The sequence below is a fragment of the Puma concolor genome, chromosome F2 (assembly GCF_028749965.1).
Source record: "Puma concolor isolate L17-30 chromosome F2, mPumCon1.1.hap2, whole genome shotgun sequence".
In the NCBI taxonomy this organism is placed as follows: Eukaryota; Metazoa; Chordata; class Mammalia; order Carnivora; family Felidae; genus Puma; species Puma concolor.
Genome location: NC_141684.1, coordinates 46,377,634 through 46,449,722, shown reverse-complemented (window position 1 = coordinate 46,449,722; position 72,089 = coordinate 46,377,634).

Here is a 72,089-nt window from a genome sequence, read left to right as displayed (position 1 = left end):
AAATGGTAGCCATTTTATTTGTCGTTATTATAGCTATTATCATTAGAATTGTAGCAGGGATGTTGAACAAGCTGAATTCATGGGTTTTAATCAGAAAATATCTTTATTCTTGCTTTCTATTGTCCCTTTAAATATTTATTTTGTGGGAGAAATCCTCCAGCTCCATTTTGAAAACTTATTACCATGAAGTTTCTGGTGACTTAATAAGTACAAAGTATTCTGTTTACAATAAGTCACAAAACACACTGTCAATTTGATATTTTAAAATAGGTCCATGAGGTCATGACATCTTATACTTGACTTACATATTTTCTCCTTTTCCCAGCTAGGATGTGCTGCAGGAGAGAAGGCCTTAGTTTGAGAAGCCACTTAGAAATTTTACATCAAATATAGGCGTGTGAAAAGTATCCTTCTATCACTACTCAACCCGCTTTTAGAATCTAAGCTAAGAAACCATCGATTACAGAAAACTCCTCCCTTTCCTCCCCTGTCTTTGCAGTCAAGGTTTTTTTTAATCCCTCCTAGTTGAAGGGAGAAGAGAAGAGTGGGCCTTACATGCTGTTATTACTTTCTACCCCCCACCAGAAAGATGTCTAACCTGACTTTTTCTTCTTGTGTGCTCTTTCAAATATTCTCACTGAGAACATTTGAGTTTATGTCTAGTGATGAGGGCAATATATTTTTCTACAGCTGCTTCTCCCCACACTGTTCTTGTTTTGTTTTGTTTTGTTTTGTTTTTGTTTTGTTTTGTTTTGTTTTTCCAAAGGACCTCTAGGGAAGAATTTGAAATGGCTTCAGGCTATTTCTCTTGTGTGAAACACTAACACATCTTTGCCTTTAATTTGGGACTGTAGGCTGATCTCAGTGTAGGTGTTATTTCGCTTTCTCTGCTACCCAAGCAGCCAGCAGGCCCATCTTGTACTCTAAGAATTTCCAGGCAGAAATCAAACACCAAACACCCCTGCCTTTTGGTGACAAGCAGTAAGACCCTCTCCAAATGCTCTTGTTTAAGCTCTTTTCACTAGGACTGTAGTGAGGAATCTGCTTCCGCCACTCCCAGCATAGCACCAGCTTTCTCTAAAACCAGCCGCTTCACAAAACCCTCTCCTCATCTCCACCATCTGGACCGTGCTGTATCCTCCGTGTGGCTGAAGGACCTTTAGACTCGCTAAACAAATTTCTGGTGATTTCTTTGAAATTTGTATTTTGCTCCCTCAGTGAAAATATCCAATATTCTGTCATTTTCCAGACCTATCTTTTACTATGCTTTTAAAATCAGCGTTAGTCAGTTTACTGTCTTTCCCTTCGCTATACTTTGTGATTTTTCTACCTGTCCTTGTTCAGACTGATCTGTCTTACTTTCTGAACTTATCTGTAACCTTTTCCCTGCCTACAAATTATTACCTTTCTTTGTCCAACCCATGTCTTGTTGGGTCATTTAGTTTAGAAAACTAGTTTATCAGGAGTGTTCGACGTCCTAGATAGCATTTGCATTTTAACTTAAAATAGTGAATACTTTGGGAATGTCAAGTGCATTGGAAGAAACTGCAGAAGACACTTTCAGCCCTTCAAACCATAATAGTCAGCTGCCTCCTCAGCTTATGGTGAAGAATAGCTTCCTCTATTCCCCATTACATGGGGCTACAGCAAGAATAACTATTGCTTCTGTGTAGCCCTAGCTGTGACACTCTCAGAGGAACTCAATTAGGAGACATGTTAGTTGGCCTGTCATCAGTCATTGTTACCTTTGCTGAATTAGTTCCCATCTACCTGAATGTCACAATCTTAGAATTGGAGTCAGGGTTAAATAGTAAGTGATCTGACAATTCCTTTTGCTTGGGGACTAAGAAAGGAGACTTTGTAAATTGGTTTTCCTTAATCAATAGAAAAATTTAAATCTGCCCCTTTCACTAAAAAATGAGAAAGGGAGAAAGTGAACATTTCATTTCTTTTATAAGAAAGTTAGTGAAAGGAGACTATATATCCGTGTTGCAGTGAGCAGTGAGGCTGCAATAAACTTGAGTTCAAAGGTGTTTCTTGAACTTTGACGTAGTAAAGATAAGATTTCATTTAAATTATTTTTTGTCAACATGTAAACCGAGGAAATCAAAGCACAGAGGTGGTGCATAATAATTTTTAGTACGTATTTTGATAAAACACAATTAGGCTTTCAACATAATTGTTCTATAAATACACAGATTGCATTTCTTTGTTTTTTTAAAAATTTATTTGTTTTAGAGAGAGAGGGAGCATGTGCGTGAGCAGGGAAGGGGCAGAGAGAGGAGGAGAGAGAATCCAAAGTAGGCTCTGCACTGTCAATGCAGAACCTGGCACAGAGCTCGATCTCATGAACTGTAAGATTTTGACCTGAGCTGAAATCAGGAGTCAGAGGCTTAACCTACTGAGCCACCCAGGTGCCCCACATTTATTCTTTAATATACAATGCAAAATCACTGGGACATTAAATTTTATAGTTACCACATTTTAAGAAAGTGAACATTTGTATACATCCTAAATTGCAGTAAGGTTGAAGCATTAAAAGTTATTGAGAGAGTTTAGTTGCATTCAAAGTCTGTCTACTTAATAGCAAACAACTATTTTTGGAAGGTCATTACTGTTACTTTGGACATAAAAAGGAAGAAAAAGCAATTAACATTTATCAACTACTTAGACAGTCACTTTCCAATTGCTATCTTCTTTTGCTTTCATTTAAAACTTTTATTTTCCCTCTGACAAGAATCTTCCTCACTGAAGTTTGTGATCAAATCCTAGTGGATCAGGTTAATCTGTTTCATAATTAATAATTTCTGCTGTTGTAACATGTGATATGACAAACTAAACACTAGCTATTGTCTGGAGCAAGAAAAAAATCAGGTATAGGATAAATGATTTCCTGTTATGTTAGCAAAATGTATCATTTAGGCTATTAATTTTGTATCTGAAAATAAATCTGAAGCACTGTTATAAAAAATTTCAAACATAAGAATCACAGGGGTGTGAAATGAAAAATTATACATTTTAATCCTTTACTGCTCAGATAGCAATAATTTAGAAAGGACTGAAAAAATACAAATCAAAATATGATTTTTTTTTAAAAAATAAAAGGAAAATAACAAAAAGAACAAGAACAAAGTAAATCTCACTGATATATCAACTGACACAGTAAGTAATTAAGGAAAACTGTAAGTTACCATAAGTCATTTCATCAGATTCTGGGAGAGAGAAGGGCTCTCAAGAGGTCATATAATCTAGTTCTTCACCTTAGAAAAATAGGATATCTCAGCTTCTTTTAATTCTGTCTCTCTGGCTACTCTCAAAGACTTCAGAATGGATTACCTGATTTTTCACGTCAACAGTTTATTGAGTTCCTACTGTGTGGCACAGACTGAGTATGAACAGGATCAAAAAGATTACTTAGATCTGTCTCCTTATCAGAAGTTTATGGTCAAGTGCGCTGAGAAACACAGAGACATATGGTTATAGTCTTATAATATTAATAGTTTGGTTTAAGTGCACAATAAATTTTGGGATTAAAAAAAATATTTCTTTCATTGTCATTTAAGCTTCTGACTTCTTATTTTGGGCTTTACAGAAAAAGCGAAAGAATTCTACCAATGGCAAGAAAGGAGAGAATGTAGATGTGTCTGGTATGTCCCCTAAGTAGCTATTTGGGTATTTAAAAAAATTTTAAGGAAAAAAAAAAAAAACCTAAAAAGCCAAAGAGACCTGAAGGAAGAGGGAAGATAAGAAACAAAGGTCAGTTGCTCCGCGCAAACACCCAACTCTGCGCTTCTGCGGAGCCAAACCTCCGGCAGCGGATCTGACTCCCTCCTGCGGCCACAGGGCCCCTCCTGAAGTGGATCACCTAAGGAGAAGCAAGCTAAGCCTGCCCCTCCTGCCCCCGTGCACCTTGCCTACCAACCCTAGCTAAGACGCCAGATCCCCAGCATCACAAGCCTGGCAGTGTGCAAGTAGCCCAGACAGGCCACCCCACCCCACAGTGAATCCCGCCCCTAGGAGAGGGGAAGAGAAGGCACACACCAGTCTGACTGTGGACACAGCGGTGGGCTGGGGACAGACATCAGGTCTGACTGCGGCTCCGCCCACCAACTCCAGTTATACACCACAGCACAGGGGAAGTGCCCTGCAGGTCCTCACCATGCCAGGGACTATCCAAAATGACCAAGCGGAAGAATTCCCCTCAGAAGAATCTCCAGGAAATAACAACACCTAATGAGCTGATCAAAAAGGATTTAAATAATATAACAGAAAGTGAATTTAGAATAATAGTCATAAAATTAATCGCTGGGCTTGAAAAAAGTATAGCTGACAGCAGAGAATCTCTTGCTACAGAGATCAAGGGACTAAGGAACAGTCACGAGGAGCTGAAAAACGCTTTAAACGAAATGCATAACAAAATGGAAACCACCACGGCTCGGATTGAAGAGGCAGAGGAGAGAATAGGTGAACTAGAAGATAAAGTTATGGAAAAAGAGGAAGCTGAGAAAAAGAGAGATAAAAAAATCCAGGAGTATGAGAGGAAAATTAGAGAACTAAGTGATACACTAAAAAGAAATAATATACGCATAATTGGTATCCCAGAGGAGGAAGAGAGAGGGAAAGGTGCTGAAGGGGTACTTGAAGAAATAATAGCTGAGAACTTCCCTGAAGTGGGGAAGGAAAAAGGCATTGAAATCCAAGAGGCACAGAGAACTCCCTTCAGACGTAACTTGAATCGATCTTCTGCACGACATATCATAGTGAAACTGGCAAAATACAAGGATAAAGAGAAAATTCTGAAAGCAGCAAGGGGTAAACGTGCCCTCACATATAAAGGGAGACCTATAAGACTCGTGACTGATCTCTCTTTTGAAACTTGGCAGGCCAGAAAGAATTGGCACGAGATTTTCAGTGTGCTAGACAGAAAAAATATGCAGCCGAGAATCCTTTATCCAGCAAGTCTGTCATTTAGAATAGAAGGAGAGATAAAGGTCTTCCCAAACAAACAAAAACTGAAGGAACTTGTCACCACTAAACCAGCCCTCCAAGAGATCCTAAGGGGGACCCTGTGAGACAAAGTACCAGAGACATCACTACAAGCATAAAACATACAGACATCACAATGACTCTAAACCCGTATCTTTCTATAATAACACTGAATGTAAATGGATTAAATGCGCCAACCAAAAGACATAGGGTATCAGAATGGATAAAAAAACAAGACCCATCTATTTGCTGTCTACAAGAGACTCATTTTAGACCTGAGGACACCTTTAGATTGAGAGTGAGGGGATGGAGAACTATTTATCATGCTACTGGAAGCCAAAAGAAAGCTGGAGTAGCCATACTTATATCAGACAAACTAGACTTTAAATTAAAGGCTGTAACAAGAGATGAAGAAGGACATTATATAATAGTGACAGGGTCTATCCATCAGGAAGAGCTAACAATTATAAATGTCTATGCGCCGAATACCGGAGCCCCCAAATATATAAAACAATTACTCATAAACATAAGCAACCTTATTGAGAAGAATGTGGTAATTGCAGGGGACTTTAACACCCCACTTACAGAAATGGATAGATCATCTAGACGCACGGTCAATAAAGAAACAAGGGCCCTGAATGAGACATTGGATCAGATGGACTTGACAGATATATTTAGAACTCTGCATCCCAAAGCAACAGAATATACTTTCTTCTCGAGTGCACATAAAACATTCTCCAAGATAGATCATATACTGGGTCACAAAACAGCCCTTCATAAGTTTACAAGAATTGAAATCATACCATGCATACTTTCAGACCACAATGCTCTAAAGCTTGAAATCAACCACAGGAAAAAGTCTGGAAAACCTCCAAAAGCATGGAGGTTAAAGAACACCCTACTAACGAATGAGTGGGTCAACCAGGCAATTAGAGAAGAAATTAAAAAATATATGGAAACAAACGAAAATGAAAATACAACAATCCAAATGCTTTGGGACGCAGCGAAGGCAGTCCTGAGAGGAAAATACATTGCAATCCAGGCCTATCTCAAGAAACAAGAAAAATCCCAAATACAAAATCTAACAGCACACCTAAAGGAAATAGAAGCAGAACAGCAAAGGCAGCCTAAACCCAGCAGAAGAAGAGAAATAATAAAGATCAGAGCAGAAATAAACAATATAGAATCTAAAAAAACTGTAGAGCAGGTCAACGAAGCCAAGAGTTGGTTTTTTGAAAAAATCAACAAAATTGACAAACCTCTAGCCAGGCTTCTCAAAAAGAAAAGGGAGATGACCCAAATAGATAAAATCATGAATGAAAATGGAATGATTACAACCAATCCCTCAGAGATACAAACAATTATCAGGGAATACTATGAAAAATTATATGCCAACAAATTGGACAACCTGGAAGAAATGGACAAATTCCTGAACACCCACACTCTTCCAAAACTCAATCAGGAGGAAAGAGAAAGCTTGAACAGCCCCATAACCAGCGAAGAAATTGAATCGGTTATCAAAAATCTCCCAACAAATAAGAGTCCAGGACCAGATGGCTTCCCAGGGGAGTTCTACCAGACGTTTAAAGCAGAGATAATACCTATCTTTCTCAAGCTATTCCAAGAAATAGAAAGGGAAGGAAAACTTCCAGAGTCATTCTATGAAGCCTGTATTACTTTGATTCCTAAACCAGACAGAGACCCAGTAAAAAAAGAGAACTACAGGCCAATATCCCTGATGAATATGGATGCAAAAATTCTCAATAAGATACTAGCAAATCGAATTCAACGGCATATAAAAAGAATTATTCACCATGATCAAGTGGGATTCATTTCTGGGATGCAGGGCTGGTTCAACATTCGCAAATCAATCAACGTGATACATCACATTAACAACAAAAAAGAGAAGAACCATATGATCCTGTCAATCGATGCAGAAAAGGCCTTTGATAAAATCCAGCACCCTTTCTTAATAAAAACCCTTGAGAAAGTCGGGATAGAAGGAACATACTTAAAGATCATAAAAGCCATTTATGAAAAGCCCACAGCTAACATCATCCTCAACGGGGAAAAACTGAGAGCTTTTTCCCTGAGATCAGGAACACGACAGGGATGCCCACTCTCACCGCTGTTGTTTAACATAGTGCTGGAAGTTCTAGCATCAGCGATCAGACAGCAAAAGGAAATCAAAGGCATCAAAATTGGCAAAGATGAAGTCAAGCTTTCGCTTTTTGCAGATGACATGATATTATACATGGAAAATCTGATAGACTCCACCAAAAGTCTGCTAGAACTGATACATGAATTCAGCAAAGTTGCAGGATACAAAATCAATGTACAGAAATCAGTTGCATTCTTATACACTAACAATGAAGCAACAGAAAGACAAATAAAGAAACTGATCCCATTCACAATTGCACCAAGAAGCATAAAATACCTAGGAATAAATCTAACCAAAGATGTAAAGGATCTGTATGCTGAAAACTATAGAAACCTTATGAAGGTAATTGAAGAAGATTTAAAGAAATGGAAAGACATTCCCTGCTCGTGGATTGGAAGAATAAATATTGTCAAAATGCCAATACTACCCAAAGCTATCTACACATTCAATGCAATCCCAATCAAAATGGCACCAGCATTCTTCTCGAAACTAGAACAAGCAATCCTAAAATTCATATGGAACCACAAAAGCCCCGAATAGCCAAAGGAATTTTGAAGAAGAAGACCAAAGCAGGAGGCATCACAATCCCAGACTTTAGCCTCTACTACAAAGCTGTCATCATCAAGACAGCATGGTATTGGCACAAAAACAGACACATAGACCAATGGAATAGAATAGAAACCCCAGAACTAGACCCACAAACGTATGGCCAACTCATCTTTGACAAAGCAGGAAAGAACATCCAATGGAAAAAAGACAGTCTCTTTAACAAATGGTGCTGGGAGAACTGGACAGCAACATGCAGAAGGTTGAAACTAGACCACTTTCTCACACCATTCACAAAAATAAACTCAAAATGGATAAAGGACCTGAATGTGAGACAGGAAACCATCAAAACCTTAGAGGAGAAAGCAGGAAAAGACCTCTCTGACCTCAGCCGTAGCAATCTCTTACTCGACACATCCCCAAAGGCAAGGGAATTAAAAGCAAAAGTGAATTACTGGGACCTTATGAAGATAAAAAGCTTCTGCACGGCAAAGGAAACAACCAACAAAACTAAAAGGCAACCAACGGAATGGGAAAAGATATTTGCAAATGACATATCGGACAAAGGGCTAGTATCCAAAATCTATAAAGAGCTCACCAAACTCCACACCCGAAAAGCAAATAACCCAGTGAAGAAATGGGCAGAAAACATGAATAGACACTTCTCTAAAGAAGACATCCGGATGGCCAACAGGCACATGAAAAGATGTTCAGCGTCGCTCCTTATCAGGGAAATACAAATCAAAACCACACTCAGGTATCACCTCACGCCAGTCAGAGTGGCCAAAATGAACAAAGCAGGAGACTATAGATGCTGGAGAGGATGTGGAGAAACGGGAACCCTCTTGCACTGTTGGTGGGAATGCAAATTGGTGCAGCCGCTCTGGAAAGCAGTGTGGAGGTTCCTCAGAAAATTAAAAATAGACCTACCCTATGACCCAGCAATAGCACTGCTAGGAATTTATCCAAGGGACACAGGAGTACTGATGCATAGGGGCACTTGTACCCCAATGTTCATAGCAGCACTCTCAACAATAGCCAAATTATGGAAAGAGCCTAAATGTCCATCAACTGATGAATGGATAAAGAAATTGTGGTTTATATACACAATGGAATACTACGTGGCAATGAGAAAAAATGAAATATGGCCTTTTGTAGCAACGTGGATGGAACTGGAGAGTGTGATGCTAAGTGAAATAAGCCATACAGAGAAAGACAGATACCATATGGTTTCACTCTTATGTGGATCCTGAGAAACTTAACAGGAACCCATGGGGGAGGGGAAGGAAAAAAAAAAAAAAAAGAGGTTAGAGTGGGAGAGAGCCAAAGCATAAGAGACTGTTGAGAACTGAGAACAAACTAAGAGTTGATGGGGAGTGGGAGGGAGGAGAGGGTGGGTGATGGGTATTGAGGAGGGCACCTTTTGTGATGAGCACTGGGTGTTGTATGGAAACCAATTTGACAATAAATTTCATATATAAATAAAAAAAAAAGAAAAAAAAAGAAACAAAGGTCAGTAGGTGAGAAAGAGAACAGTTGACTAGAAAACAATAAACAAGTCCTTTTAATTTTCTGTTTTTATTTTCTTATTTATTTATTTATTTATTTATTCATTTATGTTTATTTATTTCTTTATTAGGGCACAGCACAAATACAAGGTAACCACCACCTAGAATAAGAAAGAGCACATTCCCAGCACTCCAGAAGCTTTTTGTTTGTTTGTTTTTTGTTTTTTAAATACTTATTTATTTATTTATTTATTTATTTAATATAGTTAATTGTCAAATTGACTAATATACAGTGTGTAAAGTGTGCTCTTGGTTTTCGGGGCAGATTCCTGTGGTTCATCACTTACATACAACACCCAGTGCTCATTCCAACAAGTGCCCTCCTCAATGCCCATCACCCATTTTCCCCTCTCCCCCACCCCTCAAAGAACTCATTTTGTTCTCGGTATTTAAGAATCTCTTATGATTTTCCTCCCTCCCTCTCTGTTACTATTTTTTTCCCCTTTCCTTCCCCCATGGTCTTCTGTTAAGTTTTTCAAGATTCACATATGAGTGAAAACATATGATATCTGTCTTTCTCTGACTGACTTACTTCACTCGCATAATACCTTGCCGTTCCATGCATGTTGTCGCAAATAGCATGATTTCATTCTTTCTATTGCCAAGTAGTATTCCATTGTATATATAAACCACATCTCCTTTATCCATTCATCAGTTGATGGATATTTAAGCTCTTTGTGTAATTTGGCTATTGTTGAAAGCCCTGCTATAAACATTGGGGTACATGTGCCTCTATGAATCAGCATTCCTGTATCCTTTGGATAAATTCCTAGTAGTGCTATTGCTGGGTCATAAGGTAGTTCTATTTTTAATTTTTTGAGGAACCAGAAGCCTTGTTTTTCCTCCTAGTTATTACTATCCCTCAAATGTAACCAGTAGTTGACCCCCACATTATTGTGGGTAACAACACTTTAGTGTTATTCATTGCTGTGTAGTAGTCCATTTTGTGACTATATTGCAAATTATTTTTTCATGCTAAGTAATTTGGGGTTGTTTCTATATTAAGGCTATTACAAATAATGTTTCATGAACATTGATGTATGTCTTTTGGTGCAGAAATGTAAGCATTTATTTTGTCTTTATATCTAGGAATGGAATAGTGGGTCGTAAGTAATGCCTTGGTGGATATTCTCAGTAAATTTTCTAAAGTGTTTGTAGCCACTTCCACTTCCACCAGCATTGTATGAAAGTTCCAATTGCTCTGCATTTTTTGTAACACTCAGTGTTGTCCGTCCTTTTCATTTTGGTCATTCTGGTGAGTGTGTAGTCATAGTTCACTGGCGTTAATTTGCTCTTTGTTGAGAAGTAATTAAGTTGATCTCTTTTTCATCTGCATAATGGCAATTCACACATCTTTTGTGAAATACTTCTATAAGGCTTGTCTATTTTTATAGAGTTGTCTGTATTTTCTTATTATAGTAATATTTTATGTATTGGATACAAGTCCTGTCTGATGTAGTGCAATCCTTTCTCACTCTATACCTTGCATTTTTCATTTTCTGTATTTTTAAAGTGAAGAAATCTTAATTTTATTGAAGTTCAATTTATTAACATTTTCCTTTAGGGTTAGTACTTTTCTTGGTTAGTATCTTATTTAAGAAATCTTTGCCTAGGCCAAGGTCATGAAGATATTTTTGTATGTTATATTTGAGAAGGTTTACTTTTTGACCTGTCACATTTAGGTCTGTGATTTTTTGTTTGTTTGTTTATTTATCATGTGAGACACTGTTTAACATTCAAGTTTTTTTTTCTAAATGAATAACCTTGTTTAAGCATCATTTGTTTTGCAGATTCTTTTTCATTGCAGCAAAAACTTTGCCTTAGATCAGATGATTATGGATGGGTGGATCTATATCTAGACATTTTCTTCTGTTCTCCTGCTATCTTTGCCTATTCTGCACCAATCCTACATTGTTTTGATTATTGTAGCCTCATAATTAATCTTGATATTTAGTAGTATACATCCTTTAACTTAGTTCTTCATCAGTTGCCTTTGCTATTCTTAGGTCTTTGGACTTCCACACATATTTTATAATCTGCCTGTCAATTTCCATTAAAAAAGCTATCGGGATTTCAATTGGAATTGCATCAAATCTAGAGATCAATTTAGGGAGAATTGACATCTTAAAGTATTGAGTCTTACAGTCCATGAATATGGGACATCTTCATTATTTTTTGGTGCTATTATAATTGGCATTTAAAAATTATTTTTCAACTACTTGTTGCTAGTATATAGAAATATATATTTATATACTGATTGGCTTTATAACCCACTAAATCGCTAAATTCAAAAAGACTTCTTTTGGATACAGGTGAAATAAAACCCAGGTAAGGAATTTCCAGTTCTAGTAGTTTATCAGATTTTATTGTATCTTTCAGGTGAATAATTGTGTCATTCACAAATAAAGTTTTACCTCTTACTTTTTACTTTTTAAAAACATACTACCTTTTCTTCCTTTATTGTCCTAGTTAGGTCCCCTATACAGTAATGCTGAAGAGAAGTGATGCTAGAAGCCATATTTTTTTTCTTGTTTAATCTCAGCAGAAAATCTTTTACTATTTCACAATGAATGATTTTTGTGTTTTTTTTTCTTCCAGCAGTTTATATTACATCAGTGTTTAGAAGTTCAGGGGCGCCTGGGTGACTCAGTTGATGTAGCGTCTGACTCTTGATTTTGGCTCAGGTCATAATCCCAGGGTCCTGGGCTCTAGTGCCTTTGCCAGGCTGCATGCTGAGTGTGGAACCTGCTTGAGATTCTCTCTCTCTGTCCCTCTCCCCTGCTTACACGCTTAAAAAAAAAAAGTTATTTTCTATTTCTACCTTAAGGTTTTAACATGGATGTTGAGGGGTGCCTGACTCACTCAGTTCGTGGAGTCTGTGGCTCTTGACCTTGGGGTTGATTTTGAGCCCCATGTTGGGTGTAGAGATTGCTTAAAAATAAAATCTTTTTAAAAACATGGATGTTGAATTTTACTAAATTTTATCTGCTTCTGTGAGTTGACCATAAAAATTTCTCTTTTATTCTGCTAATGCTATAAATGGTATTGATGTTTAGTATTAAACCAACTTTGTATTTCTGGGATAAGTCCAACTTAGTGGTGATACATTATTCTTTTAAATATATTATTAAAATAATGTCCTAATATTTTATATAAACTTTATATAAGAGATATTGGCCCAAACCATAGGAGACTCTTGCATGCAGAAAACAACTGAGGGTTGATAGGGGGTGGGCGGGGCACTGGGGAAATGGGTGATGGGCATTGTGAAGGGCACTTGTTGGAATGAGCACTGGGTATTGTATGTAAGCAATGAATCACAGGAATCTACCCCCAAAACCAAGAGCACACTGTATACACTGTATGTTAGCTAACTTGACGATAAATGAAGAAAAAAAAAAAAAAGAGATATTAGGCTGTAATTTTTCTTTCTTATATCTTTATGTTATAGTTATCAAATTTATGCTTGCCTTTTCAAACAAGTTGAGAAGCCTTTCCTGTTGTTTTTATCTTTGGGGTCAATTTATGTAAGACTGATATTATTTATTTCTCAAATATTTGAAATAACTCATTAGTGAAGCCATATAGGCCTAAAGTTTTCTTTGGAGAAGTTTTTGTAATTGCTAATACAACTTGTTCAGTAGACGATGCAGTCAGTGTGTTTTCCATTTCTTTTTGAGTGAGTTGTGTGTTTCAAGGGTTTATTCTTTTATCTAAATTAAAAACAATTATCAGAGCTATTTTAATTCACTGGCGATTTTTATTTTGAAAACAAACTGTTCATTAGACTTGGTCAAAAGAATCTGGGCCAGAATTGTTGAGAATATATGATGATTTCACAGAGTATGCCAAAGAAGACTTTTTGTTCTTTCTGGAATAAAACAGTATGAATAAGAATGGTGTCAAATGGTTAAAGTGTGTATAATAGCTAGCTTTTGCTGCATACGGAACCACTCCAAAATTTAATGGCTCAAACCAACAACCATTTATTTTGCTCTCAATTCTGAGGGTAAGAAATTCTGTGGGGGCTCAGCTCGGCCCTTCTAGTCTGGGCTGGCCTTGGCTCATCCTTGCTAGACTGACTCAGAGTCTGTGGTTAGTTGATGGGTTAGCCAGGTTTGTCTGGCTAAGGACAGCAGAAGTAGGATGGCTAGGATGTTAGTGGTTTTCCATCAGAGGTTATGTTATCTCTGCGACCCTTCATCCTCTGGAAGGCTTGCCTGGGCTTCTTCTCACAGTAGTCAGAGTTCCAAAGAAGAGAACAAATTTCCAGTGCTCAAGCATTTTGAAATTCTCTGCTTATATCACAATTTATGCTAATGTATTGGCCAAGAGTCACAGGGCTAAGATTAACCTCAGTATGGGAGTGTGCCACCAAATGGTGAGGATATAAGGAAACATCAACAAAACAGGTGAATAAATCATTCCTTTCCCCACACCGTGTTGACGATATATTTGTAGTTTCAGTCCCAGTAAAAGACTTCTTTTGGATATAGGTGAAATAAAACCCAGGTAAGGGAATATTATGGTGTTTTTCATTAGGAGGCAAAGCTGAATTGGTAGGGCAGACAACCAAGAAAAACTAGATTAGCTCAAAAAAATTATTCACATAATCACTGTGGTCCTAAAGAACATGTTTTGGTTGTATCTGAAAGAAATCAATATCCATGTCTCAGGTAAAAGGTGAATTTCATTCAATATATGTGGCAAGAGATAGATGCATATTTATGCAAACTTCCCAAGAACATGTTTTAATAAAGGAAACAATTGACTTGGGTCTGTTCTGGGTCCAGGAAAGGAGGAGTGTGAGATACAAGCCCACCGACCCAATCAAAGGAGGGATGTGGAGACTAGGAGAACAGTGAAATGAGGCTTTAATCAACGTTCTTGCAAGAGCAGGTGTCTGACGGACAGGCACACTCGGGGCAGTTACAGCAGACAGTTTATCTCCTAACATGCAAGTCCCTCCCCTGATTCCTCATTGGCTGAGTACTACAGAGGTTATAGCCTTGCCTGGATGTCACCTATGCCCATGTAACGCAAAAAGTAGTTTGATTGGAACAAATGTACATTTCCTGAGGTGACACGGAGACTTTTAGTCCCTCCTTTATTCTTTGGTGCATGGTGCCAAAGCCCATGAAATAGGGGAAGAAGAACCAGGAAGTTAAGTGTCCAAGGGTTTGGGACTCCATTATGGTTGGGGGGGGTGCTTTCATATATATTTCCAATAGGTTGTAAACCTCCTGTTAACTAGATAACACAGCTTTTATTTGGTATTTCTGAAAATGAATCATTTTCCTTACTTCTCACAGAAAGCAATGGGGCATATCCTAGCAGGAAGTATCTCTTCAGATGGAAGTGGGGGAAGGCCGTGAAGGGCTGGGGAGGCTTCATGATAGAAAAGGAGAAACGGAAGAGGAACTTAAGGTGTTATTAGAGAAATAAATACGAGTCTAGGGAGAATAATATTAATAATATTTGAGATTTAAGGGTTTTATATTTGTTTTTTTAATCATCATAACAACCCTATGTTTACATGAAACTATTAAGATAGAAAATATATACAGCAATCACGGAGAGGGTAGCTGAGGAAAAGAGACAAGGAGGATTTCCCTTACCAAAGGCATGATGTATAAGATTTGTGGAGAAGAAAAACGAGAAGGTGGGGAGACTGTCCAGGGGAAACCTAAAGGAAGGAGGGGATAGAGATAGAGGGATGTGGGAAGTTCATTGCATCTGAGGTGAAGAAAACATTCAGAAACAGAGAGGAATTAAAAGGGGGAGAAGAACAGAAGGAATTCAAAGGAAGCATTGAATAATAATTACATTGTATATAAATATAGAAAATATGTAACCTCAAGTTGAAGTAAGTAGTACAGAAAAAACAAAGCCAGAAGCCTTCTAGAGTCCCTCTCAGAGATAAGAAACCAGAATGATCTGATTATGGAGGAAGGGAAAATAGATAACAGTTGGATGCAAGTAAACTGGAAAAAGAGGTCATGACCTTTTTCCTTTTTAGGAATGGAGACTACCCCTATACACATCCACATGCCCCCCACCTTCACACATAATGTAGGTGCTTAAATGTTGTGCAATGCTTGTTTTAGAAAACGTGACTGAAGTAGGGGGAAGATGTGAATTTAAAATGTATTTTCTTTTCTTTTTTTTTTTAGGTTTATTTATTTATTTTGAGAGAGAAAGAGAGAGGGAGAGAGAGAGAGCACAGCAGGGGAGGGTCACAGAGAAGGAGAGACAGTATCCCAGGCAGGCTCCACCCATCAGCACAGAGCCTGATGCAAGGCTTGAATTCATGAATGGTAAGATCATGACCTGAGCCGAGATCAACAGTCAGACACTTAACTGACCGCGCCACCCAAGCATCCCAATTTTCAAATGTGTTTTAATTCCTCCAAATCCCAAAAGAAAAAAAATGAAAATATAAAAAAAGATTTTGAGAGGGAATGGGGGAAGAGATATCCATTTTTTTCTGCATAAAAACAAAAGGGTGACATTAGGAGATTTCAACTGTCTTTACGATGTGTTAAAGGTTACTGAAAAGTAGTTGCCAGTCTTGTGAAAGTGCTAGATGGATAAAGAAAGAATCTGTGGCCACTTCCACTTTCCAACAAACAAAATGCAAACAAGGTTGGGAGAGCAGCAGAGTCAAGGAGCTATGGCCTGATACAGGAGTACAGTTCTTTTAGGAGGATGGGGGAAGCTTCCAGAAGGGCAGAGTGAACTGCCTCACTACTTGAGCGCAATCCACTGACCAGCAGCACTGACATCAACAGGGAGTTTGTTAGAACAGTGGACTCTCAGTCCCCATGTCAGAGCTAATGAATCAGGGATGCTGGAGTTGGTGTCCAAGAATCCGTGTTTTTAAAGCCCTCTAGGTGATTCTATTGCACATTAAAGTTTGAGAAGCACTGGGTTAGAGGACACAGGGGATAATATCAGAGAAAATAAAGGGAGGCTGGGAGGAAAGAAAACAGTTGTCTTCTAAGTATAGGAGTTCATGCGTTCAATGAAAAATCTGAGTGTTTACTGTATCACAGTGGGAGAATGATAGCTGTAAATATTTTCATCAGAAAGAAAGCTTTTTGATATTCCCATTAACCTCTAAACCATGTGTGTGTAGAGCAGGATTTCTCAATAGTGGCACTACTGACACTTAGGACCAGATAATTCTTTGTCGGGAGAGGCTGTCCTGTCCATTTTAGGATGTTTCACAGCATTGCTGGACTCTTCCTACCCTGTGCTAATAGCAGCCCCAGTTCTAACAGCCAAACATGTCTCCGGGCCCTGCCAATGTCTCCTATGAAGCAAAATCATCCCCAGTTGAGAACCACTGGTTTAAAGGAAAACAAAACCCAAGCAAGATACATTTGTTAAATAGTGTTATATTTTCCCATTTTTATTAATCCAAATATATGTAACTGACAAGCAGAGCACGAAGCAAGCAGGACTCCCTCACTCCATAGCTGTCAGCTGCACACACACTTCAGAGTCGGACCATTTGGGTTTAGAGGCTGGCTCTTTCCTATGTTTGGCCATGGGCCAAGTTAGTGATTCTTTGAAGACTCAGTTTTACCATCAAAAAAAGAAAAAAGATAACACAACATACTCTATTCAAAGATTAATGTAATAAAGGTGGAAAATGCTTAGTACAAAATGAAGTAACGAGAAGTGTACATTATATTACATAGACTTTTTGCAGAAAAAGATATAACTCCCAATGCACTTGAAATATTTGAAGTAACTAAGTCCTTTCATTGCTTTCACCACAAAATTCCAAGTGTCCATGGGCTCCATAATGGAGCACCGCACTAGGTGCCCTTTAACCCTTCTATGTTCAACATTGTCTGGTTCTACTTATATCTACTCTAAGATTTCAGACTTTTTTGTTGTTGTTTATGGATTCCTTTATGATCCAATGAAAACCATACATGCTCTCATTAGAAAAGTGCACAGACCCACGTACAAGTAGAATTTTTCCAGGCTCAGGAGTTTTCCAGAGCCCCTGAAACTCATTTATAAGTCCTACTTAAAAATTTCCTGATTATCATGTCAACAGCCTGGAATTTATTTACAGCCAGGGGGATGGGCAGATAGGGCTGACAAGATCTATGTGAAAGATAGAATTGAGGTTGACACAGAGAAGGTTAAAGATGCCACTCTTCTAACCCTGCAGTAGTAAAGGCTGGAAAGAACATGTTAGCACTGGTTTGGTGGGGCAATAAGCGAGAGTGACTCTGACAAAATCCTATTAGACCAGCAAGAAATGGAAAACCTGTCAAGAAGGACAACCATGAAGAAGACACCTTGTTTAGCTGAGTATAAGCACAGATAAAAGTGGGTGGCAGTGGACTTGGGATATAAATGTAAATTTTATTTATTTATTTATATTTTATTTTATTTTTTAAATTTTTATTTAATTTATTTTTTTTAGTTTATATCCAAGTTAGTTAGCATACAGTGCAACAATGATTTCAGAAGTAGGTTCCTTAATGCCCCTTACCCATGGAGCCCATTCCCCCTCCCACAACTCCTCCGGTAACCCTCTGTTTGTTCTCTACATTTAAAAGTCTCTTATGTTTTTGTCCCCCTCCCTGTTTTTATTTTTTATTTTTGCTTCCCTTCCTTTATGTTCATCTGTTTTGTATCTTAAAGTCCTCATATGAGTGAAGTCATATATTTGTCTGTCTCTAATTTTGCTTAGCATAATACCCTCTAGTTCCATCCACATAGTTGCAAATGGCAAGATTTCATTCTTTTTGATTGCCGAGTAATACTCCTTTGTATAAATACACCACTTCCTCTTTATCCATTCATCCACTGATGGACATTTGGGCTCTTTCCATACTTTGGCTATTGCTGATGGTGCTGCTATAAACATGGGGGTGCATGTGCCCCTTTGAAACAGCACACCAGTATCCCTTGGATAAATACCTAGTAGTGCATTTGCTCTGTCATAGGGTAGTTCTATTTTTAATTTTTTGAGGAACCTCCATACTGTTTTCCAGAGTGGCTGCACCAGTTTGCATTCCCAGCAGCCATGCAAAAGAAATCCTTTCTCCGCATCCTCGCCAACATCTGTTGTTGCCTGAGTTGTTAACGTTAGCCATTCTGATAGGTGTGAGGTGGTATCTTATTGTGGTTTTGATTTGTATTTCCCTGATTATGAGTAATGTTCAGCCTTTTTTTTTCGTGTGTCAGTTAGCCATCTGGATGTCTTTCTTGGAGAAGTTTCTATTCATGTCTTTTGCCCATTTCTTCACTGGATTATTTGTTTTTTGGGTGTTGAGTTTGAAAAGTTCTTTATAGATTTTGGCTACTAACTCTTTATCTGATATGTTGTTTACAAATATCTTCTCTCATTTCATTGATTGCCTTTTAGTTTTGCTGATTGTTTCCTTCGCTGTGCAGAAGTTTTTATTTTGATGAGGTCCCAATAGTTCATTTTTGCTTTTGTTTCCCTTGCCTCCAGAGATGTGTTGAGTAAGAAGTTGCTACAGCTAAGGTCAAACAGGTTTTTGCCTGCTTTCTCCTCAAGGATTTTGATGGCTTCCTGTCTTACATTTAGGTCTTTCATCTATTTTGAGTTTATTTTCATGTATGATGTAAAAAGATGGTCCAGGTTTGGGGCGCCTGGGTGGCTCAGTTGGTTAAGCATCCGACTTCGGCTCAGTACACAGTCTCACAGTTCATGAGTTCGAGCCCCGCATCGAGTTCTGTGCTGAGAGCTCACAGCCTGGAGTCAAAAAGTGGTCCAGGTTCATTTTTCTGCATGTTGCTGTCCAGTTTTCCCAGCACCACTTGCTGAAGAGACTGTCTTTATTCCATTGGATATTCTTTCTTTCTTTGTCAAAGATTAGTTGGCCATATGTTTGTGGGTCCATTCTGGGTTCTCTATTCTGTTCCATTCAATATTGCTTTGGCCATTCAGGGTCATTTCTGGTCCCATACAAATTTTAGGATTGTTTGTTCTAGTTCTGTAAAGAATGCTGGTATTATTTTGATAGGTATTGCATTAAATATGTAGATTGCTTTGGGTAGTATTGACATTTTAACAATATTTATTCTTCCTATTCAAGAGCATGGAATATTTGTCCATTTTTTTGTGTCTTCTTCAATTTCTTTCATAAGCTTTTAATACTAGCCAGCATATAGATTTTTAACCTCTTTGGTTAGATTTATTTCTAGGTATTTTATGGATTTTAGTAAATTGTAAATGGGATCATTCCTTGATTTCTCTTTCTGTTGCTTCATTGTTGGTGTATAGGAATGGAACTGATTTCTGTGCATTGATTTTATATCCTGCCACTTTGCTGAATTCGTGAATAAGTTCTATCAGTTTTTTTTTTTTTTTTTTGGAATCTTTTGGGTTTTCCATATAGAGTATCATGTCATCTGTGAAGAGTGAAAGTTTGACCTCATGATTTGGATGCCTTTTATTTCTTTGTGTTTTCTGATTGCTGAGGCTAAGACTTCCAATATTATATTGAATAACAGTGGTGAGAGTGGACATCCCTGTCATGTTCCTGACCTTAGGGAGAAAGCTCTCAGTTTTTCCCCATTGAGGATGATATTAGCATTGGATCTTTCATATATGGCTTTTATGATCTCGAGGTATGATCCTATATCCCTACTTTCTTGACGGTTTTTTATCAAGAAAGGATAATGTATTTTGTTGAATGCTTTCTCTGCATCTATTGAGAGGATCATGTGGTTCTTGTCCTTTCTTTTATTGATGGCATGAATTACATTGATTGTTTTGTGGATATTGAGCCAGCCCTGCATCCCAGGTATAAATGCCACTTGGTTGTGGTGAATAATTTTTTAATGTATTGTAGGATCTGGTTGCCTAATATATTGTTCAGCATGTTTGCATCTGTGTTCATCAGGGAAATTGGTCTGTAGTTCGCCTTTCAGTGGGGTCTTTGTCTGGTTTTGGAATCAAGGTAATACTGGCTTCATAGAATGAGTTTGGAAGTTTTCCTTCCATTTCTATTTTTTGGAACAGCTTTGAGAGAATAGGTGTCAGCTCTTCATTAAATGTTTGGTAGAATTCCCTTGGAAAGCCATCTGGCCCTGGACTCTTGATTTTTGGAAGATTTTTGATTACTAATTCAATTTTTTTTACTGGTTATGAGTCTGTTAAAAATTTCTATTTCTTCCTGTTTCAGTTTTGGTAGTTTATATGTTTTTAGGAATTTGTCCATTTCTTCCAGAATGCCCATTTTATTGGCATATAATTGCTCATAATATTCTCATTATTGTTTTTATTTCTGCTGTGTTGGTTGTGATCTCTCCTCTTTCACTCTTGATTTTATATATTTGGGTCCTTTCCTTTTTCTTTTTGATCAAACTGGCTAGTGGTTTATCTATTTTGTTAATTCTTTCAAAGAACCAGCTTCTGGTTTCATTGATCTGTTCTACTGTTATTTTAGGTTTGATAGCATTAATTTCTGCTCTAATCTTTATTATTTCCTGTCTTCTGCTGTTTTGGGGTTTTATTTATTGTCCTTTTTCCAGCTCCTTAAGGTGTAAGGTTAGGTTGTGTATCTGAGACTTTTCTTCCTTCTTTAGGAAGGCCTGGATTACTACATACGTCCCTCTTATGACCGCATTTGCTGCATCCCAGAGGTTTTGGGTTGTGGTATTATCATTTTCATTGCCTTCCATGTACTTTTTAATTTCCTCTTTAACTTCTTGGTTGGCCCATTATTTCTTTAGTAGGATGTTCTTTAGTCTCCAACTATTTGTTATCTTTCCAAATTTTTTCTTGTGGTTGATTTCGAGTTTCATAGCATTGTGGTCTGAAAATATGCAAGGTTTTTCATCTCAATCTTTTTGTACTTGTTAAGGACTGATTTGTGTCCCAGTATGTGATCTTTTCTGGAGAATGTTCCATGTGCACTGGAGAAGAATGGATGTTCCACTACTTTAGGATGAAATGTTCTGAATATATCTGTTATGTCCATCTGGTCCAGTGTGTCATTCAAAGCCACTGTTTCCTTGTTGATTTTCTGTTTAGATGATCTATCCATTGCAGTAAGTGGGGTGTTGAAGTCCCCTACTATTATGGTATTATTATCGATGAGTTTCTTTATGTTTGTGATTCATTGATTTATACATTTTTGTGCTCTCACATTTGGAGCATAAATGTTTACAATTGTTAGGTCTTCTGGTGGATAGACCCTTTAATTATGATATAATGCCCTTCCTCATCTCTTGATACAGTCTTATATTTTAAAATCTAGATTGTCTGATGTAAGTATGGCTACTCTGGCTTTCTTTTGGTGACCATTAGCACGATAGATGGTTCTCCATCCCCTTATTTTCAATCTGAAGGTGTCTTTAGGTCTACAGTGGGTCTCTTGTACACAGCATGTAGATGAATCTTGTTTTCTTATCCATTCTGTTACCCTATGTCTTTTGATTAGAGCATTTATTCCATTGATGTTTAGAGTGAGTCTGAGAGATATGAGTTTATTGCCAATATGTTGCTTGTAGAGTTGGAGTTACTGATGGTGTTCTCTGGTCCTTTCTGTCTTTCTTGCTTTTGGTCTCTTCCTCCCCCCCCCCCCATCTTTTCTCCCCTCAGAGAGTCCCTCTTAAAATTTCTTGCAGGACTGGTGTAGTGGTCATGAGCTCCTTTAATTTTTGTTCTGGCAAACTTTTAATTTCTCCTTCTATTTTGAATGACAGCCTTGCTGGATAAAGAATTCTTGGCTGCATATTTTTCTGATTCAGCACATTGAATATATCCTGCCACTCCTTTCTGGCCTGCCAAGTTTTGGTGGATAGGTCTGCTGTCTTCCCTTGTAGGTTAAGGACTTTTTTCCCTTGCTGCTTTCATGATTCTTTCCTTCCTTGAGTATTTTGTGAATTTGACTATGATATGCCTTGTTGATGGCCGGTTTTTGTTGAATCTTTTGGGAGTCCTCTGTTCTTCCTGGATTTTGATGTCTGTTGTATCTTTCTCCAGGTTAGGAAAGCTTTCTGCTATGATTTGCTCACATAGCCCTTCTACCCCTTTTTCTCTCTCTTTGTCTCCCGGGACCCCTATGATTCTCATGTTGTTCCTTTTTAATGAGTCACTGATTTCTCTAATTCTTAAATTGTGCTTTTTTGCCTTAGTCTCCTTCTTTTTTTCTGCTTCTTTATTCTCCATGAATTTGTCCTGTATATCACTGATTTGCTGCTCTGCCTTATCCATCTTTGCCGCTATGGCATCCATTCGAGATTGCAGCTCAGTTAAAGCATTTTTTATTTCATTCTGACTAGCTTTTCCTTTTTTATCTCTGCAGAGAGGGATTCTAATCTATTTTTGACTCCAGCTAGTATTCTTATTATCGTGATTCTAAATTCTGATTCAGACATCTTGCTTGCATCTTTGTTGATTAAGTCCCTGGCTGTCATTTCTTCCTGTTGTTTCTTTTGGGGTGAATTCCTTTGTTTTGTCATTTTGAAGGAAGAAAAGGAATTAATAAGGTAAAAAAATAAGATTAAAAAATTAAAAACCACACACACACAAAAACAAATCGATGATGCTAGATCCTAGGTGTGTTTTGGTCTGGGTGTTGAAAGGGGCTTGTAGATTAGAGAAAAAAGGGAAAATATAAAGGAATAAAAGAAAAACAAGGAAGAATAAAGAATAAAAAGGAAAAGGTTTGAAAATTTGAGAAAATGAATACAATTAAATGAATTCATTAAACAGAATGAAATGATGGAATTAAAATATTATTTGAAAAATTCACACAAAAGTTAAAAATATAGTAGAAAAAATATTTCACTAAAACTTGAAAATAAAAATAAATTTTTTCTCTTTCTGTCAAGAAAAAGAAAAGAAACAAAAAAGAGAAAAAAAAAAGGAAATTGAATAGATGGACCAGCAAACAAACTGACATACGATTGAAATTACATTAGTTTCCCCTAGAAGTCAAACTATGAAGCACTTTATAGTCCGTAAACTAAGCAAATGGAGAGATTTGTGGTGTTCCTGGAGAACGAGGTTGGCCCAGTTGGGTGGGGCTTAGTGCAATGGCTCCGTTCTCCATTAGATGGCGCTAATTAGCTTACTGGGGTGGATTGTTGTGGCGCTTGTAGGTGTGTATGTGCATGCGTGGGAATGGTGAAAATGGCATCACCCAGCTGCCCACTCTCTAGTATCAGAACTCTGTGCTCTTTCCGACCAGCAATTGTGCACCCATCCTTTGTGTCTGGCTTCTGTCCACTTCCCACTTTTACACTGTCCATGACCAAGCTGTCAGTTTGCCAGGTGGTATGTCCCTCCTGAGTTTTACCTCAGATATGACTGTGTTTCCCCACCCCTCACTTCTGAGGGACTGCGGCTTTGACCCGCTCAGATCCTCTGGGGGAGGGTCTCATTGAGCAATGGCTGGGTGCCGGCCACACCCAGGAACATTTATGGGACTGTGCTCCTGCCGATGCCTGGAGACTACTGCCGGGTGCAGCCTGCCCTTGCAAAAGTTCATGCAGTCGTGTAGCAGCAGTGTTTCAGGGATTATGGAAAATCACAACATGCATCTGGCACCAGCGTTCACCCTTAACAACCTTGTTCCAGCACCAGAGAATGTGGCTGTTCTCTGGGGTCTGCTGGGACTGGGTGGCCACACAGTCTCTACCAAATGTCCTTCTAGCAGTGGAACCTCTTCTCCCTTTGTGGCCCAAGGACCTCCCAGACCCCACTCTGCTCCTGGGGATTCACCCTTCCCCCTGGAGCACTGCCAGGTATTGAGGTGCAGAGTTCCAGACTCTGTGCTCCCCCTGTTTATAGAGTCTTAATGCAATTTAAACCCTCTCCTTTCTCCTTTCTCCCTTTTTAGTTCAGCCCCTGTGGCTGTTTCCACTTTTCTACTTTCTCTCAAGCTGCTTTTGGGGGGTGTACTTTTCCTGTACTCTCCCCCTGTCTTCGGCCTCTCTCTGCAGGCAAAAACAGCTCCCTGCCCTCCGTGGCTTCTCTCTCCCCCAGGTTACCTTTCTGCGCCACCTACCTGCTGAATTCTGTGGTTCAGGTTGTGCAGATTGTTGTGTTAGTCCTCAAATCAGTTTTCTAGGTGTGCAGGATGGTTTAGTGTTGATCTGGTTGTATTTCATGGACGCGAGACACAAAAAAACCTTCCGTGCTGTTCCACCATCTTGGCTCCTTCCCCATAAATATAAATTTTAAGTGTGTGTGGCAAGACAGGGAGGTGATCAACACTGAGAATATATAAGAGGAGAGGTGTTTTGGCAACAATTGTACAAGCAACATGTACTCATGGCCATAGACAACTGCTCTTCAACCAGTTGTTGATGATGATGGTGATAATGAATCGAGATGCTTACAGAACTAATTCAAAATTCTTGTGACTTTTGAGCATATTCCCTGATATAGTAAGAAAAAATGAGATGGTCCACAGAATGGAGCAAGTGATGTTACATGTATTTTAAAATATACATACATATATTTTCACATATATTTTTTAAAAGGAAACAGGATAGTTTCCTTGCTGCACAAAGGTTTTTATTTTGATATAGTCCTAATAGTTTATTTTTGATTTTGTTTTCCTTGCCTAAGGAGACATAGCTAGAAAAATGTTGCTACGATGGCATCAGAGAAATTGCTGTCTATATTCTCTTCTAGGAATTTTTATAGTTTCAGGTCTCACATTTAGGAACCTAAAAACAAGAACAAAAATGAAAATGAATAAACAAAAAAGCAGAATCAGACCTATCAACACAGAGAGCAAACAGATGGTTGCCAGAGGGGAGATGTTTGGGGGTTGGGCAAAATGAGCCAAGGGGGGGGTGGAGATGCAGGTTTCCGGTTATGGAATAAGTCACGGGAATAAAAGGCACAGCATAAGGAATATAGTTAATGACGCTAATGTAATAGTGTTGTATGGGGGCAGATAGTAGACACTCTTGTGGTGAGCATAGCGTAACTTAGAAGTTGAATCACTATATTGTACATCTGAAACCAATGTTACATTATGTGTCAATTATACTCAAGTAAAAAAAAATAAATGAAAGGGAACAGGAAGGTTTTAAAACTGTGAGCCTCTACCATTATCAACACGATTGGTAGATACGTATTGTAGAAATTCTCAGGCAGCGGTGCCTGGGTGGTTCAGTAGGTTAAGCGTCTGACTTCAGCTCAGGTCACGATCTCACGGCTCATGAGTTTGAGTCCCGTGTCAGGCTCAGTGCTGACAGTTCAGAGCCTGGAGCCTACTTTGGATTCTGGGTCTCCCTCTCTCTCTGTCCCTCTCCCACTCATGCTTTGTCTCTCTCTCAAAAATAAATAAACATTAAAAAAAATTAAATGTTCAACTCTTGATCTCAGCTCAGGTCATGATCTAATGGTTTGTGGGAGCAAGCCCCCCATTTATTGTGCATGCTTATAGCACAGACCCTGCTTAGGATTCTCTCTCTCTCTCTCTTTCTCTCTGTTCCTCTTCTGCTTGTGCACATGTGCAGGCCCTGTCTCTGTCTCTCAAAATAAATAAACTTAAAAAAAGTTCTAATGTATCAGCCTTGGTGGCTCAGTTGGTGAAGTGCCTGACTTCGGCTCAGGTTATGATCTCATGGTTCATGGGTTCAAGCCCCACGTGGGGCTCTGTGCTGACAGCTCAGAGCCTGGAGCCTGTTCAGATTCTGTGTCTCCCTCTGTGTCTGCCCTCCCTCCACTTGCACTCTGTCTCCCTCTCTCAAAAATAGACATGAAATTTCTTTTAAAATTCAGTTTTGCATCAGAATTCTTTTTTAATGTTTATTTATTTTTGAGACAGGGAGAGAAACAGAGCACGAGTGAGGGAGGGGCAGAGAGAGGAAGACACAGAATGTGAAGTAGGCTTCAGGCTCTGAGCTGTCAGCACAGAGCCCCACGGGGGGCTCGAAGTCATGAACCGTGAGATCCTGGCCTGAGCCGAAGTCAGATGCTTAAGTGACTGAGCCACCTGGGTGCCCCACAAAACTGAATTTAAAAGCAGAGACCATGGTGTTAGACGTGCAGAACATGGCTAGCTGCATGGAGAAAGAGTGACCAAAGAGGAAAAATAATGAGCTGGTTAAATATATGAATGTGGCGTCATATATGAGTTTAAATTATTGTTTGGCGTGACCTTTGCAAGGTACTTACTTTTCTTAGCCTTATGTTTCTCATCCATAAAATGGGCATAGGAATACATATCTCTAAGACTGTCATGAAATTAGGTCACTTATGACAAGGTAATGTGCTAAAAATACCTGGCATGTAGAAAATCCCAACATATGGCAGTTACTGTTTAGTCAATGTTAACTATGTTCTAGCATTTATCGCATATTTCTAGGTTTAATCCTGACAACCATAATGTGAGGTAGATAGGAGTGTGAACACACGTGCGTGTGTGTGCAGACACACAAATACACATGTTCTGTATGTTAATATTTTTATAAAACCTATGATATAAAGAGGTAATGATTGAGTTTTAAAATCACAGTAATAATTTTATAAACTTAGTATTCTTAAGACAAAGCAACTCTTTGGGGACATGGGACATGGTTTACCTGTTTTTGTGTCCTTCGTCTCATGATCCAGTGCCTTGCACCCTGTGTGGATTTATGCCTTTGTGTTAGTTAAATTGACGTCTCACGGAGTCACACATTTAAAGTAGGGAGACTCTTTGGCAATCATGTAATTCTCCTCTCAAGCAGACAGTGGAATTTTAGAAAGCATGAATTTCTAAAGGTCACATGCTAATTAGTTGAAGAGTGTAGACTAGCACATAGGTTGTGTGGTTCATTTCTAGAATGTGTTGAGAGCTTTTGTTTTGTATGCAAAGTCTATTAGTTCCTAAACAGGGTGATGGGGGGCCTTGAGGAATGAAGTGTGCTTGGAGAATGACTTCCATGTAGGTTCCCGGAACCATTGTCCTCACATCATAGAAACCTGCTTTGTGGGCGAAGACTTGGCAGATGATCCATGCTTGGCAGCTGCATCAGTAATTGTTCACAATAAGACTGGCTTTTAAAGATTCCTTCGATGGAAATGATAAAGATAATCGGTTCCTGCAATTTAGTGTCCCAAATGTGCCTGCTGAATGAGTGGGGAGAGTTGGGCCTTTGCCTAGTGCAAGTCTAATGTGCATTGCTCCTGGAATTTCTCAGGTGGAAAATTAAGTTGGATTTCAAACCTCTTCAAAGTTTGCATGTTGTGTGTATTGAGATTGGGTGAAGTGTCAGGAAGGCTATAATAGGATGTGGGTAAGGTTCTTTCTCACCAGAATCACCAAAATGGTAGAACTTTATTTGAGCCCCATCCTCTCCCATATTTCCCCTTTCTTCAGTGTTCCCTTTTTTAAAACAAATTTTAGGGGTGCCTGGGTGGCGCAGTCGGTTAAGCGTCCGACTTCAGCCAGGTCACGATCTCGCGGTCCGTGAGTTCGAGCCCTGCGTCAGGCTCTGGGCTGATGGCTCAGAGCCTGGAGCCTGTTTCCGATTCTGTGTCTCCCTCTCTCTCTGCCCCTCCCCTGTTCATGCTCTGTCTCTCTCTGTCCCAAAAATAAATAAACGTTGAAAAAAAATTAAAAAAAAAACAAAACAAATTTTAATGTGTATTTATTTTTAAGAGAGAGAGAGACAGAGACAGAGAGAGAGACCGAGCATGAGCTGGGGAGGAGCAGAAAGAGAGGAAGACACAGAATCTGAAGCAGGTTCCAGGCTCTGAGCTGTCAGCACAGAGCCCAACACGGGGCTTGAACTCACAAACCATGAGATCATTACCTGAGCCAAAGTTGGACGCTTAACCAACTGAGCCACCCAGGTGCCTCTTTAGTGTTCCTGTTTTGATCTACTTCTTTTTTTTCCTTAGGAAACTTTCTGGTATCAGTCATTTTTACCTAGTCTTTACTCATGCCACCTGGACCTGATTCCTCTGACAATGAGAAGTCTTGGATTTCCATCCTGACTCAGGCTGACTTGAAGTTTCTCCATCCCTCTGATCCTCTGTTTTAGTTTCCTCAACTGTCAAGGGACAGAATGCTACTCTCTAGCTCATACTACTGTGGGGATGAAATGAATGATTACACAAAAGTGTTTAGTATAGTGCTGCCATTGGGGTAGGCCCTCATTTTAGATACTTTTTTCACTAGTACTTTCAAGAGGGTTTATATTTAAATTTTCGATCTCTGAGTGTATACTAATAAGACATCGTAAAGGGTTTTCATTTTGTGAAATCAGGCTGCAGAGCATTAGTGCAGATAAGAGAGCCCTCTGACTTTATTATCTGAGAATCCTCTCTTTTGCCGGAACATACTGTTAGCTTGTTTGGGGACAGCCATGAAGCCGATAGAGAAGAATCATCACCTAAGCATGTAGGTATGAAATGCAAAGTTATAGAATCTGTGAAGACTGTCTTTTCTTTCACAACCATTTTTTATTCCAGATGTCATTTTTCCAGCTATTAATGAATGCAGTGCTCTGTGGTAAAGTGTGGTTGCTATTTGAACCATGTGCTACAGAAATTTCTACCATCAAATAGAGTAAGAAGCCCTGAACCTACAAGTGGCTCTAAATGCTATTTCCTTGTGCTGGCAGAGCACTTCTGACCCTCTATCTCATCAGAAAGGCTATTCTGCTGACACCGCATGATGTGTAATGATCTCTATCACCAGACAATTCCTGGGCATAAAGCTCACTTATGTTTCTACCCCCAGTACCCAGCATAGTGAACGGCCCCATAGTCCTCAATTAATGTTTGTTGAACTGGGTCAGAATACACAACCTGTTATTTGGATAGTTTGGTGGGACAATCTCGGTATTCGTAAAACGGATCCAAAGCTGTCTGTTGTTGTAAGAGCCAATTATATCTTTCATTTATAAATATGGAAGTCTCATGCTTAGTATGTCTAAAGAGGTACTGTTTAAGTCCCAGTGGTGGTAATGGCAGGTCATGCGGCAGTAAGCCAAGCACAGTCGGGAGGACTGAGAGAGTAACAGACCTATAATCAGAGGAATTTGATTAGAGTCATTGAAAACCAAAGTTTGGTGTCAGAAACAGCTTGAGAATAATTATACCTCTTTATAAGAAAATCAGGAGCAACAAGGGGTTGACAAGGACTTGTCTTCTCCGATGTCTGAATCCCACCTGGCTCAGGTATATTTATTTGAAAATGTCTGGGCCCTTTAACAGACCATTATTTACCTTAACCGATGGTGGCACCCCATCATCCCATCACTGGGATGAGGAAAAACATGGTATTTAGGTAGCAATTACTGTCTACGCAGCATAATTATTGTCTTGTCTTTGCCCTGTAATAAATCATCACCCAACCCAACCCATCTTATGTATGTCTGTGTTTCTTGAATCTAGAGAGTTTGATATAATTGTCTTCAAGTTATAGGATGGACCTCAAGGGGATAGTATTGTGTAATGGTTAGGATCATTAGATATGGAATCAGACAGGCCTTCATGAAAATTTCAGCTTTCATACTTCCTGGCATTGGGCTAGTTACCTAACTTCTTTAAACTATAGTATCCTTATAGAGTTGTAGTGAGAATTAAAGAAAATAATTTTTTAAAGTTATTTATTTTGAGAGAGAGTGCAAGCAGGGAAGGGACAGAAAGAAAGAATCCCAAGTAGGCTCTGCACTGTCAGCATGGAGCCTGTTGCGGGGCTGGAACTCACGAACCGTGAGATCACGACCTGAGACAAAACTAAGAGTCAGATGCTTAACCAACTGAGCCACCCAGGCACCCCACTAAAATAATTTATGTAAAGGGTTTAACACTGTGCCTAGCAACAGTGCTCTATAAATAGTACCTATTATTAGTAGTAGTAATGTCATCAGTAACACTATAAGTAATAGTAAAAGTGGTGACATAGGAAGAGTGGTAGGGTCCATCCTCAATGAGGTGGACATTATGTCAATTACTTGGGAAGGAAGCAAGACCCTCAGATAGTAAACCAGAATTTAGGAGACATGGGTTTGAGGCAGGAAAAGTAACTCCTACCTCTCTTCGGGACCTGGGCTTAGAAGTGCCCAAATGAAGTTTCAAGTGGGAGGGAAAAGCAAGTTGGTTAGCTATATATGGATCTAGATTGAGGGGTTGTCCTGTAGGGATTCTATATGAAGATATATGTAAGTATATATATATATATATATATATATATATATATATATATACATACATACATATACATATATATATGTATATATATATATTGAATCTATCAGCCATGTTTCATATATATATGTGTGTGTGTATATGTGTGTGTATATATATATACATGTATATTCAATATATGTGTATATATATATACATATATATTCAATATATATATATATTGAATCTATCAGCCATGTTTCATATATATATATGTGTGTGTATGTATATATACATATATATATATATATATATATATACACGTATACACACACACATACACACACACACACACACATATATATATGAAACATGGCTGATAGATTCAATGAACAAATTATAGGTAATTTCCCTTTTGTCCTTCCAGTCTTTATATTTCTCAGTCTAGTTTAATTATTCACCTCATTTCAGATTTGCCATGAGTCATGAAGGAAATTGGGATTTTCCTGATTTAAACGAACTTTATTGGGGTTATATCTGCTTTAACCCCACTACTTGGGCTCTTCTTCTTTCCAGTGGGTCATTAGCAATAGGTCCTAAAAAGAAGGTAAAGCCAGGGACATCAGGTCCCCATAAGGAGATTCTCCCTGATGGATGACTTTGAAGTTCTTGCTTTTATCAAGAATGTTTGCAGGTGTTCCAGTTGGCACTTAATCATATCCTATGGTGTGCTCCTCCTCAATTCTTAGTATGTAATATAACCTTATTTTCTTCTATTAGATTATAAACTCCCTGGAGGTATGATTTGGTTGTACTTTATAAAAATCATCAGCATTTGGCACAATGATCTGTAAATGAATATTCAGTAAATATGTTTACTTTCCCTCGGAAATGTTATATTAATTTAGACAACAACATTGTACTTGTCTACTCTATCAGGATTTTTTGGAGCTGAAGACATTTCTGTATGCTATCAAAATTGTCACTAACTTTAGTTTTAGCAAAACTAAAGCATGCCTTGGAGGTTAATTAAATGCCAAGATTCTCAATTTTCCAAAAACATACAGCTGGGGTCTACCTCTGTGACACACCACTCAAAAATAGCTGACATAAAACCTAGCTAAGGTGTCTTGCTCCACAAGGCATGACATTTTGATTCACATCCTGAGAACCCAACTTTCTGGGAGTTTGTTTATAGAAGCTGGATGTGGGAGATTAGATGGGCCTATAAACGAGGAGATCAAAGCTAATGCCTCTTAAACATCCAGGGAGTGGCACTTACAGAGTCAGTTCTCAGTTAACTATCACAATTCCTAAGAAAAACCAACTGTAATCCCAAACTTATTTTCTGATGAGTAGGAAAGGTGCTGTAGCAGCATTTTTTTTTTCCCTGAGGAGCAGTGAATATTAACATGTGTTTTCCTTTCCTAAACCTGATGATGAGATATTGGTACTTATTAACACTCAAAAAGATAATCTTTCTGTTGGATAAATGAGAACTTCCACCATGTACACACAGGGCCCAGGGCACATTTCTTTCCCTGTGAAGTAGAGACCAGCTGCTCTGACTTGGCATGGAACCAGGGTATGCACACCTGGAGCATCTTCCAGCATGTAAGCAGGTGCAGGGTGTAGAGTTAGGGTGCTGAGAGATGACATCACACACTTACTTGAACTGGGTCCAACTCAAAGGAACATTCCAAACAAAAAAACAATAGCACCTTGTACGTGCACTAATATTACTTGAAGAAAATGTGACTCATTATTGATTTCTAAATACACATCAGGTATTGTGGCTATTTGCTTTATATACGTTATTTCATTTAGGCCTCCCCACCGACCATCTTTATATTTAGCAAGATGAAGTGTGCAAGGTCCTACATTAGGTAGGTAGGGAATCTGAGGCGAACCCAGGTTTGACCCCAAGACCATGCCTTTCAGTCTGATGCCGTTGGCCTGTGCTCAGAAACAGGGGTAATTTTAGCAGCCTTAGACCATGTGTTGAGGATGGTGTTGTGATATGGACTGGGCTCAGAAAGTTCAACCGGACAAACATGACGGTGATTTTGTCACAAATGGGGACATTTCTATTCACTGAGCCAGTGTTTGTAGATAATGGGGTGGTAACCGCTTAACCTGTGCTTTAGTGCCACTGCTTTACATGTTTGCTTCCAGAGAAAGCTCTTCCAGCTTTTGTAAATGTATGTCACCCTTTATAGTTGCAGATGGTTATGAGGAATAGAGGTGGATTTTCATGACATTATGATATCTGGATCCTACCTTGTTAATCCCACCTCCTTGTGGGGTTTCAGTGGAAATCTTACAAATAAAGATTCTAGTAGCAACTGAAGTAAAGTTCCATTTTACTAGTAGTTGAGCATGAACCTCATAATCCATGATGGAGCTCTGGCAAAAGACTGACTTGGAGTCTGAGACTTAGAACTGAGGCTTAAGTAAGGTTTTGTCATCTGTTTTCCACATGCTTCTTCTAAAATGGGAAGTTTGGGATCCACAGATCAAGGTATCCTTGGAAAAAAAAAAAATAAAGATGATTAGGTCCACTTTGAGTTCACTTACATAAGCACATTTTCACAGAAGCTGTCAGTATCCCGCCCATCTCCTCTCAACATTTACCATCTTAGCATATGCTGAAAGGATGCACTCAGGACTCCACAGCTTAGGGCACTCTCCGTGGGGCAGGCTAGCTGGGCCAGAATAGCCCTTAGGTGATGAGAGTTGAAGGATAAATACCCCAGCTTCTTGACTGTTCAGGTGGGACAAGTCTGGGCTATCCTCTATAGTTTCTCCCAGAATTCTCTAGCATAGTTGAGTCTCAGGTGCCTACAGTGGTAATCTGTTTAATAATTGTAGCAGGTAGAAGGATGGTGCCCAAGATGGCCACATCCTGATCCCTGGCACCTGTGAAATTGCCGTAGGAAGAGACTTTGCAGATGTAATTAAGGTTCTAGATCATATGGAGATGATCCCAGATTATCTAGGTGGGTCCAATTGAATCACAGGTACCCTATAAGGAGAGAATTTTCTCCAGCTGGAAGCAGAAGAGATCTAGCAGAAGAAGTCAGCAAGACTTGAAGTTTGTGAAGGAATTGATGCATCATTGCTGGCTCTGAGACTTAAGGACCAGATAAAGGCCTCGGGAGCTAAGGGTGGCCACCAGCTTCCAGCCAGCAAAATGGGACCTGCAACCACATGAAACTGGGTTCTGCCACCAACTCACGTAAGCCTGGAACGAGAGGCCCCCCTCAGAGCCTCTAGATAAAAGCTCGGAACTGCCAGCACCTGTTTCAGTCTCACGTGACGCTCAGCAGGGAAGCAGCTCAGCCATGCCGTGCCAGGACTCCTGACCCGTGGAAACTGGGAGATACTAAACTCATGCTGAAGAAGCTACTAAGTTTGTTACGACAGCAATAGAAAACTAACACGGTAAGTCACACTTTCTTGGTCTGCTCCCTTCCCTGACTTTCCTTTCCCACATCCTGACTGAAGTTTCCTGGGATCCTCTCCCAAATAAAACATTTAAACTCATACCCCAATTTGACCCCCCAATGAGGCCATCCTGGAGGCACACCGCCCACTTCTTTTCTTACGAGTGAACCTGCCTTGAGGAGCGCAGGCAGCCGGTAAGTCTTCAGCCTTAGGTCTTTGTGATTGGCTGTGTTTGAGCTGGGTGCATGTTCTTCTTGAGATGAAATGAGCAGGCTTGGTGTGGTAGCAGGGTCTGACCGTTTCTGCCCAGTGTAGGACGCTCCCACAGACAACTCTGGCGTCCCATTGTGCTGTCTGAGGCTCTTTATTTATTTTTTAACGTTTATTTATTTTTGAGAGAGAGACAGAGTGCAAGTGGGGGGGGGGGCAGAGAAAGAGAGAGAGAGAGAGAGAGAGAGAGAGGCAGAATCCAAAGCAGGCTCCAGGCTCTGAGCTATCAGCACGGAGCCCTATCCGGGGCTGGAATTCACGAACTGCGAGATCATGACCTGGGTCGAAGTCAGACACTTAACTGACTGAGCCACCCAGGCGCCTCTGTCTGAGGCTCTTTAGAGCCACACTACAGGGTGAGGCTTTTCCTAGCTACTCATCCTTCTTTTCCCTTCTCTCTTCACAGGTGTCAGGTCTGTATTGCGGGTCTGAAACATGTCTTTGTTTCCTCTTTTTCTTTCATGGGCATTACCCTCCATATATTTCTTGCGATTTAAATTCTGTCTTGGCCTTTGGTTCCCTGAGGACTCACACATGAGCCAAAAACACACTGGGCTTTGTACAACAAGGCAGAGCTCACCTAGATCAACTTCTCACATTGAAATAAAATCAGATATGTAAGAGATGAAGTGGAGAGTAGCTACATATCTGTTAAGGCATAAAAACACTACCCATTAAAAACCATTGTTCAATGAATGTTCTGGAATCTAAAAGCTCTCAACAATTCCTCAGGAAGTAGGAAGGGAGAAGCTTGGCTGGGAGGCTCTCAAGAAACAAAGGTAAAATCCTCTGCCTTTCTTGTCTGTTTCTTTGGGGACTGAGTTTCTGTATGGCTTGTAGGGGATCATGTAGGGCCATAAAAAATGTAAAGGTGAAGGTGAAGAAGGCCGTAGCAGGATAATATTCTATTTTACAGGGTCCACTCAGAGATGACACTTGGCTGGCCAAAAACTCCTCCTAGGAAAGTTAGCCGCGTAGCCCTTTTTCTTTAGGGAGCAAGAGACTCAGCAGAAGCCCGTGTTCAAAGGACAAGTCTGAGCCCAAAGCCGACGCTACAAAAGGCAGGATCTTATTAAGCCAAGCAAATATAAATCCAGCTATAAGAATTCAAATTTCAAAGGCATTCTGTTATTTGAAATCCACTTATATTATGTGCTTCAATGATGGTAATAACGTTTGTAGCAACACAAACAGCTGCCTTGATTAAAAATAGGCAAATTTCAGTCTAAGTTGTAACTGGAGAGTGATTGAAAGGATTTCATTATAGGTGTGTCAGTGTATAGGTGTATCCACTGATGAGGGCCTTGATTTTGCCAAGTCCAGCAAATTCAAATACTATTCTTAGTAATCTACATTCTTTTTTTTTTTGTTTAAGTTTATTTATCTTGAGAGAGTTCACCAGTGTGTGAGTTAGGGAGCGGGCGAGCAGGGAGGGGCACAGTGAGAGGGACAGAGGATCTGAAGGAGGCTCTGCACTGACACTGTAGAGCCAGATGCGGGGCTCAAATCCAGAAACTGCGAGATCGTGACCTGAGCCAAAATAGTCCTACGCTTAACTGACTGAGCTACCCAGGTGCCCCCTTAATAACCTACATTCTAAGAGCATTATACAAGGACGTTCCAATGCAGACCGCTGTTACTGCCCTATTCAGTGTCCTTGTGTCTGGTGATTTATACTCCTATCATTCTCTAAAGAATATCAAAAAATGCAATATTTACTGAGGGAATTACTCTTCCGAAAATACCTTCCACGGTAGAGGTCGATTTTGAAAAAGCTAAATGCTGACATATGTTACAGGTTATTTAGTCTCTAAATCACTTACCACTGGAGATCTTTCCAAGCAAACTACCCATTTTGTTTCCTGTTGGCACTTGTTGTGTGTTGTTGACGCTCTGGGTCAGAATTGGTACCGTTGACCTTTCTGTAGCCCCAACTCCTTCATCCAGTACACTGATGTGCACACTGTAGGGCACAGGGCCTGTCTTGATGGGTCTTCAGAGAATTCATGTGAGTATGAAAGTGTACCGTTGAAGCTAGGCACACAGAACATAATCATTTCAGTCATGGTAAAACATACCTATTAGAAGTCACGCTAATCAGTCTTCTGAACAAGATACTTTTTTTGACATTGTTCTTGGTGTATCTATTGCATTTGGATGTGTCCCTTGTATAGTACAGGTAAAGCACCTGGCCAAGGCATCATTGCCTGCTGGTTAGTCCCATGGACTTTGTGTAACTTATGTTTGGTTCCTGTTCCAATGCTTATTAGCTGTGACCTTCGGACAATTTTTTTAAACTTGTCCCAGCATCAGTTTCTTCATCTCTAAAATGTGAAAAATAGTACCTATTTCATAGGGCTATTGTGAGGATAAATGAGGTCTTAAACATGAAATGCTTAGCAATGCCTGACCCTTTAGGGCTCAATGAATACTAGATTGAAAATATTCTATTTAATCATGTCTTAGAAAGTTCCTTCCCTAACACACTGCCTAGTAGAGAGTAGGCACTCAATAAATGCTACTTGTATTAAGTAGGATAGGCTAAATTGTTGTTATAAATTGACTCAGGATATGGTGGCTCAAACACAAATTTATTTTCCCTTACATTACAGTTCCAAGTGGTTGTTCTTTTTTAAAAACTTTTTTTTAAATGTCTATTTGTTTTTGAGAGACAGAGAGTGAGTTGGGGAGGGGCAGACAGAGAGGGAGACACAGGATCTGAAACAGGCTCCAGGCTCTGAGCTGTCAGCACAGAGCCCGACACGGGGCTTGAACTCACAAACTGGGAGATCATGACCTCAGCCGAAGTTGGACGTGTAACTGACAGAGCCACCTAGGCGTCCCCCAAGTGAATGTTCTAAATTAGCAGAGGACACTGCTCCACATGAGCATTCAAGGACCCAAGGTGAATGTGCCGGTGCCATCATCAGCTTGTGCTGCTCAGGATGTCACTCTCCCTGACAGCTGGAGTGGAGTGCAGGAAAGGCATACTTCTGTGAGATTTTTTTGTGGGCCAGGTCTAAAAGTGACACATTATTCCTCTCTCATTCCAACAGAGAGAACTTAGGGACCAACTCAACTTCCATGCCCATACTCAACTTCTATGGAGACTGGAAAATATAAGCATATTGGGGAGAGCAGATTTTGGTAGACAGCTAACAGTCTCCACTAACAATATCCTTTTGGAGCAACAAACTCAATGTTGATTCATTTATAAAATAAGATTACATTTTTCTTTAATTTTAAAACTTCAACACCCTAACAAGTTAAAGTGTTTCTACAAGTCTTTTCATTTTTTTAAATTCTTTTTTTAACATTTATTTATTTTTGAGAGAGAGAGAGCACAAGTGGGGGAGGGACAGAGAGAGAGGGAGACACAGAATCCAAAGCAGGTTCCAGGCTCTGAGTTGTCAGTAACAGAGTCCATCATGGGGCTTGAATGCACAAACTGTGAGATGGTGACCTGAGACAAAGGTCAGATGCTTAACTGACTGAGCCACTCAGGTGCCTCTGTCTAAGTCTTTAGGTAAGCCTATGCAGATCATCTAACATTTTAAATTTTATTTTCTAGTTTATAGATACTAGAAACTCTTAACAAGAAGCAGTTAGACATGCATATTATATGCCACAACTTTAAGAATTTATTCAGACTTCTATTATAAAAACATTTATAGAATATTTGGTTTTCTCCAGACACTGTGCATTTCCATGGGTGATTTAATAAAACAGATCTTGTCCTCAAAGAGCTTGCAATCTGGCAAGCAAAGTGGTTCTATTCTGCCATCAGTTTTCATGGAAAAGGAAAGTATTCTAGAAGGCGGCTAGAAACAGATGAAAAACCAGCTTCAATTAGGTCAGCCCTGGTTTGTGGGTTTCACTCCAAGTCTGCATTTGGTCATCCATCATGAAAGGCTGTGACCCTTCCTCTCCCTCAACACTCCTACATACTTACAATTTTTAATGTCTTAATTCCAAGAGGGACAACTTTTAAGGAAAATGTTCTTGAACTAAAATGAAACTCAGACATCTTTGGGGGTGTTCTTGGGAATCACTTGTAAGCAATTACGAGAGCTGCAAAACCAATTATGGCATAGGCTTCACAGTCCTGTCTTTGGTGCTTTTTAATTCTTCAGATTATAAAATTCCATTTACATAATTTACTTTTCAAAAATATTCTAACAAGAAAATGTTGAGAATACTTATTTCACCACTACATATTTAAAGAAAGAGCTGGAAATATAGATGACTTAAAACCAATTACAAGGGTATTACAGTAAATGTGTTTTAGGAATTAAAGACAAAACAATTCCTTTTCCAAAAGTGAAACATAAGCTTACTTTGATTAACATTATGCTGCAACTGCTTAGCAAAAGGGTATCACTAGTACCCAAATTAAACTTTCTGGAAACTTTTACTTCCCATTTCAAATCAAAAAGAAGTTTGAACACACTGTCTTTGTTCCTTTTATAAGATATTTTCTGTCCTATAATTCTTTAAGCACAGCATATGTGTTTTCCCCTTTGAACAAGTGGAAGATGACTTTCTAGTTTTTGTGGGTGAATCAGCTGCTCTTTGAAGGTCCCTTCTAGTATCCCACAATGCTGAGTGATTTTCCCTTGCGTTTCAATTCTATTTTCCTGATTATAGGCAATGAGGCAATTCAGCTTTTGGATATTTAGCTTTTTCTTCCTTTGAAATGCTTCTTTCCATTTTCTGATGATAAAAGGATGCGTTTTAACTAGCATCCAAGTTGCATTCCACAGTTGGAACATGATCAAAAAAAGGTTATACCCTCAGCATGTCATGTGGTAACATGCCCCCTCCATTCTGGCTGATAATTTGGGTTGTGGCACCGGCCTGTAAAGAACACAGGATTCCTAGTGAAAGCTGCCACTGCTGCATTGGTGAGCTTACTTCCTTAGAGAAGCAATTTCTTCTGCCTAAGTCTTAGTTGCCCATCTTTCAGCTGGCTCTTCTCAGCTTTAACAACAGTATCCTTTAGCTATCACATCCTAGACCAACACCAATAATCGCCACTTCCTAAAATCTGTCTTAGTCCACTCTCTTATTCCTCCACTTCCCTTACTCTGTTAAATCAATTCCAGCACTTTTCCAACTTCACTGAGCCTGACATTTTTTGCAGAGTTGAGGTCACCAATGATGTATACTTAGTCAATGTCAAGTTCACATCTCTGCCTATATTTCCCTAATCTCTCAGATGTATTTGACATAGTTAGATGTTCTCTAGTGTTTGCAATGATTTACTCTTTGGGCTTCCGTGACATGCTTCTGGGCTTCTTGCTATCTTGCTCGCCCCACCTTCTCAGTGTTCCTTTTTAATTCCTCCCTCTAGATCGTGCCTCTAAATCCTGGAGATTCTCAGCACTCAGTCTTTGATGCTCTTCTTTGCGCTGTTGACATTCTCTTTTTAGTTTCCAACTAATCCCACAGCTTAGAAATCCCGTATATATGCCTCTGTCCTGGGTTTAGACTTGTGTGTTTATTTATATTTGGTTATCTAATAAACATTTCCAACCAGTAAAACCCCTGGTTTCCTGATCTCGCTTTGTTCACAGGCTTTAGGGCACCACAATTCACATTGTTCTCAGAAAAAACAACAATCACATGGGTTCTCCCTCACACCACTTTTACTCTGTTGGTGAGTCCTGTTAGCAAACATTCAAAGTAGATCCAGAATTCAACTACTTCTCTACTGTTACAACCATATCTAATCTTCTGTTATGTGTTACCTAGACTGTCACAACAGTCTCCTAACTGGCTTCTCTGTCCACACTTGCTCATTATAGTCCATCCTCCAAAGAGCCATCAGCATGATTTCTCTAAGTATGGTAATGGTGGCTAACATTTATTGAGAACTTACTATTTACTAGGTCCTGTTCTGAGCTGTTTACATGTATTTGTTCCTTTAAACACTTTGAGATGGGTATTACAACGGTCTCCATTTTATAGATGAGGAAGTTGAGGCAGAGGGAAGATAAGAAACTTGTCCAAGGATTTATTGCTAATAACTGACAGAAGCAGCATGTAAATGTGGGCAACCTAGCCCTGTTGCAGGAGCTTTTAAATGCGGTAATTTATTATTTTCATGTCACCCATATGGTTAAAATCTTCTAAAGGCTTCTCATTGCAGCTAGACTAAATCCGATTCCTCACCAGGGCTGCAAGGCCCCACTTGGTTTGGCCCCTGCCTACCTCTTTGATTTAATTTCTTCTCTTACTTCCCTCTCCCCTCCCCATTCACTATATCCCAGCCACACTGGCCTCCAGTCTATTTCTCAGACCTGTCAAGATCATTCCTGTCTCAGGACTTTGGATTTGCTGTTTCTTCTTGGAATGCACCTTACCTGATCTTTGTATGGTTGCCTCTTTCTCCCCATGTAAATCTCACATCAGTCATCACCACCTCCAAGAACTCTCCCTGCACACTCTGCCCCCAGTTATTCTCTTTGTGGCCCTTATACTACCCGAGTGCATCCCATTTACTTATTTGCATTTATCATCTTTTTTTCCCCCTCCATTAGAATGCAAACTTCTTTCGGGCTTTTCAGTCTTATTCCTCTTTGTAAGCCCAGTGCTTTGAAGAGTGGCCAGTACATGACAAACCTCATGTTTGAAATGGGGATGATACCTTTCTCACAGGATTACTGTGAAGGGTAAGTGAAATTGTGTCCAAGAAATTTCTTTGTAAAGTATAAAGCTCTTAATATAAAGGGTATATCACTGCTTAAAGCTGAAAATCCTGATGGAGCAGTGGTTATGACTAATGCCAAAGCCTCTTCATCGGCTAAGGCAAGGGTCTATTCCTCAAACAAAAAATTCAGTGAGAAAGGAGGGGAAATAGCCATCCCCACCCCCATATGCACAAGTTGATATTGAAACAAGGAAAAAGGTATTTGTCAAAGATTTCTGGTGAATCAAGGAACTGTGAAATCAAACCCCTAGAAAGTAGCAGTGTTCTGCCACCTTGAGTGTGTACGTACATGTGTGCCCGTTTCTTGGCACTTATGCATTATATTTGTCAGAGTTTGCCTTTTAACTGGAGAATATAGTGTGTCTGGACAGGGCTATTACAGGTAATTATTTTCCAGAGTCCCTGCTGCATAGTCAGCAGGAATATTTGTACAGTTCTACTTTATGAGTTCCTGGAGACATAAACACCTCTACAAGTTTCAGAGCTCAGTTTGGGGGCAGTCGGTAACTGGTCATGAGAGGCACCGTGTTAGGGACTGCACTGACAAATTTGGTTGCACAGGAACAATATGTTTCTGGTAGCCTCTTGGGGGGTAACACTGAATACAATATTATCTCAAAAACATTGATTCAGGGGCGCCTGGGTGGTTTAGTTAAGCATCCAACTTCAGCTCAGGTCACGATCTTGCGGTCCATGAGTTCGAGCCCCACGTCAGGCTCTGTGCTGACAGCTCAGAGCCTGGATCCTGCTTTGGATTCTGCGTGTGTCTCTCTCTCTCTGCTCACACTCTGTCTCTCTCAAAAATAAATAAACGTTAAAAAAATAAAATTGATTCATTGTCCATATTATTAAAGGGAAATAGCATCTTTTGAAGAGAACACTGAGCCAGATAATAAGGGGACCTAAGTTCTTGTATCCACATAGTTAGTATTGTCTGAGCTTTCATGTGGCTTCACTGTCCTTTCTGTAAAGTGGGGCTGATCACAAGAGAATTTCTTCCAGAACACTAGGGCCAAACTGATGTGAGGAAGTCATTGTAGTGTTCTGGAGGAAAATGTGTGTGTATGTGTGTGTAGGCATGCACACACCTACCCACGCATATTCTGATCCTTTAATAGAGCTGGCCATTTGGGATATTTAATAGGCATCTTGTGTTGTAATAAGCTACTGTGCTTCACACTTTACTAATGGGACCACTTGACTTCCACACACAAGTCAAGCCTCACTCCAGGCACAGGTTCATCCTTGAAGAAATAGGAATATAAAGAGTTGCAGTTACATGCTCTTGAAATCAGCATCTTATCATGCCCAATCTGGCCCTGACTTTGCTCACCAATTATAATATCTGGGTTTCTTTTCTACTCCTGAGCCCCACCATCTTCCACTATTTCAATAACTAGATCCCTACCTTGCCCCTGTGTCTGCGTCAGAATCTTGGGAACTGCTCAGTTTCTAGAACCTCCTGATGCTCCATGCCTTCCTGGAGCTCTTAGCTATATATTCTCGTCCAGATGTTTCTGTCCTTTGCCTCCCTGCCTTGAACCTCCCTGATGTTGGCTGCTTCTGTGGGCAGTAGGATTCCCCAGTAGGATGTGCAGCAGGGTCCATCCATTTGCTGGTGTTGGAGGATATAGTTCTAAGTCTGGATTCTTCACCATCTGTCTCACATTGCAGTTAGCCATCTATAGAGGTATTACTGTGATGCAGAAAAAGTAGTAAAGAAGAAATGGAGGAACTGAGCAGGCACCCTGTCCCCACAGATGGATTGTACTAATATTGACATATTGATTGGGCATCCATAATATGCCAGGCCTGGTGCTGGGCACTGAGGATACGACAGTCTGGAGACTGATACTGTCTGTACCCTCATGGAGTAGGCATTTAAGAAGGGGAAAGTGAAATGTGCAAACTCACAACTAAATGAAATGTTTATTAAAACTGATAAAGTGCCACACAGAAAGCTAGCAAGGGGTTCTAATAGGAGCTGAGAGAATTGAAAAACAACAACAAAAAAACCCCACTTATTTTTGTGTGCTCATGCTATAGCTGTCTTAAGACAGAGAAAAGATGCTCACCTCACTGTCTTCTGTGAACATTTCTCATTAGAAATAGAATCACTTTCAAAGAAATGATAAGCATTAAAAATTATCTTATGAATGGAGGATGTACTATACTTTCATGCATGTTCTGGAATTCTAAAAATCGGCTTCATTTTCTGAACAAATTTAACAACCTGACCTTAGGGCTTGCCATATGCTTTTTATTAGGGCATAGAACGTTAACTGAAACAGATTTTTATGTATTTATCCAGAGTCAGGAAAATAGAAGAATGGAAAGAAACACGATTTCTTAAATTCCCAGAGACATGGCTGATAATACATGACAGAATTTACTTATTGGGTATAAATGAGGCAGGTTGGAGATACAGACCCTTGGACGAGCCCTGCTCAGAATTTTTTCCCCACAATTAAAAGCATTTCGGAGCAGAATGGATGCAATGGAAGCACACACAGAACTGGGTCCATCTGTTTGCAGCCACAAATAGAAAGCTTGTCACAATTGAGATAATATTAGTTAATCTTTGCCCGGGAAACCATGAAGTGGCAAGCATTGGGAACATGATTTTAAAAGCAGCGTGATGCTTGCTTGTGGCAGGAAAATCCTACTAAGAAATATGGTGTGTAAGGACCTCATTTGTTGAATTCCCCTTGACCCTACTCTACCGGTCAATTTTATATGATCTCCGTTCTAGGCAGAATTATCAAGAAGTGTAAGGAAATTATTTTCTTTTTTAGACACTCCCTCTTTCTCACGGTGATAGACCAGCGGAGCGACAGCTCTGCATTTGGCAGTGTGGTCAACGAGCATAAAGGAGGTAGCGGCAAACCCAGAGAGAATGCATCTACTCCTCAGAAACTTGTTTCACTCCTATAGCTAGTGTGTGTGCAGCTGAATGTGCAGTGAAGTAATGACAGCCACATGAAGTGATCTCTCTTCTGATGGGGCACTCCATGCCCTTTCTGGTACTTGCAAAGTCACCTTTTTTGAAGGGCCTGTTCTGTCTCAAAGAAAACCCTGGTTGGGTGAGGGTTTAGATTAGATAACATGTAATATCCATTTCAGCTCTAATTCTGGAGAGAGAGGCAAGTAGTTTATAGATGAGAATCAGTGGTGTGCTGGAGTCAGCTGATGCTGGTGTCCAACTTTACATTTAGTGACATCTCGTTGGTAGCTTGGCCGTAGTGGGAGTATTTACACCAAGGAAATTGGCAATACTACAAATCAGGGTTGGTTTGTTTCCAGAGAACAGTTTCAACTGCACACCACTCGATAAATCTCAGATGTCTTATAATATTCACAACAAAGGCTGACTTTCCTCTCTTTCCGTGTGAACGTCTGAGAAATCTTACCATGTGGATAAAGTGAGGACATCTGAGTATGCACTTTTAGTATTTTCTCCTGAGAATAGCAGAAAATGACAGCAGTCTTTGTCACTGTAAATCTTCAGGGGAGATTTAGACAAAGGCCTGGCACCATGAAAGTAACTTGGGAAGGAAAATTTCTGGTGGCAGCTATCATTTCAGTGATAAGCCAACATTAATCCTAGTATACCAATGTTTCCCCCTGCATTATTCACTTGCATGGTTAGTGGAAACTTTTCTAGGCATCTACATCTTCCCCCTCATTTTGAATAACTGTCTCTGAAGTGTCATAATTCTTTTTTCTAAAATTCTTGCCTTTATTAACATGGCTATTACATTTAATGGTTTTTTTTAAAGCATCTTTGTCCAAAGGGACTTCCTCAGATTTGGAATCAAAAGAGCCTTCTTCAGTGTATTTGTAACAAACCACCTTTGACAGAACAAAAATGGGAGTGGGTGACATTTTACTTGGAATGATGGTATTTCGTGGGAAAGACAGAAGGCAATAGGAAGAGAGAAAAAGATGTAGAGTTAAGATGTTTCTTACTGTGTCAATGTTATTTACCCTCAAACACCCTCTGGCTGGAAAGGAATTTTAACATGTTATTGGTAAATCATGGTAATGTCACCCCTTCCATCTAGGTGAGTATTTATTTTGATCCAACTTGACAGCTAGCAAAAATTCTGTTATAAATGGCCAGGTTTTGAAAAGCAGGGCGGTTACCAAGGGGATGAAAGGAAGAGCTCCAGTCCATGCCAAGCCAAATTGTGGGGTAGGAAAAGTTGTCATTTCCTGCTTTTCTATTTCTCTTTCTGTAGTTATTATTTTTCCATGGTTTCCCCCACCTGTGACACTCAGGGCCTTTGTTACTCCCTTTTAGTAGCCTAATTCTCCACCAAAGATACCACTTTACCTCGTCTTGTTCAATTTAATTCAACAAATACGTTGAGTCCATTCTACATGACAAAACTATCCTAGACCCAGGAAATCCAACACTGAATAAAGCACAATTCATGCTTTAAAGGAGTCTCCATAATTTGATTGGATAAACACACACACACACACACACACCACTCTAAAATCATTCATAATAGGTATATATAACTCTATTGATATCAACTAGGTTCTATGTGGCTAAGAGGAGGAATAAAATCTCCACAGATTAAGAAAGAGGGATGGGGCAGCTGCCTGCATGGTTAAGTTGTTTAAATGTCTGATTCTTGATTTCAGCTCAGGTCATGATCTCACGATTCATAAGATCGAGCCCCACATCCATATGGAGACTGCTTGGGATTTTCTCTCTCCCTCTCTCTCTCTCTGTCTCTCCCCCATTTGCACATTCGTGTGCTCTCTCTCTCTCTCTCTCAATGTAAATAAACTTTTAAAAAGAGGGAAGGGGGAAGAATATACCAACTATCCAAAGAGTTAACGTTTATTATTTTTTATTTTTTTAATTTTTATTTATTTTGAGAGAGAGAGAGAGCAAGCACACAAGCAGGGGGAGAGGGAGAGAGAAAATTCCAAGCAGGCTTTGTACTGTCAACCCAGAGCCTGATGCATGACTCCATCCCACGACCCATGAGATCACAACCTGAGCCGAAATCAAGAGTCATACGCTTAACCAAATGAGCCACCCAGACACCCCTAAAGTTAATATTTATTGAGCACTTATGGGTTGGCAGCTTTCCTAAAGGTTTTGCATATATTAAGCTCATTTTATCCTTGCAGCAACTATTATTAATAGTAATGTTTTTGCCAATTTTGTAATGTATTCACTGGGGCATGGTGATGTTAACTTGTCAAACACTCATAATTAATAAGTGGTAAAGCCAGGTTGTACCTAGCAGAGCTATCATGGTTACCACTGTATTATATGCAAACATAGATTTTTATTCATCCATCCATAAATATACGTAATATAGTAACTAAAAATAATCCATGTCCTAGCATTGTTCTAGCTATAGTATTATAAAGAAAAATTGACAATGGGTACCCTCAAGCATTTCAAAATCTAGTGGAATAAACATCTCAGCAAACAGAATGTGACACATTCCATTTGAGCAATATCCAAGGGTTGATAAAGGAACACCTGAGGAACTCCTACCTGCACATAGGAGTCTGGTACCATGAATGTTAGTTTAATTAATTTTCTGTGCTAGTCCCACTTCGGGAAAAAAAAAACAAACATTTATTTAAGAGGATTGTCAGAGATGCAGGAAATATGGCATCTTTGAAATGCCAGTGGTCCTTTGATTGGTACCTTCTTCAGTCCATTTCTTTTACCATCTTGTCATTGTCCCTCATCTCCCTTGGTGAATTCCTAAACTCGGTTGAATCCCACCCTCTCTTCTGCATCTGAGTCTGTACAGTGGAAGACTACTGGAGGAAATACACACCTTGCATGTGTGGTCACTAAGATCAAGTGAACACAATGCTACTCGGCAAGTGTACTGTGTTTCTCTGGTCCATTCATTCTCCCTCTATTTCAGTCATTTCATACCTTCTCCAGTCTTCTCAAAATCCCAAATTGCTTTGCTCATTCTCATGCGTAACTCATGACCTTGCTTCCCATTTTGTTGAGAAAAGAGAGGGGCAGATGGAAGAGAACTTCCACAAATTCTCCACCCTGCCTATAATCCTCCCACTTGCACCAGCCCCAAGTGCTCTGCCTTTTCTCCTGGGTTACTCTCTGATCCATCTCTGCTCTGAGCAATAGCCATAACTTATACTTCTTCACTAGATTCCATGCTTTCTTGCTGGAAACCAATTTTCTCCTTTCTAAAGGAGAAAACTTGCTTTTATTTCTGTAATTTTAAAAACATGTCTTTTCCCTCCAGCTATTATCACTTCCTTTTTCAGCAAAACTCCTCAAAAATGTTATCTGTACTCATTGTTTCCAAATCCACTTCTTCCATTCTCTCTCATAAATCCAACCCAGACCTCTCCTCTGAAGTATATTCAATTGCCTACTTGACATCTTCACTTCGATACATAATAAATGTTCAAGCTGAGTATGAACAAAATTGAACTGCTATTGCCAACCCCTCACAATCTACTTCTTTCACAGTATTTCCCACCTCAGTCAATGGCAACTTCTTTTTTGCAGCTTTCACACCAAAAACATTGGCATCACTCTGGATTCCTCTCTTTGTCTGACATCAAACATTCAATATAATATAGGCTGTACCTTGATAACATGCTCAGAATCTAGTGACCTCACTTTCACTTCTGCCTTCCTGGTCCAAGCCACCATGACCACCTGCCTGGATTATGCAATGACTTCTAACAGGTCACTTTGCTTGCAACTGAAACCAGAATGATCCTGTTAAAACATGAGTTAGAACACATCAATTTTCAGCTCAAAAATTTTCAGTGGTTTTCCATTCCCTTCAGAATAGAAACAAACATTTAAAAAATAATCTTCAAGCTTTTGCATGCTCTGGCCCCCATTAGTTCCCTGAATTTTTATTTATCGATAGCCTCATGGATCACTGTCTCACCTGCTTCAAATCTTTAATCAAATTCCACTTTCTTAATGAGTCTTTCTTGTCATAATATTCTTGTTCCTAACCCTTGCAACCCCTGCAGCTTCCTAGCCCCTGCTTTTAGGATAACTTTTCTTCTTCACAATGATCACTACCTAGCATACTCAATATTTTCGTTATTTACCTTATTTGTCATCTTCCTCCCCAACTAGAATATAACCCTGGATTTCACTATTTAGGGTTTGTTTTTGTTTGTTTTGGTTTGGTTTCATTCACTTCTGTATTATTCCTAGAACTGAGAACAGTTCTGGACAGGATATGTGAGCCACAGTTATGTGTTGAATGAATGAATAAATGAACAAAAAATAAGAATAAAATAATAAACTAAGAGTTGAGGCAGTAAGGCAGATAGGTGGTCTTATTCGAGATTTGTTGAATAATGAATAAGTGGCACAATTTGTAAAGGAATGTAGTTGAGAGAAACTAGACAACTTGTAAACAAAGGTAGAGTTGTAAAGAGAAGTCAAGATTTAGGCTATTGCATAAATTATGTGCCAGGCACTGCTGTGCTTTTCCTATGGTAGATCAGATATTTGACTCCAAGCCTTTAGGCAGATAATGGGAGAAGGGGAAAAGAATAGTGGCACCATGATTTATAGAACCAAAATTAGGGTGCAATAGTTTCTCAGGCAAAGCAAAGTTATTCTAGAGAGCCATTTCTCCCAAGAATTCTAAAATGAGAAAGCACAGTAGAATGCAATGGAATATCTTCGACAACTCCTAAGAGTGTCCTTTCCCAGACCAATGGAATCCTCCCACTCCATAATTGCATATTAGCAATTCTCAGAGGATCTGCTATATTATCTAGGTACCTAGTAGTCTTCCAGTATTGCTTAACTTGGTATATTTTAAGAATCTAGAGGGTAGACTGTAGATTTTTTCAGGGAATTGATCTTCCACTTATTCACTCCACAAATACTATCTACAATGAACCATTAAGTGGGGTCAGCACTTGATATATGATTGTGTATTAAAAAGATATTATTCCTTACATCAAGAATATCACAATTTCAGAAATACTCCTTTCAGCCAAACTTTGAGAACTATGAAGGCAAGTGACGAGTTTGAATTGTACTTCATTTCCAGAACCTAGAGTGCAGCTATATTGAGTTTAAGTTCTTAATGTATTTGTCTTTAGCAATCAGTGTGTCATGGTTGTTAAGAGTCTGTATTTTGTTTTTAAGCAGACCTGAGTTTGAGGTTTAGCACTACCATCTACCACCAACTTGGGCAAGTTACTTAACCACTGAAAGCTTCAGTTTCCTCATGCCAAAAAAAAAAAAAAATTACATTTATATTTATTTCCCTTTAATTGAAATGATTAACAAAATACCTGGGTACTTGTGGGAGAGTAGATGTGATTTGAAAGGGAGGCAAGAAACTAGCCATTCTGTTTACATGCTAAGTAGCGTGGATTTCAACTTTAGAGATGGGGAACTACAAATAAATTTTTAAGTATGGGAATGACTCAATCAGATTTATGTTTTACATTCATCACTATGTTGGTAGTCTGGGGATGAATAGGAAGTTTGGAAATTTGAAGAGACTAGAGCCAGAGGGCTAATTAATAATCAAGATAAAAGATGATGAGAGCTTACACCAGGACAGTGGGGCTGGGAACAGACAAAGGAAAAGAGATGGTTTGTAATTTCTTCCTCCTTCTAACCTTCCTTATTTTGTATCCCATTCTTTGAGAGTATTTCTCGTGGCTATTAACTTTTCTGAAACTTTAATTTGACCCAAAGTTTTTTTTACTTATAATACTTTTTGATGACCCTCTCACAAAAGATCTTTGGCCTATAAACAGAATCTTCAGTGCCTAAATCCAAGGCTTAGTTAATATGAGCATTTCAAGCAATGTAGCAGGGACCATGTAGATGATACCTGGGGGAAGGAGGATCTTCCCTATTTTTCTTATGCTTGTGTAAATCCCTGAATAGTTCTGTTTACTGAGGTTATAGTTGGTATTGGCACATGCTTTCATCACATAGCCCATATTTTTAAAAAGCGCTGTGAGCTGGCTATTGTATATTTTCAGAATAAAGGGAAGTTCTTTTATTAAAATAATGCCAATGTTATTGCAGAGGGTTTTAGATATTTCTGTCTGGCTCTGCTTCTGATATTTTTTTACCAGAGTATTCCAAAGTCAAATGGAAAGCTTTAAAAAAATTTTGTTTAAAAAACAAAGATAGGATTTAATCAAAGGCATATCCTACCAGCTCCTGACAGCAAAGGGGGAGGCAGCATGAGAATCACAAGCCTGGCCTTGTCAATTGTTAAATCAAGCCCTTCGTTGGTGCTGTTTCTCAGAGTGGCATCCATAGGCCCTTTGTCATCAATGGATCCGTTTGTGTTTTGAGGGTAGGTTTAGTGGAGAGAAGAGAGTATGGGAAGACAATGGGAAGGAAGAAAAAAATCTTCCAACTATTTCCTCACTAAGTTCTTGTGAGAAAACCTGGTAAAAGCTTGAAGGAGCCAGGAGACTTATTATATCTTGTGTCTTCCATATACTAACCAGTTTACCATGTTTAGGTCACTTAGCTCTTGTTTTCTCAAAAGTAAAATTCATTAAACATTTGTTTGACATATGTGTAGTAGAGGCCAACTGTGTGGCCTCTACTGATCTCTACAGGGATGACTCTTCTACTGTTATCCCTGTTCTCACTAAGCATGGGCATGTAAAAATATATAAAGTAGATAAATCCTCAGGAGTTTATCTTGTCAAATTACTGGTGAATACATTATTTCTCCCCACCCTCTACTCCCATGTGCAACTAAAGAAACAGCAAAAAGATATAAACTAAATCTAATGGTGATACCTACTGACTCGCCCCAAAGATGTTTTAGAGAGCAAAATGGTTGTCCTAAGAGAACCAGCAAAATCCTAAAGATTTGTGTAAAATGAATTCATATGTAATACAGCCTCTAAAGCAGATAAACCCTCAGGAGTTTAATTCTAATGGGATAAGCCAGTGCTAAACAATTAAAATGCAAACGTGATATTGATTTATAACACACTATTGTTTTTATATAATGACTATGTGCTTTATATATCGGCATTGTATTTGATATATATCAATATATAATTTGGTAAGTAAGATATATAAGCTGTTATGTAATAAGTGGTATATTGCAGGTAATACATAATGTAATGAGAATAATAATGTCTTCTAACATCACAAATGGCAAAAGAATAATCATTTCTAAAAGAGTTTTGAAAAAGACAAGATGCTCTCTAACTATGGACTACATTTACTCATTCACAAGGTTATAAAGGTAATGCTGGATTTAATTTTGAGGTTCTCCATGTCCAATATTTTAGGCCCTGGCTTTAGAATGGTACTGACTTCTTAGAACCGTATCCTCAAAGGATCTGGATGATCACCCATAAATGGGTGGAGATAGAGGCTGGGATTGCCCCTTGTGTAGGGGTTCTGGTTGACATACACACTGGTCTTTGGGCACTCTGCTGGTTTAATATGGTTTACAGTGCTAGGCAATGGATGCCTTAGCAGCTGGTATCTTACAGCATTATTATGCTTCCTGTAATTATTTATGTCTCTATGATGACTGGAGAGATGCTATATGTATCTTTATGTTCTTTCTGACTAGGACAATATCTGACACCAGGTGCTCAGTAACTGTTGAAACAATGATTCTTTGGCCACATGGTAACCCTTGTGGGGATTGCAGCATATTGTAGAACCTACTGGAAATGCCTGCAAAGTGCTTATGCTCCCAGATGAGTTCCATGCTACCTGCTGTCTTCAGTGTAGACCTCGTTTTAATTCATAAAGGGAAGAAACAAGGCAAAAGCATAGTTTGGCACCTCTGGAAACTGTGTTCTCCCTGCTAAACTTTTTCTATTCTCTCTTGAGAACAACTTGCATCATTCAAAAGGTTTATTTATATTTTCTTTTTTTTTCATGACAGTGGAGCTAATAATGTACTTATTTGTTTTACAGCAGCTTGAAAAATTCTTTTTATTTTTCATGGAGTTATCACTCCATAGCTCATAAATTCATAGAAAGGTTGGTGTTATTTTAGCTTATGAGGTATAACTTAAATTTTTTTTTTTAGAATAGATAAATCAGGAGGTATTGTCTATTCCAGTTTTTAGAATTCCAGGGCAATGTTTCCAAAATAAAACAGTCTTAATTGAGACTGAAAATTAACTGTCCTAATACCAATTTTTTTTTTTCATAGTTTGACAATTTATGTTTTCCTTCCTAGGAAGTTTGGATTTCCAGGCAAAGCTTATGTTGCCCTGGCTCAGTAATTATACTTTTGTTTTTAAGGAATTGTCATTATGGGTCATCTATAGATGAGTGCCAATTACTCCAGAATTGGACTTTTACTATTTCTGTGTTCGGAGGTTGAATAAAATTCAGCTGACATCAGCTGTGCAAATGCACATATCTCCCTATCTTCCAACAGGATGACTCATTAACATGTGTAACTAAGATAAGTAAGATTATCTTGTCAAATTCCTGGTGAATACATTATTTCTCCCCACCCTCTACTCCCATGTGCATCTGAAGAAACAGCAAAAAAGATATAGTCTAAATCTAATGGTGATACGAACTGACTCGCCCCAAAGATGTTTTAGAAAGCAAAATGGTGGTCCTAAGAGAACCAACAAAATCCTAAAGATTTGTGTAAAATGAATTCATATGGAATACAGTCTCTGATCTTCCAATAAATTCATTAAAAAAAAAAAAAAAAAAAAGGACTGATAGAGCCTCAGAAAGGTTGATAGTTGCTTGAATTCCTGCTATTTTTGGCCAGGCCAGTTTTATCTAATTTTGGCATACGATAGGAGGTTGGAGTAGAAATGCAGCTGGTAGTCATTACCTTCACTTTTGTTTAAAGAAGCAGAAGGCAATCAGGAAACAAATGGGAAATGACCCAGAGACTGAGGTAATGGGTATGAACGATCCAAACAGAGATGGAATGAACTTGTTGACTTATATGTAGAAGGAGGAAAGTCAGGGGATTAATAATTCAAGCTGCATTTTAAGTAATCAAACTCCTGTATTGTCTAAGAATCACTGACAGAAAGGAGTTTTGAAATTTGTAGAAAACATTTTTAAAAAGAATTCTTAGAAAATAAAAGGGAATTCTGAAATTAGGATCCATGGAGGGTTCATAGATGGGCTTCATGTAATCCTTGAGCCCTTGACATTATAAGCAAAAATTTGGGTGGTTTTTAGGTACATGTTTTTAGTGAGTGGGGGAGAGGAACAGCTTTCATAAAATTTTCAGAGGGTCTATGACCCAGCAAAGTTTATGAGCTGAGGGTATAAAGGAAATAGCACCTAACACTCTCTGTGTGACATTGGCCAGTCACGCAACTTCTATGCATCTGTTTCCAGTATGAGTGCAGTTAACTCTGCCCTGCTGTCTCCACCAGTACAGTTATGGGGATCAAATGAAATAATGTGTTTGAAATGTTAATGGCTGACACTACTACGGGGAGCCCTTCCTATGTGCCAGGCACATGTTTAGGAACTTTATGCCCTTTATCTCATTTAATCTCTACAACTCTATGAAATGAGAATTATTACTCCCTCTGTCTTCCATATGAGGAAACTGAAGTACAAGGAAATCAAGCAACTGGTTCAAAGTCACACAGCTAGTGACACCACTGGGATTTGAAACTATGCAGTCTGCTTTCTGAGTATAGGCTCTTTGCTACGATACTATAATGCTTCTCTGAAGGCCTTGTAAAATGTATTCAAACATGAGCTAGTTTATGAATAATGGTAGGTGGAGATATTCTGAAGATGGAGAAGTTAAAATTTGCAGAGTTTCTTGTTTGTTTGTTTGTTTGTTTAAGGTGGCAATGACAATGGGTTCTTGGGAACACCAGCTTGAGGAAGCTTAGGTAGCACTAGAACTAGAGGAGACATAAGATTTAGGCACAACGTCTGCTAGTTCTGCTTGTTCTCAGACTTTGATTCTCTGTACTCAATTGCTAAGGCCAGTTGAGCTCAAGCTAAACCATAACTGAAAAAACACTTTAGCCAGATCAACCTTAATGTGCTTGGCTAAGCTGATTTAGGAAAGGCCTAATGGCTCTCTCTGTAGTGCTAAAGTGTTTGTTCAGTGTGGCAGTTCTGACTGATTTCTGATGAAGGACATATGGAGTGTGGGTGTGGCCATGGTTCCCTGCTTTCCTAAGAGCAGGCCTTGAGGCTTGGAACATCAGAGAATTAGGTTTGATGTTTGCAGGAACAGTAAAGATCTATATTTCCTTTAACAAGAGTTTATTTTTGCCCACCCTTTTCCTTCAGTATGTTCTGCTGTTTCAGTTGTGGACTTTCAGTGTCTAGATGATACATAGAGCAGGAAGAATGACCGCTTAGGGATTCTGGCCTGATGCCAGAAGTCAGAGAAAACTGGAGAAAATAGTGTGATACTCAGAATACAGAGTTCTTTTCTTGAAAGCATCTCAGAGCATCTTGCTGAACCTCATAGCTGGAAGGAACCTCATGTGCCATCCTGTCCTGGGGTTCTTAAAGAATTTCAAGGTCTCTGTGAACATATGCATTTTTCTGGGGTGATCTGCAGCTTTCATAAGATTCTCAATGTGGCCCATGGCTGTTGCAAAAATAAGAATAATGTAGACTAAAACCCAGACTTAGAAAAATGAAATAAAATGTAATCCATCTAGAAGACTGCTTTAAACAGCTCTTTGAAGGATATACACTAGTAACAGCAACTCTTGTCAGCTACTCTTGCTTCTTGAAAAGGTCCTTTATTTGCTTATTTGAAATTGCTAAGGCACTTTAAATGCATTACTTCAGTTCCAGTCTCTATGGTGATGGACGGAAAATAGCTGGTCAGGAACACCTTTACAGTAATTCCTGAGGATAGTTACTAAGTTACTAAAGAGTCCTCTTAGTTTTTGGACTAATAGCCCTGCTTCCTTTTCTCTCTTCCTTGAGTTCTGTCTTTTCAACCCTTAAATCATTTATGTAGCATCAGGGGACAGTAGCATCTTGCCACACGGTTCTCACTCTTGGCTGTTACATCACCAGTTGTAGGTCAACCATTTGAAATCACAGCACTGCACTGGACACTTGACTAGTGCAGTGAGGTTTTTCGGGATGAAAAGGTTTCTTCACAACCTTATAAGGACATAACTTCAGGCAAATATTACTGTTGCTTTGATGTTTAAGGAACACAGGGAGGTTAGGTCACTAGGCAAAATGACTATGGAATTGAAATGGTCTCCTGTTTCATCTCAGGAAGAGTATTTGCATAAATTTCTAAAAAAAAACTTACAGTATCTACTTGAAGTCTTGGGGAGGAAATTCTCATTTGCCTTCTTTGTAAACTGGAGATAATGTACATTCCTCAGGAATATATAACTCCTAAAATCAAGGTGTTTAGGGACTGGTAAAAAAGACATGATTTTGAATTCCAGTCTTTATTCTACCATTATTTTTTCTGTTATTTCCCCATTATATGGTACAAAAATATTCAGGTACAAAACCTCTGATAAATGTATCCATTTAAAAAGTGGACCAAAAAACAATAGCCAATTTTAGTTATTATGAGAGTATTTGAATTTGGGACTTGTCACCACATTCATACAGTTGATTTTCCCTGGCATAGAAGTGTACTTTCCAACATTAAAAAAAAAAAAAAAAAAAAGAGACACTGCAAATAACAATTCAGATTTATGCCTTCCTTTCCCTGGGAAGCAATCAACTAGAAGTTGCCTCCTGAAGTTGAGGCCTAAGGTCTCCAATTTGCCTCCATTAAGTCCCCCACACATTGCATTTTTGTCTCCAGTATCTAAGATTAAGATATTTAGAAACTGGAGGGATGAATATAAGATATAACCAAAGTATACATTAATAGTGAGCTGAGAAATTTTCATGCTGTGACTGGTTAGTTTGTGTCAGAGAAGCTAAGTAACTTTTTGGCCTCTATTTCCTCACATATAAAACAAAGACTCAAAGAACAATCTCCGTGTTGGCTTCAAGAAGGTTGTGGGGAATTGTGAGACCCCCCTGCATTCTGAATATTATTAGGGAGATGTAAGATGAAATAAAGTTGTTACACCCTTAACTGAAAAATCTCTGTGATCCAGTTTTCCTCGTGGGATTCCATATAGGATGTGTGTGGTTCTAGAAGTTCTTGAGAAGTACCAGCTGTCAATAGCTCTCTGTCAGATAATTAGGCCTTAAAACTGGAGATTCTTTACCATATTCCTTATAAAAGTTAAAGAGGCTGTTGAACCAAGATAGCTGAACAGAGAAATAATTCACTGGGATATGCGTGGTTGTACTCAAGGGCAGTCTGTTTAAACTCGTGGGGTTTAAAAGAGTTTAGTGACTTTTCCATATTGGCCATGACAGCCTATGACCAAACCAGCTGTTTGACAAACCATACTGAAAGGCCACTGCAGTTAAGCGTTCTTTTGAGGAACATATTTACTTATGACCCCCTGGGAATAATTCATTATTGAATTTTCTTAGAATATCAAGCAAAATTTGATCCTGACTCCTCTACTTGCTGGTTTCATGTCTTGAGACAGGTTACTTAAACTTCTATGTGTTTCAGTTTTCTCATCTGCAAAATGGGGATAATAATTATAGTTATTCAAAAAGATTGTTAAGAATAATTGAGTCAATACACATAAAACACTTAGCAAGTTCTTGGCCTCTATTAAGGATTCAAAAAGTATTGGGAATTATTTTTACGTATTTATTTATTTAAATTTTCTTGTCATGTTTTGTTTATTTTTGAGAGACAGAGACAGAGCACGAGTGGGAGAAGGGCAGAGAGAGAGGGAGACACAGAACCCTAAGGAGGCTCCAGGCTCCGAGCTGTCAGCACAGAGCCCAACACGGGGCTTGAACCCACAAACCATTAAGATCATGATCTGACCTGAAGTTGGATGCTTAACCAACTGAGCCACCCAGGGGCCCTGGGAATTATTAGTTTTCATTATTTGGGGGATTGTCTAAATCTTTGAAAGCCAAGTATTTAATCATCATACTAATTACAAACAACTAGTCTGTTTATGGTTAAAGTTTAGAAATATTAGATAAAATGATATTATATAATTTACTTCTATAATAGCTTTTCTTATCCAATCTTCAATTTTAATTTGTATGTATACAAATAATCGTCATCTGTAATTTGTATTATTAATTTGTATATATACAAATGATCATCTATATAATTATGATATTTTTATTTACACAGTCTATATTGTTAGGTATCAGACAATGTCTTTAAGCAAGGAAAGTAAGCATCTTTCACAGGAACATCTTAAAATAGTTTACTGAACAGTTATCCCTGATTGGAAGGGGAAATTCATATAAGAGTAATTGATTCTTTAGACTTTGTTTCACCGACTTGGTGAAAGATGAAACTTTTATAGAAAAAGAGGTCACTGACTCACTCAAGGTCAGAACATAGTGGCTGGGCTAAGACTAACTTCTGGTTTTCCTGACTTCTAGTTTGTTCTTTTGACAAAAAAAGAATTTTTTCATCAGAGTTGAAAAGAGGCATGTCACCAAATACACTACTTTATAGCTTTTAAAAATCGCCCTAACATAAATATATAGCTTTCACTATTACTATGCACTATTCAGAGTGCATGGAGGAAAGGAAATGAAATAGTGAACTTACCTGCATGTGTTCAGTGATTGGGTTCATTTCACACCAGACACTTGGGATTCTGGGTTCTGTAAAGTTGTCTGAATTTCTGCTTGAAACTGGACACCCAACTGTCTCTCAGAGCAACAATGATAGCCCCTTACCCTGGTCTTGGTTAAGAAACACTTTGTTCAATCTATATATTACAAGAAGATGGAGCATTCATTACTTGGTGCTCTGAAGTTTTCCCAGTTCAGCAGGATCCCCGAAAGAAGTGCTCTCAGTAAGCATTAAAAATTCAAACTGCATAAGTGTCTAAGAGCCAAATTTTCTAGTTTGTTAGCTTTTTGTTTATAGATCTGTAAAGGGCTTAAATAGAAACTCTAAGCCTGTGGGGAAATCCTACCTGTGAACCTGCTTTCCAAATCTATAGGTATGTATAATAGTCTGTGATTATGCAAAATTGTACAGGATCATTTTACTAAAGGCTTTATTAAACTTGTGTAAATGGCAAGCAGTCTAGCTTAATGTAGTCCCTGTGATCTGAGAGATGGAGAGCTAACTTAAAACATAGTAAGGAAATTCCGTTGACATATATTAAGCTTCCTGGACTTTATAGGCTTGATAGCATAAAAGCGCAAACCTTCACACTTGGTCACTGAGACAATTTTCAAACACTTTAGGTTCTTTTGGGAATCAGGTTAGTTCCTACCAAAAGTAGATCAGGCCCCCAGGAAGATGCCACATTTTTCCAAAGGTGATTGCTTAGTTTGTGTCCACATCCTTCAACCACTCAGATTAAATGGCCTATTTGTTCAAACCACATAGTTAACTTCTCAGCTCATTGAAATAGATTTGGTAGGTAGAAATGACTCATGGCTACCAAGTCTGTCTCTGGTTCTTTAGGCAGGTGACCGATCATCCCAATCTTCTTAATATTCTCCAGGTTTTAGTACTAAAAATCTGATGTCCTAGGAAACCCCTCCCAAGAATGTGAAAATTCCCAGTTTTCAAGGATGAATGAAGAAGGACAGGAAACAGTACAAATTGCACCCAATAGTCCCAAAATTAGGGGCTGGCAATACTTTTTTTTAGTGTGAAATGAATATGGCATAGATGATCTACCTTTTATAGTTGCCGTCATGTTTTATTCTTCCCTCTTTCTTCTCTGATCACTGATATTGGCAACTGTGATTTGTAGTTCATGGCAATGGGATGATTCAAGGTGTAATTTAAGTGCATTGCCATCGTGAGTATGTGACTCTGTTTTTGACTTTGGCTATGGATTAACTGCTGTGCTTTGTATCGAAATAGTGCTATTATAATTTTTTAACATCATGTAGTGTTGTTTTCACAACAACCTAAGAGTGACCATATTTTCTTAGAGTTCGGAAAATGAAAATGGGAATGATTGCACTACCAATTCCAACATGACCATCATGAAAAAGTCTAAATTACTCTGTTATTTTAAGAAGAGATTGAAGGGCATCTACAATTATATTAGGAAGGCAAATGCCCAAAGCAGAAATGCACAACATGCAGAAAATAATTGGGATTAAGCATGGGAGAAAAGGGAATGTGAAAGATTGATTATATGAGGAATGTATCTCACAAGTTGGGATAAGACAGGCAAGTCCTCCTAAGTCAATCAAAATCTTTTATCTTCCAAAAAGAAACCAATGCTCAGCAAAAAATAGTAGCTTTGGAATCCCACAGGAACAAATACATGCTGTTGCATCATTAACTGATTGCTTTGTGAAACAGAGTAAAGTTAGCTTCTGAGGTTGCAACTGACCTCAGAATATCCTGTGGGTAAACAAAAAGAGAAATTTTGATAACAAATTTATTGAGCTGATTCTGTTGGATCTTACCAATGTTCATACTCTCTACAGTATATCAAGTGATGCCTCAAATTACAGCAACAGGAAAATATTCCTCCTGGCTCTTTGGCACTTTGATTTAAAAATGGAGTTTTAAGGGGCACCTGGGTGGCTCAATCGGTTGAGCATCCGACCTCGGTTCAGGTCATGATCTTGTAGTTCAGGAGTTCAAGCCCCTGTTGGGCTCTGCACTGACAGCTTGGAGACTGGATCCTGCTTGGATTCTCCCTCCCCCCCCTCCACCCTCCCCCACTTGCTCTCTGTTTCTTTCTCTCAAAAATAAATAAACGTTAACAAATTTAAGGGGCGCCTGGGTGGCTCAGTTGGTTGGGCGTCCAACTTCGGCTCAGGTCATGATCTTGCAGTCCTTGAGTTCGAACCCCGCATCGGGCTCTGTGCTGACAGCTCAGAGCCTGGAGCCTGTTTTAGATTCTGTGTCTCCCTATCTCTCTGACCCTCCCCTGCTCATGCTCTGTCTCTCTCTGTCTCAAAAATAAATAAACATAAAAAAAATTTTTTTAATTTTTAAATAAAAAAATAAAATAAAAATGGAGTTTCAAAACATTTGATTTCTCTAAAGATTTTAGTAAAACTTCAGAAAACATAAAACAAAAGACTGTTGATATCTTGTCCAAAAACAAAATAGACTTTGCTCATGTATCTTCATATTTCATGGACTGTAGAATTATAAATTTTGACAAATTCCATTCAGTCTGTAAACTTCTTCCCCAAAATGATGAAAAAATCTTACCAGTTAAGTGTCCTGAGTACTTTTTATGCAAGACTGCTAAAAAGGGGTATATATTATATATTATACTCACCTGTGATATTGCAACATTCATCATAAAAGTTTTTTAGTCACTTTCCAGTTTCCTCAAAATGTATAGAAGCACTTAATGACATATTATTCAACCTTACAGAAATGAAAGGAGATAGCCTCATTAGACATGTGCCTACAAGAGACAGATTATTGTTGCCAGCCACAGAATAGACTTTAAAATATTGGCTTGGTGTAAAATCATGTTTTCTAAGTGTGAGGCCAAAACAACACAAATACTAGAGAGTATTTTGCTAAGTGAAATAAGTCAGAGAAAGACCAATATTATAAGATTTCACTCATATGTGGAATTTAAGAAACAAAACAAATGAGCAAAGGGGGGAAGAAACGAGAGCGAGGCAAACCAAGAAACAGATGCTTAACTATAGAGAACAAACTAATGGTTACCAGAGAGGAGGTGGATGGGGGATAAAACAGGTGATGGGGATTAAGGAGTGCACTTGTGATGAGCACCTGGCGTTGTATGGAAGTGATGGATGATTAAATTTTACACTGGAGACTGATATTACATTTTATGTTAACTAACTGGAATTTAATTAAAATCAAAAAATAAATATTCTTTAAATGTAAAACAAAACAAAACAAAAAAGAAAGAAAAGCCATAATCTGAAAGCAGTGGGTACTCTACAGTTTAGCCCAGTTCAATTTATGAAAGGTTTCATAGGAATGCTCTACTTTCCTATTGTGGGGGAAATATGCATGTTGTAATTATGGCCATTTTAAATAAAAATGTTACCTTGTTCTTTAAAAAAAAATGACTTTCTCTAATTTGGAAAAACATCAAAGATAAAATGGAGAAAAGAATTACAGTAAAAGATAAATTTATATGGAGTTTTCCAAAACTGTTTGATAATTTTAAAAGAGGCCATATGAAGCCTAGAAAAAGATAGACTACGTTTTCTGATGCTATGTTTAGGTCACAGTAAATATACAGCAAAAACATGATTAAGTTTTCAGAAATAAACTGCTTCAAAATTCAAAACAAGCAAACAAAAACAACAACAAAAATAGGTTTGCAGATCAGGGATGGGATGGCAGAGCTCCTCAGTTTACTGAAGCCAACTTATTTGGAATCCAACTTCAATTTCTCAGGTACAAATTACCTGTGTCTCAAGAAAGAGAAGTATAATGTATGATGATACCTAGTGTGCTTTGAAGAGTAAAAATTATGGCCATGGAAAATAATTATAATGAATATATAGATGTAAAAAGTTGGATTAACAACTGGTCTACCCAAAGTCTGTAGCTAGAAAGTGGATGGACGTTTTTGGAGAGCTGGAAACAAACTCCTACAAACCTAGTAAGTAAAATCCTGAAGATTCCGTGATAGAACACTTGTGTTGCAAGGATATTTAGCTTGATATCATCACATCTGATGGACACCAAGAGTCAGTGTAGTATGTGCTTGGTAAGAGTAGAACCGCAAATCAAAAATGAATTTTAGGTTTGACTGTGTTCGGTTTTGCCACTACATTGAAGAAGGCTGTCCTGAAGATTGCAGTCAGTTCAGAGAAGTGTTAATGGAAAAGAAAACAGGAAGAGTGAAATATCCTAGGGAAAAAAGGAACATGTCAATATCATTTTTTGAAATTAAATGTGGGCACTTTCTATGTTCAATTAGTTCTATTGTATTTACATTCTCATTTTTAAATTCTTCCCCTTATATATCTTAAGAGCAGACAATAATATAGCCTACAAAATTTCAATATCCTGGGAAGCTTAAGAGTTAAAATAAATTGCTCTTCAGAAGGCAGAAATACTATTAACAATATCATTATATTTTTACACCTGTGTTATTTATATCTTTTAATAAGTCAGAAAGACAAATGCTGCATGATCTCTCTTGTATCTGGACTTTAAAAAGGCCAAACTCACAGAAACAGAGAGCAGAATGATAATTGCCAGGGGATGGGTGGTAAGGGATATGGGGAGCGTTGGTCAAAGGGTACGCACTTTCAATGATAAGATGAGTAAGTTTGGCGGATCTAAGGTACAGAAGGGTGATGATAGCTGACAACACTGTATTGTATACTTGAAATTTGATGAGAGTAGATCTCAAGTGTTTTTATCAACACGCAAAAAAGGGTAGCTAAGTGAAGTGATGGTTGTATTAACTACCTTGATTGTGCTAATCATTTCTTGATATACACATATGACAAATTATCCTGTGGTAATTCCTACATTTATACAATGTTATTTGTCATGACATATCAAGATAGCTGGAGTATAAATTTGTCATCCTACCTTTAAGCCAGGCTGACACACCCTCTTACCATATTCCTACCTACTAATGCAGTTAAGAAGCAGATAACAAAAAGTATTGCCAGAAACTGCCCTGGAATCTTATCACCCTTTTATTTTTCTTTTATGTTTTCCCTTATCTGCTTTCCTTTTAATATGGAGCGTTTCAAACTTCCACCTCTTGGCCTTGATGTAGACGTTGGCTAATTAGATATGGGGTTGGTTTTTGGTGCTGGGCACTTTCATTGTCTACCTAATTTGAGACTTGTCTTCATGGCTCCCACATATTCAGTAAGCATGGATGGCACGCTGGAATCTTATGCAGCTAAATGGGAACAAACTGTCCTTAGGATCTCTACCTTGTTTCATACTTAAAGTCTAGTTAAAATACAAATGCCAACTATTTCATTAGGCCTACGAAGTTAAAAATGGTCATGTTTTTACTTTCTTAGTATTCAGACTCCACCTTTGAACTGAACTAAAAATTAGTAGAGCATCCCTAAATATCTGAGTCAAACAAGGCACAATAGCATGCTCTAAGCCCTAGTTTTCCAGGTTTGTGCAAATGGAGCACGCCTAAATATTTACAATATTGTAAATATATGTGCTTCACTAAGGTCTTGCACACACATACAAACACATAGCAGGTATTAGGAAAGTAAATTTTTTATTTTCTTAAAGGCCAATCCGTGTGTCCCAAGATAAGTGATATTATCATGGGAAAGTGCTGTTCGTATCAGACCTGAAGTCTAATGTAGGCATTGTGGAATTTCAAACACATTTTAATTTACTCAGTACCACTAGAATCCCTAATTAAGCCAGAATATATGACTTTAGAAGAACATATTAGTTTTGACAATGGAAGCATAAATAAAAACATGGTCAATGAGTTTGCTTATTAACCATTTACAACACTAGGTTTGAAAATCTGTGGGTATATTTGCCTATGTAGATAGTATATGTGTGATCTCATAAAGCTTATGGACAGGTTTTGTTTTTAATAAACATAAAAATCAAGTGGACACTTTCAGGCAATTGTTAGAGAAACAGAAAGAATATGCCTGCCAAAAAAATGACAGAATTTAAAAGAAAACTGCATTCTCACTAGACCCAAATATGAAAGGAAATATAAATCTTTGTAAAACCAGTTTGAATTGTAAAATCCTTGTGGCAACTATAACCTCAGTAGAAGAAGATTATGCTTTAAAAATAATACAAATTAGAAATGAGAAATCACTCTAAACAATAAGCATGACTCCGACATAGTTGTAAATCATAACAATAGTACAAACATTAGAATATATCCTGAAGGTTACATCTATTTCCCCTCAACATTATTGAGGGATAATTGACAAAGCATATAATGTGATACAAAGTATACAATGTGATAATTTGATATACATAGTCACTGAGACATGATTACCGAGATCAAGATAATTAACACATCTATCTCCCAAATGGATAATGTTTTATGTATGTGTGGTGAGAATGCTTAAGATCTACTCTCAGCAACATTATATTTAACAAATTTTGAATCATTTAAGGCAAGGATAATGCCTTATTAATCTTTGGACCTCATGTAATGCTTAATACTCCTCAAAGAGCATAAATACTCATGTGGAAATATTTTTTAAAAAATAATTGAGATATTAAATTGATCTAAGTAGGAAAGTGTAATGAAAACATACTTAGTTTTATTTTATACCTTACCTTCAAGTTTGGAGGGAGACAATGTCAACTTGTAAAATAAGATTCTTGTTAGAGCCTTTTATTAATTTACAGGTAAATCAATTAAAATATATATACATGCATGACACATTCATACATTCACATTGGGAAATTTTATGTGTTACTATATTTTAACTTGTTATCCGTTCCATTCAGTTCTTCTGATTGCAAACCACTTACGTCTTCACATATTATTCATTCCATCCACTACATAGGATTGATCTATAGTGTTTTGAGTACAGTACTTAGAAATTCTTTGTCAGAACTGGTGTGCTTGATATAGAGCAAATTACCCTTGATTTCTCTCTTTCCTTCTGCCTTTAAATGCAGGCTTTCCTTTTGAATGCTGGTAGTTATCTGGAAGGAGATTTAACACTTCAAATGGTCTAAATATTCTCCCTGAACAGTCTCATTTCTTTCAATTACCACCTAAATGTTGACACTCAGTCCAGAACTCTCTCCAAGATCCCAGAATCTTATTTATAAGTGTGTAGGAGATATTATATTTCTCCACTTTGATGTCTCAGAGGGACTTCAAATTCAGCACAAATAAAACTAAGTGTATTACCATTACTCTTGGGCTAGATATTATCTAGCTGCAATCAGCATCCATTTCTATTACCTTCCTGTGTTTCAGCACTTTCCCCCCTTCATGTATTAGAGGGGCTGTTAGCCCAAACACCATATTTCAAAGACTCCTTTGTGGCTAGGGTGCTGGATGTGACTGAGGTTCTGCTAAAGAAATGCACTCATGAACTACTGGTAAGGTGGGAGTCATTCTTTTCTACAGTGATATAAGCAGAAAACATCTCCATCAGGCATGAGTGCTGGCAGCTGGAGTTCTGTGCTCCCCTGTTAGTTTCCCAGATGTGGTAACGGCAGTAGAGTCCTTACCTCTTGGTTGGAAACAGCTGCTCCTCATCTGTGAATTCTGCTCCCTGCACCAAATGCTGACTGAGACACTCCTGAAATGGTTTCTCTCTGTATAGGGTCTACCCTGGTGAATGTCACCCCTATCTAGACATCTACCCAAGCCAGCCAGTGGGCAGATGGCTCCCAGATCTAATTCTCTACCTTTGAACTTTTCTGTTTCCATATCTCTATTTCCCTGTTGGACACATTGACTTATCTGACCTACTGTCACCCCAAGCCTGACACATCTACAATAATCTTTCTTTCAAAATCAGTTTAAGAAAATGACACTATTATTAACAGAGATAGACAGTCTTTCCAGTTGGATTGTTCTATACTTTAATTGCACTTTGTTTCTCCAAGGCACTCAAGCTTGAAATGCTGGACTCATTTTAATGCAATAGCCTGTTAACTGACCTCTGTATCTCTTGTCTTCTTCCCTATAATTCATCGTATCACTGTGCCCACACTTATTTTAAAACTTTGTTGACCGATTCCTTTCTTCACAAAACCTCAATGATTGCCTATAGACTATTTCTTTAATAAACTTGAAATATTTTAGCCTGGTATTTAAACTTCTTCATAATCTTCTTTGAATTTATGCCTCTTTATTCTTCTAAATATTCCATTTGTGAAAGAGTCAGGATTGGGTAGGTTATGTGGTGGTAACAGTCAGCTCCTAAATTTCAGTGGCTTAAAGTAATGGATGCCATACATTTTTCTGCTCAGCTGGTCCTCTGATCCACACTGTTTTTCCTCGGGACCCAGAATGACAGAGAAAAGACTTCTGAAACACTGCTGGTCATCATGGCTAAGGAAAAAAAGGAGCTCTGGTGGGTCTTGGGCTAGAATTACATCTATGGAGGCCAGAAGTAGTCACATGGCCAGTGCCATCATTTTTTCATTCTCCTGGGAAGGTAGAGACAGAAATACAATGACTGTACTCTTCTACACATTGTCTTCTATATTTGTTTTATGCTTTTCTGTTTTCATTCTCTGCTCAAGTTATTGTTTTTAACATAAAGCCTCATTCACATTGTACTCATTCTTTTATATCCACCTTTATGTCCTGTCTTTCATTAGCTTTTCCAGATTGGTTAAATCCACAATAATCTCTTCCCCTCTAAACCCTTAAGAATAATTGTTTTTATTATTGTGATATCTCTTCTTTGTTGATTTATATTATCTTTTAAATAAAAATATTGAATGCTTTGTCTTGTGCTAGAGTGTATGGAGTGGTTCTTTTCCTTCTGTATTCCATCCACTGTCCTTGTCACCATACTCTTAATTTGCAGACTCTCAAGAATTTTTAAAATTTTGGGGCACCTGGGTGGCTCAGTCAGTTGAGCACCTTACTCTTAATTTCAGCTCAGGTCATGATGTCATGGTTTGTGATTTTCAGCCCTATGTCAGGCTCTGTTCTCATAGTGCAGAGCTTGCTTGGGATTCTGTCTCCCTCCCTCCTTCTCTCTCTCTCTCTCTCTCTCTCTCTTTCTGCCACCCTATTTCTTCCCCCCACCCTGTCCAAACAAATACTTAAAAAATAATTCTTAAAAATTTTATTTTATTTATTTTATTTTTCTTTTGTGTGATCTATTTCAGGGATTCAAGGATGGTTTATTTATTTATTTTTTTTTAATATATGAAATTTATTGTCAAATTGGTTTCCATACAACACCCAGTGGTCATCCCAAAAGGTGCCCTCCTCAATACCCATCACCCACCCTCTCCTCCCTCCCACCCCCCATCAACCCTCAGTTTGTTCTCAGTTTTTAACAGTCTCTTATGCTTTGGCTCTCTCCCTCTCTAATCTCTTTTTTTTTTTTTCTTCCCCTCCCCCATGGGTTCCTGTTAAGTTTCTCAGGATCCACCTAAGAGTGAAACCATATGGTATCTGTCTTTCTCTGTATGGCTTATTTCACTTAGCATCACACTCTCCAGTTCCATCCACGTTGCTACAAAAGGCCATATTTCATTTTTTCTCATTGCCACGTAGTACTCCATTGTGTATATAAACCACAATTTCTTTATCCATTCATCAGTTGATGGACATTTAGGCTCTTTCCATAATTTGGCTATTGTTGAGAGTGCTGCTATGAACATTGGGGTCCAAGTGCCCCTATGCATCAGTACTCCTGTGTCCCTTGGATAAATTCCTAGCAGTGCTATTGCTGGGTCCTAGGGTAGGTCTATTTTTAATTTTCTGAGGAACCTCCACACTGCTTTCCAGAGCGGCTGCACCAATTTGCATTCCCACCAACAGTGCAAGAGGGTTCCCGTTTCTCCACATCCTCTCCAGCATCTATAGTCTCCTGATTTGTTCATTTTGGCCACTCTGACTGGCGTGAGGTGATATCTGAGTGTGGTTTTGATTTGTATTTCCCTGATGAGGAGCGACGCTGAACATCTTTTCATGTGCCTGTTGGCCATCCGGATGTCTTCTTTAGAGAAGTGTCTATTCATGTTTTCTGCCCATTTCTTCACTGGGTTATTTGTTTTTCGGGTGTGGAGTTTGGTGAGCTCTTTATAGATTTTGGATACTAGCCCTTTGTCCGATATGTCATTTGCAAATATCTTTTCCCATTCCATTGGTTGCCTTTTAGTTTTGTTGGTTGTTTCCTTTGCTGTGCAGAAGCTTTTTATCTTCATAAGATCCCAGTAATTCACTTTTGCTTTTAATTCCCTTGTTGGGGATGTGTCGAGTAAGAGATTGCTACGGCTGAGGTCAGAGAGGTCTTTTCCTGCTTTCTCCTCTAAGGTTTTGATGGTTTCCTGTCTCACATTCAGGTCCTTTATCCATTTTGAGTTTATTTTTGTGAATGGTGTGAGAAAGTGGTCTAGTTTCAACCTTCTGCATGTTGCTGTCCAGTTCTCCCAGCACCATTTGTTAAAGAGACTGTCTTTTTTCCATTGGATGTTCTTTCCTGCTTTGTCAAAGATGAGTTGGCCATACGTTTGTGGGTCTAGTTCTGGGGTTTCTATTCTATTCCATTGGTCTATGTGTCTGTTTTTGTGCCAATACCATGCTGTCTTGATGATGACAGCTTTGTAGTAGAGGCTAAAGTCTGGGATTGTGATGCCTCCTGCTTTGGTTTTCTTCTTCAAAATTCCTTTGGCTATTCGGGGCCTTTTGTGGTTCCATATGAATTTTAGGATTGCTTGTTCTAGTTTTGAGAAGAATGCTGGTGCCATTTTGATTGGGATTGCATTGAATGTGTAGATAGCTTTGGGTAGTATTGACATTTTGACAATATTTATTCTTCCAATCCATGAGCAGGGAATGTCTTTCCATTTCTTTAAATCTTCTTCAATTACCTTCATAAGCTTTCTATAGTTTTCAGCATACAGATGCTTTACATCTTTGGTTAGATTTATTCCTAGGTATTTTATGCTTCTTGGTGCAATTGTGAATGGGATCAGTTTCTTTATTTGTCTTTCTGTTGCTTCATTGTTAGTGTATAAGAATGCAACTGATTTCTGTACATTGATTTTGTATCCTGCAACTTTGCTGAATTCATGTACCAGTTCTAGCAGACTTTTGGTGGAGTCTATCGGATTTTCCATGTATAATATCATGTCATCTGCAAAGAGCGAAAGCTTGACTTCATCTTTGCCAATTTTGACACCTTTGATTTCCTTTTGCTGTCTGATTGCTGATGCTAGAACTTCCAGCACTATGTTAAACAACAGCGGTGAGAGTGGGCATCCCTGTCGTGTTCCTGATCTCAGGGAAAAAGCTCTCAGTTTTTCCCCGTTGAGGATGATGTTAGCTGTGGGCTTTTCATAAATGGCTTTTATGATCTTTAAGTATGTTCCTTCTATCCCGACTTTCTCAAGGGTTTTTATTAAGAAACGGTGCTGGATTTTGTCAAAGGCCTTTTCTGCATCGATTGACAGGATCATATGGTTCTTCTCTTTTTTGTTGTTAATGTGATGTATCACGTTGATTGATTTGCGAATGTTGAACCAGCCCTGCATCCCAGGAATGAATCCCACTTGATCATGGTGAATAATTCTTTTTATATGCCGTTGAATTCGATTTGCTAGTATCTTATTGAGAATTTTTGCATCCATATTCATCAGGGATATTGGCCTGTAGTTCTCTTTTTTTACTGGGTCTCTGTCTGGTTTAGGAATCAAAGTAATACAGGCTTCATAGAATGACTCTGGAAGTTTTCCTTCCCTTTCTATTTCTTGGAATAGCTTGAGAAAGATAGGTATTATCTCTGCTTTAAACGTCTGGTAGAACTCCCCTGGGAAGCCATCTGGTCCTGGACTCTTATTTGTTGGGAGATTTTTGATAACCGATTCAATTTCTTCGCTGGTGATGGGTCTGTTCAAGCTTTCTATTTCCTCCTGATTGAGTTTTGGAAGAGTGTGGGTGTTCAGGAATTTGTCCATTTCTTCCAGGTTGTCCAATTTGTTGGCATATAATTTTTCATAGTATTCCCTGATAATTGTTTGTATCTCTGAGGGATTGGTTGTAATCATTCCATTTTCATTCATGATTTTATCTATTTGGGTCATCTCCCTTTTCTTTTTGAGAAGCCTGGCTAGAGGTTTGTCAATTTTGTTTATTTTTTCAAAAAACCAACTCTTGGTTTCGTTGATCTGCTCTACAGTTTTTTAGATTCTATATTGTTTATTTCTGCTCTGATCTTTATTATTTCTCTTCTTCTGCTGGGTTTAGGCTGCCTTTGCTGTTCTGCTTCTATTTCCTTTAGGTGTGCTGTTAGATTTTGTATGTGGGATTTTTCTTGTTTCTTGAGATAGGCCTGGATTGCAATGTATTTTCCTCTCAGGACTGCCTTTGCTGTGTCCCAAAGCGTTTGGATTGTTGTATTTTCATTTTCGTTTGTTTCCATATATTTTTTAATTTCTTCTCTAATTGCCTGGTTGACCCACTCATTCGTTAGTAGGGTGTTCTTTAACCTCCATGCTTTTGGAGGTTTTCCAGACTTTTTTCTGTGGTTGATTTCAAGCTTCATAGCATTGTGGTCTGAAAGTATGCATGGTATGATTTCAATTCTTGTAAACTTATGAAGGGCTGTTTTGTGACCCAGTATATGATCTATCTTGGAGAATGTTCCATGTGCACTCGAGAAGAAAGTATATTCTGTTGCTTTGGGATGCAGAGTTCTAAATATATCTGTCAAGTCCATCTGATCCAATGTCTCATTCAGGGCCCTTGTTTCTTTATTGACCGTGTGTCTAGATGATCTATTCATTTCTGTAAGTGGTGTGTTAAAGTCCCCTGCAATTACCACATTCTTATCAATAAGGTTGCTTATATTTATGAGTAATTGTTTTATATATTTGGGCGCTCCGGTATTCGGCGCATAGACATTTATAATTGTTAGCTCTTCCTGATGGATAGACCCTGTCACTATTATATAATGCCCTTCTTCATCTCTTGTTACAGCCTTTAATTTAAAGTCTAGTTTGTCTGATATAAGTATGGCTACTCCAGCTTTGTTTTGGCTTCCAGTAGCATGATAAATAGTTCTCCATCCCCTCACTCTCAATCTAAAGGTGTCCTCAGGTCTAAAATGAGTCTCTTGTAGACAGCAAATAGATGGGTCTTGTTTTTTTATCCATTCTGATACCCTATGTCTTTTGGTTGGCGCATTTAATCCATTTACATTCAGTGTTATTATAGAAAGATACGGGTTTAGAGTCATTGTGATGTCTGTATGTTTTATGCTTGTAGTGATGTCTCTGGTACTTTGTCTCACAGGGTCCCCCTTAGGATCTCTTGGAGGGCTGGTTTAGTGGTGACAAATTCCTTCAGTTTTTGTTTGTTTGGAAGACCTTTATCTCTCCTTCTATTCTAAATGACAGACTTGCTGGATAAAGGATTCTCGGCTGCATATTTTTTCTGTCTAGCACACTGAAAATCTCGTGCCAATTCTTTCTGGCCTGCCAAGTTTCAAAAGAGAGATCAGTCACGAGTCTTATAGGTCTCCCTTTATATGTGAGGGCACGTTTACCCCTTGCTGCTTTCAGAATTTTCTCTTTATCCTTGTATTTTGCCAGTTTCACTATGATATGTCGTGCAGAAGATCGATTCAAGTTACGTCTGAAGGGAGTTCTCTGTGCCTCTTGGATTTCAATGCCTTTCTCCTTCCCCAGTTCAGGGAAGTTCTCAGCTATTATTTCTTCAAGTACCCCTTCAGCACCTTTCCCTCTCTCTTCCTCCTCTGGGATACCTATTATGCGTATATTATTTCTTTTTAGTGTATCACTTAGTTCTCTAATTTTCCCCTCATACTCCTGGATTTTTTTATCTCTCTTTTTCTCAGCTTCCTCTTTTTCCATAACTTTATCTTCTAGTTCACCTATTCTCTCCTCTGCCTCTTCAATCCGAGCCGTGGTAGTTTCCATTTTGTTTTGCATTTCGTTTAAAGCGTTTTTCAGCTCCTGGTGAGTGTTCTTTAGTCCCTTGATCTCTGTAGCAAGAGATTCTCTGCTGTCCTCTATACTGTTTTCAAGCCCAGCGATTAATTTTATGACTATTATTCTAAATTCACTTTCTGTTATATTATTTAAATCCTTTTTGATCAGCTCATTAGCTGTTGTTATTTCCTGGAGATTCTTCTGAGGGGAATTCTTCTGCTTGGTCATTTTGGATAGTCCCTGGCATGGTGAGGACCTGCAGGGCACTTCCCCTGTGCTGTGGTGTATAACTGGAGTTGGTGGGCGGGCCGCAGTCCGACCTGATGTCTGCCCCCAGCCCACCGCTGGGCCACAGTCAGACTGGTGTATGCCTTCTCTTCCCCTCTCCTAGGGGCGGGATTCACTGTGGGGTGGCGTGGCCCATCTGGGCTACTTGCACACTGCCAGGCTTGTGATGCTGGGGATCTGGCGTATTAGCTGGGGTGGGTAGGCAAGGTGCACGGGGGCAGGAGGGGCAGGCTTAGCTCACTTCTCCTTAGGTGATCCACTTCAGGAGGGGCCCTGTGGCAGTGGGAGGGAGTCAGATCCGCTGCCAGAGGTTTGGCTCCGCAGAAGCACAGAGTTGGGTGTTTGCGCGGAGCGAGCAAGTTCCCTGGCAGGAACTGGTTCTCTTTGGGATTTTGGCTGGGGGATGGGCGGAGGAGATGGCGCTGGCGAGCGC